Source organism: Mercenaria mercenaria, chromosome 16, assembly GCF_021730395.1.
Source record: "Mercenaria mercenaria strain notata chromosome 16, MADL_Memer_1, whole genome shotgun sequence".
Classification (NCBI taxonomy): domain Eukaryota; kingdom Metazoa; phylum Mollusca; class Bivalvia; order Venerida; family Veneridae; genus Mercenaria; species Mercenaria mercenaria.
Window position 1 is genome coordinate 63,607,497 of NC_069376.1, and position 72,089 is coordinate 63,679,585.

General features: G+C 37.1%; 2 protein-coding genes across 2 annotated transcripts; one reads left to right on the forward strand and one right to left on the reverse strand.

Annotated features, from left to right (window-relative positions):
- Positions 1-9,515: 9,515 nt before the first annotated feature.
- Positions 9,516-22,050, reverse strand: LOC123541464 (vitelline membrane outer layer protein 1-like). The gene is made up of 3 exons (XM_045326991.2): positions 21,772-22,050; positions 12,150-12,356; positions 9,516-9,851 (listed from the first exon to the last, which is right to left on the reverse strand). The coding sequence occupies exons 1-3, from the start codon at positions 21,955-21,957 to the stop codon at positions 9,573-9,575; spliced, it is 672 nt and encodes a 223-aa protein (XP_045182926.2). The 5' UTR covers positions 21,958-22,050; the 3' UTR covers positions 9,516-9,572.
- A 2,982-nt stretch (positions 22,051-25,032) lies between these two features.
- Positions 25,033-34,592, forward strand: LOC123541133 (uncharacterized). The gene is made up of 4 exons (XM_045326540.2): positions 25,033-25,332; positions 28,932-29,160; positions 30,181-30,350; positions 32,438-34,592. The coding sequence occupies exons 1-4, from the start codon at positions 25,102-25,104 to the stop codon at positions 32,669-32,671; spliced, it is 864 nt and encodes a 287-aa protein (XP_045182475.2). The 5' UTR covers positions 25,033-25,101; the 3' UTR covers positions 32,672-34,592.
- Positions 34,593-72,089: the final 37,497 nt, after the last annotated feature.

The window sequence follows — 72,089 nt, forward strand, 5'->3', positions numbered from 1 at the left end:
GGGTGGGTGGGGGTCGTATTTTTTTCGATGGTTACTTTTTGGGAAAAAAAAAAAAAATGTGCAATATTCGTGCAACAGAAATGATTAGGCAATGGTCTGTATGTGAATAAAGCACCCTAAACAAATTTTGCGCGGGGGTTTTGTTGGTCCCGGAGACTTATTATTTTCGAGGGTAAAAAAAATTTCACTGGGTGCAAATTTCCCAAAAGTATGCGGGACAAAAGGTTCTTTTTATCCTGATTTGTCTTGTTTTGTAGACTAAATTTTTCACATGAACGTTTAAAACTCTCCATGTTCTGAGCATATAATGTGGATTATATCACTTTCATTTCGATCCTCGGGCGGGGCGTGTGTTCTCCGTGACTATTGATAAACGACTTGTGTCTGAAATCATTAGTCCCCCACCCCGATTCAGTGGGGAAGTTGGCGTTACTTGCGGGAACAGGTTTTTTATGGTACAGAATCCGGAAATGGTTAGGTTAACTGCCCGCGTTAATAACTGAAATATGTTGAAAAACGGCGTTAAACCCAAAACAAAAAAACAAACACTTTCATTTTATTTACAACATATGACAAAACACTGAAACGGCGTTCCATAAGTAACCGTAATTGATTTCATTACACGTCTTGTTTGAATGATAAACAAATAGAAAATAGGACAAAATAATCAAACTTCTTATTTAGTAAAAGAAAGATTTTCACCCCTAATATAAATGTCGCTTTCCTTTTAGTAGTTTTTTTGATTACATTCGCTTCAGTAAGAAGGTGTGTTACCGCGACGCGTTTTGAAAAAAGTTGGGTTTGTGTTGCAATATTTCTTAAGTACTGAATTATTTTTGTGAAGATTTAAAAGGTTTATTTATAGGTGTTTCGAATGTTACAAATACTGAAAGTGGAGTTTTAAAAGGATGACAAACCCAAAATAATTTTTTTTGATGAAAATGTTTTTTCGTTATTTAAAGCTCTTTTGTTCGAGTCGTGATAAATTTTTTATTTGATGCTATTAAGAATAAACACAAATCTGCTGTGATTTTTTTCTGTAAAATCTCTCATTTATATGTGGGAAAATGTTCCCGCAATAGAAGTCCCTTACTGGGAAATACGAAAGACCCCTGGTGACATTTCAACTTCATTTTTTCACGATTTCAGCTTCCCCGATTTTCCCTTTTTCCCCTTTTAGAATTCCGATTCACGATTTCTGCTTCCTGATTTCCGATTTCCTTTATGAATTCCGTTTTTACTCCCCCCCGATTTCACGAAAAAAAAGGGCACGATTTCTTGATTTCACGTTTTTGATTTCACGATTTCTTGAATTCCGATTTCCACTTCTGAATTCACGATTTCCGATTTCCCCTTAGAATTCACGTTTCACGATTTTCCCATTTCCCCTTCCGAATTAACGAGTTCACATTTCCACTTCTGAATTCACGATTTTACGATTTCACCATTAAAAATTCACAATTTACGATTTCTGATTTTACGAAATTTATGATTTCACCATTTAAAATTTTACGTTTTTACGAATTCACGATTTTACTTCAAGAAATTTACGATTTCTCGATTTCACGATTTCTAATTAAAGTACTTTATCTTTTCGCATTTTTTAGTACATGCTGCTTATACGTAGAAAACCGAGGTGATTTCGCTACATGTAACAGGGTGTTATTATATGTAAACCGGTTTCACACCCTGATACCCGGGGCTCCCAAAACAGGGGGCGCTCGCACATACAGCGCTCGATAAACGTTTTGGAGGGCGTGGGGTAAGTATTTTTATTGTATCCCGGGGTTTTTTAAAAATTTTTGTAAAAAAGAAAATATTGCGCTCTGATGAATAATGTGAATATGTTCTTGGTGTACAAAAATTTAAATAAAAAAATACGGCGAGTTAACGTAAAAAGTTTTTTCAAAAAATTTCAAATGCATGAAAAAAAAAGTAAAAATATCAGTAATACTCCAAATGTATTCATTTTTGATAAGTATGTATGTCAGTCTTCCTGCAATAACGTTCAAATTCCAAAACTTAATTTTTTATATTTAAAGAATGACTGTTTTTAAAGTGGTAAGGGGGTTTTAAAACGGGCCCCACATGGCACAGGTGTTATTTTTTTGCGTCCAAACGCTAGAGAAAGTCTTCAGAAATGTGGAAAATGTCAGTAATTTGGTTTTAGTATTTTAGGGGGCCAAAATACTCAAAGAAAAATTCTAAAAAATTTTTTTAAACAATTTTCTCCAAAATTGGGCGTCAGCCAAGCCCATATGTTTCCTGCCTGCGAAATTTTCACTGCTCTAAGGCCCCTAAACAGAAAAGAGTTATGTCGGACTGGTTGGTAGTGTGGTAGAGAAACCCATCAAAAGGCTGTCAGTTGACAGCGCGCTCATATTTCAGTGCGTATAGTAATACAAGTTTTGGTAAAAAATTTACTTACAATGAGCTATTTTTAAATGAAAAGGGGCCCTAAATTTAGTCAAAAAACTTGATAGGTTGCCTTCTTTTACAGCTGGGGGGATGAGGTAAACAATTATGCAAAATATCAAAGGGAAGTTCAATGGACTTTGAAAATTGTTGGGGGGTACGCAATTTAAATTTCAATACATTTAAGTCGGGGGCAATTCAGTAAAAAGCTTGTAGAGTTTTCTGTCTGTTTACAGAAGGGTCTGTGGTTAATAAGTATGCAAAATATGAAAGCAATTTTCTCAATGGACTTTGAAAAAAAATTTTTGGGGGGTAGCAAAAATTTAAAAATATGGTGACGCTCACGCTAACGCTCCGCCCACGCGGGGCGATAGGAAGCTCCCCTATTCTTTGAATTGTCGGGCTAAAAATAGTCTGATGTTTGGGTTAAAAGTAGTTAATGGAAAAAAAGTCTTTACGTTCATGTCTGCTTTAATCGGAATGACTACTCAATTCCGGGGAGAGCCCCCTTATTTAATTAAATTATTTAATTAAAAAAGATATTAAAATATGGGTTTTTGAACCTAAAGAATTTTAACAAAAAATTATGGTGGGTGTATATGCCATTCGTCTTTCCCCCAACTTTTGGGGGCGATTTATAACGTAAAAAATCGGCTTTTCGCTCAGGCCACCCCTAATTATCATTTTTGCAATCCGCGTGCCGCCCTTTTTTTTCCTAGATTTTCTCCCTGGAGAAACGCGACCAAAGTTTTGATTTAAATGTAAATGTCGGGGGGCGAGCGAAATGGCTGATCAGGGGGCGCCCAAAAAAGGGTTTGGGTTTTTAAAAGGGATAATGGTGGGGTCGCCGGGTTAAAAAAAAAACGACGTAATTAGCCTTCTTAATTATCGGACAGCCCCGGGTACCCCGCCGCTTTCATCGAAACCGTCAACCCCCCCCCCCCCCCCCCCCCCCCCCCCCCCCCCCCCCCCCCCCCCCCCCCCCCCCCCCCCCCCTGTTATAAACGAGTTTTTGCTCCGCGTTTTTCCACTGTTTTCGATTTTCCAAAAACCCCCCCGTTTAACCTTTTTTAAATTTTGTGTTTTCGCTTGACGGGGGCGCGGGGCGACAGTGAAAAGGTAAAATCGCCCCCCGTGAAAATCTTTATTTTTCTGTTATAGTGTTATGAATTTTTTCTAAAAAAAAACAAGTAAAAATTGTTCGAAGAAGTTCAACTTTTTTATAAATTCAATGTGGTATGGTCAGTTTTTTAAAATTAAAAAAAAAAGAATAGAAAATTGTTTTGTCCCTTATAAATGAGTTTACTAAATCTATAAACAAACGTAACCACACTTAACAAAAAAAAAAATAAAGCGCAGCAAAAAATTGCTAAAGTGAAAACATTTATGTAAAACAAGGACTTTAACTGCTTAAACTTTTTAGGTTTTTTGATATTTAAAACCCGTACAGGGTTAGATGTTGCTTCTTTTCAAAAAGATTGGCATTTATGCGTGTGGGGACTTTTTTGTTTTTTTGCCCCCCGAAGTCTTGTTGTAAAAATTCGAACGACTGGTTTTTATATATTCCGTAGGATGCCTTTTCATTATACTGGTACTCAAAAACGTTGAGATTTACCTCAAATATTGTTTGATAACGGGTTTAACAAACGCATAGCTGCACAACGCCGAAAGCACATAAAATTTCTTGCAAACCCCTTACCGTCCATGTTTCCTTTGAGTAAGAATGTTTTTTAAACACGTTTTTCATTTTTTAACGAAATCCGAAAAAAATAAATTTTAGCATTTATCGTTTTCAAGAACCTTTTTAATAAAAAATAAAGTTAAAATATTTTTCGCCGTAACTTTTAACATAAAAGATCGACTTTAGGAGTCAGTTTTTTTTAAAAAGGTTAAAGATCATGCGGCACCCCATGAGAGTAAAAAAACAAGGTTACTTTTTGAAGCTTTTCTTAGCTGTACTTGTTGAGCGTCAAAAAAAACACACCTTGCCAGTGAGTGCCGTTTTGAAACCCCCTTCCATCTTTTAAAAAAAACAGTTTCTTTAAAAATAAAAATTAAGGCTTGGGAATTTGAAAAGGTTATTGTAGGATAAAAGACTATACGATCTGTCACAAATTAATAAATTTGGATTATTTTGGGTTTTACGTGTTTTTTATGCATTTGAATTTTGAGTCAAACGTTTACGTTTAACTGCCGATTTTGTTTTTTCAGATGAAATGTTGTGACATCACAGAAAAAAGTCACAATTATTTTCTGCAGGGGGGAGATTTCTTTTATTTTTCAGAAAGTTTTGAATTACCGGAGATACAATAAGAAATACTTGCACCACCGCTCCTCCAAAATTGCTTATCGAGCGCTGTATGTGCGAGCGCCGCCTTTACTTGGGAGCGCCGGTACCAGGGTGTGGGTTTAGGTACTGAAAGTGAAAACTGGCCGAAAATGCCTCAACTGATGAGGAAATAGACTTATAAACAATACTTTTAGAATGCATTATTGCTTAAAATGTGAAATTGTTCCAGTCCCTTTTTTCGGTTTTAGTAAGCTTCTCATCTTTGTGCTATTAAATAAAAAGCGATGCATCTTATTCACATGTAAGCTATTGCCACCTGCTGTGTAAATGGTATGCAAACTGAGTTGATCAAGAGTAGGGCCGTTTAAAATGTAAAAAAGCGGCTTAGACGTTACAGGCGTGGAAAGGATATACATACAAAATATAAATTCAATCCATGCAATCATTCTCTTTTAAATGAACAGAAACCAATGTGTCTATAGACGGAAAGACGGATTCCAAAATAACGGACTGACGGACGGACAACTGCAAGGCTTAATGTTCCGTCGCCATACATGGCGCGGACATAATAAACATACTTATATATTTTGGAATTGTCTAAAACAGTAAAGGTACTTGGGCACCTTATTTTGTTCATACATGTTTTAGTGTTGATAGTACCCAATACTGTGTTAGTACAGGTCCCAATATCCCTCCCCAACCTCCACACAGACGTATGCTGGAGTAAAAACTCATCCTCTTTAACCCAGACCATTCATTATGTTTACACTTCATTGAATGGAGAGTAACGGAATGGATAGGCCAAATAGAACAAGTGAAATCAAGAAATCATGAAATCGCGAAGTTTAATTGTGAAATCGTGAATTCACGAAGTGGAAATCGTGAAATCAAGAAATCGTGAAGTTTTTTCGTGAAATCGTGAATTCATGAAGTGAAAATCGTGATCGTGAATTCAAAGGTGGAAATCGTGAATTCAGGAAGCAGATATCGTGAAATCGTGAATTCATGAAGTGGAAATCGTGAAATCAAGAAATCGTGAAGTTTTTTCTTGAAATCGTGAATTCATGAAGTGGAAATCGTGAAATTGTGAATTCATGAAGTGGAAATCGTGAAGTCAGGAAGCAGAAATCGTGAATTCATGAAGTGGAAATCGTGAAATCAAGAAATCGTGAAATCATGAAATCGTGAAATCAAGAAATCGTGAAGTTTTTTTCGTGAAATCGTGAATTCGTGAAATCGTGAATTCATGAAGTGGAAATCGTGAAGTCGTGAACTCATGAAGTGGAAATCGTGAAATCAGGAAGAAGAAACCGTGAATTCGTGAATTCATGAAGTGGAAATCATGAAATCAGGAAGCAGAAATCGTGAAATAATGAAGTTGAAATGTCACCACGGGTCTTTCGTACGAGAAGGAGCACTTGTTATATCTGCTTCAATAGACATTTTTCATATCAAAATAAATTTGGTGGACATTTGTAAAATAACCCTCATTTGCAATCCAGTTTTAATGAAAACAATTCTTGTGCTTTAAAGGTGAACGCATAATCTACCTGTTGTGACTGCCGGATGAACAGGCAGACGGACATTAGTGTTTGGATCAGTTGACAAATCGGTACGAAAATTGTCTAATCTTTGATCAGTCGTGGCGAAAATCAGATGTATCAGTCCTGGCCAAACCAGTGTAAAATCCATTGTTTCCACAAGGCAAAATATCATAATTCTAGTAATTTAAACTACTTGGCTCAAGAGTTGTCAGAATTCTGTCTAATTAGAAATCTTTTTACAAGCATAAGGAGTAGAAATGTTTGGCCCACTACATCAAGGATTTTTCGGGATATTAGTGGGACGTCAAAGTTCGTCAATAATACAAAAATGACCACTTATTCATGCGTCGACGCTAAGATTAATAAGCACATCACTGACAGACACTCGAACAGATAAAGGGGCGGAGAAAACCAACACCGTGCGTTTGCGACCAGCATGGATCCAGACCACCCTGCGCATCCGTGCAGTCTGGTTAGGATCCATGTTGTTCGCTAACAGTTTCTCTAATTGCAATAGGCTTTAAAAGCCTAACCAGATTGCGCGGATGCGCAGGCTAGTCTGGATTCATGCTGGTCGCAAAACGCACTGTGTTGGTTTTCTCATGGCGCGGCTCAAATGATTTGCATATTCTTCATATTGCCATTTCAAATTTCATGAAAATATCTCGGTTAGTTTTAACTCATGGAAGGATCCACTATTTGTGATTGATGGAATCACAGACAGGAACGGACGTTTCACAGGTTGCCTTCTTCCTATATAAGTATTATTATGAAATGAAAATTTCCGGTATTCTTTTCGTTGTCGCAGGATCCGGATCTTATTAGAATTCTACTTGCCATAACAACCACAACTGTATAATAAAAAAGGCATGACACGTGCATACTACTCCATATCACCATCTACATCTATCGGAACCCTGTCTGTGGTAAATGAGAAAACGGATCTCCCTCTGTTAGCGCACAGGATCTTCAATGTGGTAAACAATAAACTCCAAAGTCACCGCTCGGAAAATTGAAATTTTCGTCCTGAACACAGATTTGAGCATTAAAACATATGAACCATGGGAAGACGCAGCTGTATGATCTATTTTTGTACGTAAAGTCATTAAAAATTCGTGTATTATAAAATATATCTCTGGATTATGTTTTGTGTAACTGACGAACGGACAGGCCATGAGTACACTTCGGTGAAAAACTGGCAGGTATCAAATTATAAAAGTGCCACCCCGACGGAAAAGCGACAGCTAATCAGCCACCATCATACATTGAACAACAGTACATTCCGATTTCTATTTTAATGTTAGGCACCAGGCAGGTAGGCACTCGGGAACCAAACGGCATGGCCCGCCCCTAACAGGGCTCGCACCATCGATCATCCGATTGTGAGGCAGGTGCCATATCCATCAGACCACAGTTCTGTCGCGTTCTGTTAAAACTAGTTGATGCAAAATATAGATATTTAGTTGCTCGGCCAAATACTCAGTCAAACATAATATTGCTTCTTTTTTCTTTTTTCTTTTCATCTAATTGACATCTGTTATAATAGCCTGTATGTAAAGGCTTTCAGTCTGAGGTACATCACTTCAAAGCATAAATACTGTTATGGTAAAAACATCATCTAAGGAACGCGTTGTTGGGCGCTGTTGCCCTAGCGGGTCGGGCTCGATCCCGGCCAGTTCCAAAATAACTTGTAATTTGTGTTTGCTACATGGTGCGGGTAATGTCCGAGAATCTTGGCTGTACTTCTGTAACGAAACGAGGCACAAATAATCACACGTGAAAGACATGTCCAGAGCACAAGCCACGCTCGTTTCGAGTCAATACCAAGATCACATTTTGTTGTTAATAGGCATTTCACAATACTTCGTCCTCATGCTATACTTCCTAAACTTTTTAGAAATATTTTAATGAAATTTGTACATGTATGTATATCATTTCAACGCGGCATGGCCGAGCGGTTAGGGCATCTAACTTGCGATCGGATGGGTCGTACATTTGAACACCACTCGGAGCACGTCCATGATAAATCTGTTCGCAGTCAAATGAAATTTATAAAATAATGATTATCCCATACGTGTATATGAAACACTTATCACTATAGCTGGAACCGAAACTTCTGCTGAAGGCCAAAATGCATAATCAATGAATACGGGCCCCATTCTGTACCATGTGTAAGGATGGTCTTGGGCAAAACATCTTATCTTCCATAAACAGGCAATTCTGTTATTATCGAGAAAACATGTAGCGCCCATGTTCGAGGCGTGTCCTCTCAACGTTTAACGTCATGTCACGGCTGAATGTCAAATATCCTAGCCCATTACTTAGCGCTAATATTTTGTGTGCGCGCTCCTAAACCACTTGATGAATTTTAATCAAACCTTGTTCAGATGTTTTGAATTACATCAAAAGTAATTAAGGCATGCCGTTTTACTATCTATTCAGCTTCTACATGAAAAGTTTACTTAAAAACAATATCTCTTTAGTTTGAGATAGAGCTGAATCTAAAACACCTCGAATCGCGCGATTAGCAGCCGTGAAATTACATTTTACATCACGTAATTGTGTGTGGCAATGTGGCAGATGGAAGAACGGACACCCAAACGAAGGAACATATTTAAGAATTATATAAGCTTAGGAAACCAAACTTGCCAAATTACTGGTACTTGTGAAAACGTGATTTTATGTTACTCCAAATAGAGAATTTGACAATTAATCTCACATACGATGTGATTTCATTGTAAACATTACCAGAAATCCGAAATAAATATGTTTAAACTACAATGTGAGGAATATTTTCGGGCTGTGTAAAGAATACGTTCCTTTTATAAACAAATGTGAATACTTCACAGATGTGAAGTTTGTAATTGTGAAAAGTACTATCTGTCTCTATTAGATACTGAGTTGAATCAAGTAAATTCACATCAGACAGCTTTAACCTGGCTAAATGATAAAGTAAATGTGTATGCAGAGCAGACATTTGTTTAAAAACTTCCGTATTTTAATGGCACTAAAAATTCATACTCTTTAAGGTTTGGCTCACATGTAGAAAGCTTTTATTTTATTTTAAGCAATAGGTCTAATCCGCTGCATAAAACCCTTTCCTGGTGGCATAATAAGCGATGCAGTCATGATCATAATTAGTGTACTCTTAAGTGACAGTGATCTAGCTTATGCATTTTTATCTTAAAAGTGGTGCAAATGTACCGAAATTATTACTAAAGGATTCGAAAATGAGCTCGTAAAGCCAGTGAAAATGCAGAAAATAATTATGCATATAAACATTATAATCATTACGTCCATGTTTCATCAGAAAACAAACAAAACTATTTTCCAACTACGTTCCCGGGATTCTCCTTGAGTTCACAGCAGTAGAAGACGGCGTCATTTAGCGAGGTATCGTCTCCACCTCCTTGAACAGGTTCAACCTTCGTGGCAAGACCACAAATGGCGGTGCTGTTGTCACAGCTCTGGCTCCATTCCCCGAAGGAGCCCCAGTATCCTACTCCTGGGGCTCGGACAAGTTCGGTCTCGGCATTATGTCCATCAAGATCACGGCAGTAGAACTTTACATAATTTGCGCTGGTATCATCCCCAGACCCTTGCTGAAACGACATATAAGGCAGATTGCTAGCTTGGAAAAATTGCTTCACGATCGTATGAAATTTCAATTGTAAGTGACATAATGAATGAGAATATAATTTATAAACTGCATAAATAGAAATATACTCTAACGGCTCTTAAAGCCTAGCTCTTAACAGTAGTATCTGTTTTCAGTTTATAAAGTATTATACCATGTAATTTATCGAGCGAAGACAAATAACTAGTTGGATATGAAATTACTTCATTAATGACGATTTTGGAAACTGGCTAGATATAGAACAATTCGAGTTACTTTATGGAAGTTATCGGCACATTTAGATCAGATTATTTTAGTATTCTTACAAAAAGCAGCTGAAAAATTCGCTTTCCTGTAAAAATAAAGATCCTGTATTTTATTGAAAATGTCCTTTAAAAATGCACAAAAGTAATACTTTGTGAATCATATGTAAGCTTTTCCTGTTTGAATATCAACATTAACTTTTTTCTTAACTTATTAATGACTTAGTCAATTCGACCATCTCCTATACTTAAAACGACGTCAACGTCAAAGCTTTCTTGCATACAAGCCTGGGATTTCTTGCATACCAGACGTGGATTTCCGGTATTTTTACCGGTGCTGGAAAAATTCATCTTACACACCCCGGGGTGTAAGATGACTCTCTTGCTCTAAATGACGTATTAAGAACTACATATATGTAGAAGATGACGTGCAGAGCGACTTATCAGATGGCTCGCTTTAAGGTCAATGTCACACTTAGGTGTCAAGGTCATATGACTTTGTTTTATGTCCGCTCTGTAACTCTTGATCTGTTTGAGGGATTTTAAAGAAACATTGCACAAATGTCCACCACATCGAGACAAGGTCAATGTCACACTTAGGGATGGGGTCAAAGGTCATATAACTTTGTTTCGAGTGCGATGTGTAACTCTTGAACTGCTTGAAGGATTTTAAAGAAACTTGGCACAAATGTTCACCGCATTATGACGACGTGCAGAGCGCATGACTCGCTTTAAAACTTTTGGCGATATGTGTAGCATAACTTCTCTCTGATGGACAGAAACACGGAACAAGAGCTGTCTATTTGACAGCGCGTTCGACTTTTCTCAGTACATGACTCTGAATTAGAGCTTTGCCAGTAAAACAATTCCCAGTTAAAACGGGACATAACTCTGTCAAAATTCAAACCAGAGTAATGGAGATTGTTTCTCCACGTGTAGACTTTGATAGTAAAGAGTATTTTCAGTTTCAAATCAAAAGCTTTAATAGTAACAGAGATATTTGACTTTATCAAAAAATTTTAACAAAATATTCTAAGTGAGAAGGGACAAAATTCTGTCAAATTTCAAATCAGAGTTATGGGGATTGTTTTTCCTGGTGTAGACTTCCATAGTAAATAACTATTATAAGCTTTGATAGTAACAGAGATATCTGACTTTATCAAAAACTTAAACCAAACATTCTAAGTTAAAAAGGAGCATAAGTCTATCAAAATTCAAATCAGAGTTATAGGGATTGTTTCTCCCGGTGAAGCCTTTGATGGTAACAGCTTTGATAGTAACAGAGATATTTGACTTTATCAAAAATTTTAACAGAAAATTCTTAGTTTAAAAGGGGCATAGCTCTGTCAAAATTCAAATCAGAGTTATGGGGATTGTTTTTCCAGGTGTAGACTTCGATAGTAAATTACTTTTTTAAGTTTCAATTCAATAGCTTTGATAGTAACAGAGATATTTGACTTTATCAAAAACTTTAACCAAAATTGTAAATTAAAAAGGGGCATAATTCTGTCAAAATTCAAATTAATTTCGTCTACACATAATATTATTTAAATTTTGAGATGTCCCCCTTTACTTAAAAAGTAAAATACTTAAAATATCGAAAAGTCTAATAGCAGAATAAGCTTCAGCATACGCTTCGCATTGACCACAGCATAAGATAAATGCCGCATTCCAGTCCCCGTATCAGTTGTTTCAGATAAAACTGACATTTTTAAGAGCTACCAAACATAGCTAGATCCATTTCAGAGAATAAATCCTTACCTCATTTTAAAGAGTTATGATAAAACTGATATAAATTGAAAAGAAAAATAGGGGTCATGTATCAACTTGACATAGATCAGCCTGCACGGACATGGTCTGCACTGTTCGCTATATAGTCTGTAAATTTTCAACGAACACCCTTTCAAATAATAAATGGTCCTGTCCAAACTGAATGATAGACCAGTCCATTTTGAAATTTTAGCAGGGTAAAGGTTAAGAGTACTTTGTTCAATTCATTGCCAGAGCTTAAAGCTTCTCACCGGCGCTTCTACTTGAAGTGCGAAAGCCGTGAGAAAATTTGCATCATGGTACGGTTCATTGCAGGTTTCTGTTTTTTCCCATGTCCCAAAAGGCCCTGTCCCGGAAGTGATATCCGCTCCAACTTTTAGATGTCCGGATAGGTCGCCACAAATAAGGCGGATGGCGTTCAGCGCTGTGTCGTCCCCTGCAAACTGATTTCCTTCAATCTGAAAATCACAACGTATATGTTTATTTAAAATACCAGTACCAGTACGAGGTGTAGATCTGTTTTATTAGCTTTCCTTTCAGGTGAGAAAAATGTTACTGAAATTCAAAATGGAGATTCTTATTTACTTTTTAACAGACCAGAGGATACAGTGTTAGTGGTTTAGTGTGTTTATTACTTCCGAAATTTCCAACGATAACACCCATCTTTGCTCGATCTTTGTTCTGATAAAGTCGCTTATATTTTTATTATAGAAAATACAGAGTAAGCTCGAAATGGTGAAAAATTCGTAACTGTTTCTGAAAAACAACAATTTTTCGTTATAAGTTCGGTGGAATACGCAACAATATAATGTAATCAAAAATCAATAGCGAAGTTATGATGTCATGTAATTAAACACTTATTGAATGACGTTCCGGCCAATAATCAAAACCATTGTTCCGTTCGTTATACTATAATAACGTATATACAAAAAGTACAGTTACACACAGATCACGTCATCACGCAGAGGTGAATTAAGAAATAATAAAATGTACCTATATTTTATCAGTTAATAAAATATGGGCAGGAGTTCGGATGCGTAATAATTAAATCACGAAGGCGTAGCAAGAGTGATTTAATATTCGCATCCGAACGACTGCCCATATTTTATTAACTGATAAAATTATTGGAACATATTTATTATTTCGATTCTAACCACGCAAACTCTTCTCATTTTACAGCACTACTTTTAGCTCGATATGTCATTCGGCTGACTATATGCTATTATAAAATCCTCCCCACGAATGTAAAGCGTTGCAAAAACGGAATTTTCCGTTATTTAGTAAATGTTAATTAAAGTATTAAGTAGTTACTGCTGTGAAAATGTTATTTTCAATAACATCTAAGGTCGGATATAGAAATCAGAAGTAAATACTTCTTTTAAAGTTTATTTATTCAGTTTCTAAAAATAGTACACGTCACCTACATGATGTCACTGAAATATACACGCCAGAACATTGTAAACACTTAAGTCTGGAAGACTGGAACATGAATTATACTCTATAGGTAGCCTATTATATTTGCTGTTACCATGGCAACGGACATTTATGACAAGTCCAACATATTTTAAATTACAGATGACATTCTTAGCTTTCCAGTAATATCAAAAGACATTAGTCCCCTGAAAAGGGCGGGGGTGGGGGGGAGCAAATATAATATTCTGGTCTTAAGTATCTTGCTGTATTTCTGCTTTAGCGGCTCTTCACGGTTATAATAACAAACGAGATGTAATAGTCTGTGGCGAAATGTCTGAACATTTTTAATTTGTGATTTTTTGCTAGAGGACGGCCAGCACATATTTATGCAATCTCGCCAGGCATATGTATGTTTTTGACAACACAGAAAATGACGTCATTCGACCTTCAGCTATTTCCGAAAGTAAATAAAATGAAAGTACAAATGCTAAACTTGAAAACGAAAGCCGCATTTTGATTCGTAGATAGTCAGGGGTCACGCGCAGGGGTCACCCCGTCTAAATGTATGCGCGTGGACTTTTTTTTTTCTTTTTTGCTATTGGGGAGCCAATTTTCAAAAAGATATTTGAGCTCTGGATAAACACAAATCCCACAGGGGTCCATTGATAATTTTGGAACTTCATCAAATCGCTCAAAATGCCATTTTTGATGTTGTCTGAAAGTGTCAGAATATGCCTCAGATGTAAGATATAACCGTATTTGAGAGCTGCAGACCTAGACCACGCCATGTACCCGGATAATCCTAGCTCAGTTCAGCGACCCTAACTCAGTGCCAACATGGCTGACAGAAAGACGATGTATGTAGTTAATTTCCTTGTCTTTTTTCGTGTTTTTATGCGAGTATGCAATGTTAGCGTAAAACTTTTGATAGTCATAATATCCTGTATTGATAACATGTTTTGTGTACTAAATATTTCAATCGAAATGTCACATTATGTGGCTGGAATTCATTAAAATGTACTCAGAAAGTCTTCAAAATGAACATGTTTTATGTTTCTAACTGATTTAAAGTACCAGAAATTGCAGTAAGACCTTATTTAAATGTATTAGTTCCATAAATATCTCTCTGACAATGTTTAACAGTATCAAAGTTTGAAATCGATTTTTATAGCTTAAAAATTGTATTGATTATGAGGTGGGTTTAAATTTGCGGATAATTCCTAACTGGTATAGGAAACAGTGCTGGTTAAATACGAACTTAGAATGAATAAACATCTAACCAAACGAAAACGGCTGTTCGTCTGTGCTTTTTTATGGACTGTTGATGCTCGAAGTTCTTTGATCTACCCACCCCTGCAGGGATGTGGGATTCCTATGTCCAACTTATCCGACTCGTGATTTTTTGCCGGCGGACAAGTGCATCATGACCTCCAGATCATAGTACTATGACTCCCCCACGTGAAGTAAACTGAACCTCACGAAGAATATTGACTCCCATAAAAAAACGACCCCCGGTCATTTGGTCAAATTTAGTGATAACTCATGTATCTAAGGCCTAATTGCTGCATTTTATGCCCCCACTCGGGGGAGGGGGCATATAGATTTGCCCTTGACCGCCCGTCCTTCCGTTTGACCATTAGCCCCAGCTACCATCACTTGACACAGAAATCAGAGCATTCCGCAACGGGAAAAGGGATTCTATTTCTAGACGCTGTATCTTGGTCTATACATTTTTTTCACAATACGTTCACAAAACACACCAGTGTCAATAATCCCTGCAAACTTCGATATGAAGTAATTCTTCAGAAGAAAACTGCACAAGAGACTGCTAGCATAGAACTTAGTATTAATAGAAGTTGCAATACTTAGCAGTTGCAGTAAAGTACGGTAGCGGCAACAATAGAAAGTAGTAGTAGTAGTGGCAGTGGTAGTGGCAGTTGCAGCAGCAGCAGCAGCAGCAGCAGCAGAGGAATAAGTGACAGCAACAACAGCAGCAGGAGAAGAAGAGGTAGATGTACAAGACGTATTAGTGGAAGCAGGTATAGTAGTATCAGTAGTAGCAGTTGTAGTAGTAGTAGAAGTAGTAGTAGTAGTAGTAGAAGAAGAAGAAGTACATGTAGTAATAGCAATAGAAGTAGCGGCAGCAGTAGTAGTAGTACAATCAAAATGTTAACTATTGGCAATGGAGGGTATTAGAGTTGCAGATCTAGTAAAATTGTCCGTTAGGTTTGGTGGGGATCACTTTTTAATAGATATTATCTTCGAAAGTCTTTTTAGGAGCCGTTGTTTTACACGGAAAGAGTAACTTTTTTAAATAGAATAATGTCCGGGAATCGATATTGTATGAGAGTTCGAATGTAGTAATTTCGGCAGTGAGTATTTTACACTTTTTCTATAGATCAAAAGGATTTAAAAATACCAAGACAACACATTCTTGACTAGTTTCGACCTTTATGTCTTCGTCAGAAATAACAACTTACAAAACAAACGACGTCACGTCCGTTTGGACGCGAACGTCAACGTGACAAAAAGCGCAAATATAGAATATATTTGTATTAATGTACATATAGATACGGATCATAATGATACGGCGGGTATTTATCGAAAACATATTTCTTCAATATGAAGCAGAGAAAAAAAAGACTTTTTTTTTCCACTTTTTCTATAGAATAATAACCGGGGTCGTTATTCTATGAAATTCGAAGGGAGTCATCTTTAGGGAGTCAGTATTTTACTTGGAGGGGTCAGTTTTTCTATAGAATAATGACCGGGGGTCGTTATTCTATAGAGTTTTCAAAGGGAGTCAGTTTTTTATAAGGGGAGTCAATATTTTACAGGAAAGGAGTCACATTTTCTATAGAATAATGACCGGGGGTCGTTATTCTACGGGGGTCGAAATACTTCATTACACCGGCAAATCACTAAATGTTTCAAATTAAGAACCTTCAACTAATAATAATCAGTCCAAACTCCTACAGGCTGCAGATTCTATACTTGTCTGGTCCTTTTGTTGAAATTCCCGTCAAACGATGTCTTTGAATCAACAACATACGAGTCCTATCGTATAGATGTTCAGCCTATGTTTTCTTAATTGAAGCTGCAACTCGATATAATTGCCCTGACTCCTGGATGCTCAGCGCCTATATGCTGAAACATAAAGCATTAAACTACAATATAGGTATGACCCCGATGCCTTCGCTGTATTTCACCAATAACGTTGAACCTCGTCTGTAAGCTTGAACTCTCCTACTGTCTCAGTAGATTACCAAACTATATGTCCCGGTGCTCAGCCTGTATTTTGTATTGTTTATAGCATTGGACGATCTCGTAAAGAGTTTACACCTTGTAACAATTCTGCAATTCTTCTTTCTGAGTCTATGAGCGTCAAACGTCTTCTTTTAAATGATTTATCCGCCAAGACTTTTCTCATCAAAGTACTGGGATAAAGTATTAGTTGAATCCTCGATCGCAAATAGTTAGATCCCCTTTACTGTTGCATATAATAACATCATGCGTGATGCTGGGATCCAGCAATTCAACTATAGATATAAACCAAAGCCCCGAGAGGACTGTAGGGAAGCGTAACTGAACCGGTATGCATTTTAATCGAGAAGCCAGGCAAGAAAAGATTCCATCATTTTGCAGTATTTCACTAAATGATTCCAGTTTTTTTTTTTAACTAACTAAACCCAAAAAGTAATCCAAATACAGACCAAAGTCAGTAACGGTTACTCAAATCATAATCTTTGACTTGACTCTAGATCTAACAGGGAAACAGTGTCTGTATGTATGAAGTCTGATCATCAGTAAAAACAGACGAAGGCTCATATCAGTAATATATCAGAAAAGGGCCCTAATGGTATTTTTAATTACAAGAGACTTCTATTTCATTTTGCAAATTCTTCATTAAAAAATCTATATCCGTGATTTTCACGTTATAAAGATTTGTGCTACCGACGACTTTGGGCATTAGATCTCCCGCATCGGGTGTACGCACGCATTGAATGTACACTATTAAACCTATGTTAAACCTAACTCTAACCTTTAGTCAGTATATAGTACACTCAATACGTGCGTACATCTAATAGGGGCAATTTAATGTCGACGTATATTTTTAGCGGATTAATATAGTTTTCTCATTGTGTCATTCGCCTTATTACCGCGTAATTAAAGTAGCTCAACGCGTAGAAAAAAAATCAAAACATTTATAAAATTTATAAGTGTATCCGATCAAAACCACATTTCAAAAAATAATATGTGTTCACATTTATTGCATATCCATAATAAATTGCATCGATCTGATTACTCTCATATCTTTCAATTCATTGTAAGTATTGAACTACATTTACGGCGCATGCATGGAGAAAGGTAGCGCTGAACAGGAATAAAAGAATCTTTTACTGGTTGAAGGTGTGGACTTCTCCTTCACTCCGGAGCGTGCACGTCACGGGGAAGGCACAGGGCATCGCCAGATGTGGGGCCAAGACAACTGTCGGTGTCCTGACTAATCCGGAGGGAGTGGCCCTGCAAAGGATGGGACGACGAGGATGGGCCATGCAGACTTCCAACAACTCCCGGGGGAGCCATCTACTCAACTTCGGTTGTTTTATCACAAATAGACTTCGGCAACCCGGCTCCATTCAACTCGGGTGGTAATGATGGAACTCCTGCATGGCGACAGACTGCAACGAGCAACTGAACGCTGCGGCAGATCTTCGTGGAACACTTCTGAGTGGCACAGGCGTGTAGACCAGATAGAAGACCTGCCAGTACTTCGACGAATCCACAGACGGCATGCAGAGAAGACCCCGAGCTGCTCAAACTTCACGCTCAACGTGAGGGGCGAGCGGGGAGGGGCATCAACACCACGGGGGACCAGCCTGCAATTGCGGCATCAACCGCCCTTTTAAGGGCGACCCTTGCCACACCTTACCTTCTAATATTGTCATTTAGGTCTCATTGGCCGTGATAGTGGCCCACTTTTGGCTTCAGAATTACTTATCTTTGGCATATACTCTACGGAAATTGCGTAGAGGTAAATTTTCACCACTTTGGCTTCAAAAAGCATCTTTAACGGCATGCCTGGTGACATGCCGGGGGTCTATACTCTACGTAGCGAAAGCTAAATTGTGCCTGAAAGGGCGGATGGACCCTTATTAAACTTAAACACTGACTGACTGAAGGTGTGGATGAAAATATCTGGCTCGAGGATAACTGTTTAGGCGGTGACGAGGCTCTGTCGAGTTCCCGAAAAACAGTTACCCGAGAGCCAGATATTTCCATCCGCACATTCAACTAGTGATAGATTGTTTTTCTTGCATGCCAACAAAGAAGTATAAAATACATTTTTATAGATTTTTGCTTTAAAGCACTATTTTGTTATAGTAGTGTATGAATTTACGCATTCATTCACAAATAACAGAACGTGAGTCATCTTACACCCCGGGATGTAAGATGAGTTTTTCTAGCACCGGCAAAAGCACTGGCATGCAAGAACCATGTGTTCTTGGATCTTGGCCACGTGATAAATATTTACGTCGTAAAGTAGTACAACGCATATACAAAGTTCTTTACAAGACTTAAAATATTTTTCATTTACAAATCATAAGTGTTCACATTTATTGCATATGCTAAATAAATAGTATCGATCTATTTACTCTCAGACCCTTGAATTTCATAGAAGTACTGAACGATTATAGCGTATGTATGGAGAAAGGTAGTAACGGCATTTGTAACTACAATTTCACCAGTGTCGGTATACGTAGATTGGCGACTTTGGGAAGGCTACGCAAACAGGAGTCAAGCACTTTCTGTGCTTATCTGTTACCTTAACAATTTATCAAATATACAAATTATTCTGACATTTTTCTCCATTTTCTTATCTACTGAATTTCTCTAAAATGCACTGCATGCATTATGTAGGTTACATAAATGCTAAGAGTTTTTAGATAAGTTCAAATGGAACATTAAATTCTGCCTTGTGTTTTTAAAATCGAGTTACTACTGTTTAAAGGGAGATAATTCTCTTGTTATTTTACAAATTAAGTACATTTTTGTATAATTTGTCATCTTTTCAAAACCCTGACTTGACATGTTCAAAATATAATCTTTCAAACAACATATATCTAAATCAACTATACTGTATGTCTTGTCAGGTAAAACATACATTTAAAGCATATATATTTAGTGGCAAAACAAAATAAAGGGAGGTACAAACTCCGAAAATATACATTTGCTTCTTCGCATCATATATTATTAAAATTATTCAATTTCAGTTATCAGTCAGTTGGTTGAATTTATCATTTTGCCTAATTACAATACATGAATGAGTGACGTCTGAATGAGTTTCCCGTCAACTCGTTGGGTTTGATGCCTATGCCTATAATAATGTCTGTGGGGCACCTGGGGCTTTCCTTTACTTTTCAAAACTGGAAAATTGCAATATTTCTAAACTGTTTTGGGCTTACATTTAACCAAACAAAACAGAACCCCATGGTCCAGTTCTTGAAGACAGTCTTTTGATGTACATGTTTGTTTACATTTTCACTTCACATCAACACAGGTCAGGACATGTGGCAACTTTCTAGCTTTAATTGTTGAAGAAGACTCAAAATTCCCTTAAAGAATTACTTTAGGCATGGGTGGCTGCCTGGTAGAACACTGACCCTCTGCAAGCTGGCTAGATGACATACATGATGACCTGAGCAGGGCTTGAACCCACAGAGACAATGGCCAAGTGATCTGATGTCAACAGCCTGAACCACTTGATCAAGGAGGTACCTTGTAAAGTGTACTAGATGAATAGTTAGATTTTCAAGAATGAAACCTCCCTGAAAAGTAGATTGAAAGTAGAACTTCTAAATTTCTGAGCTCTGTAATGAAATATTCAATGATTTTATCATTGAAAACTTTGTCCACAGACCAGGTTCTCTTACAGTAGAAAGATTTATTATACCTCACTTTTATCTACAATGATAAAATCCCATTACCCGAGAAAGAAATATTTTGACTATCAGAAACATATGGCATTAATATTGTCAACCCTCGAAACAGAAACTCACCACTCGGCTTTCGCCTCGGATGACATTCTGCCCTCGGGTTAACAATATCAATGTCACACACGCTACCATATGATATTTATATAATGTCCCATGCTATTTCTGCAGCAGTTTTGTACATTCGGCCATTGTCCCCAACAGTAAGTCGGCATACTAAAAATTGTTAAACCAAACCGGTACACGTAATAAAGAAAGGAAGGAAGCAGATTTGAAGATTAATTTCCCTACTTACTTACAAAGGTCTAACAATATTATTGTCATATCTAAGGTTAGCAAGTCGTACAGTATTCAAAATATTGGGAAAATATCATATTTTGTAATTAAACTGCAGGAATTTATTCACAGTACGTAGGATAAAATGTTCATAAGCACAATAGATTACATGTTTAGAGTGTTCTATTTTCATTGATGGTGTTTGAATAAAAAGAGAAATTAGATAACATTTAGATAATTCCATCTCCACCTTCGTGTTTTCTTTCATTGTATTAGGTTACCATTTCATTGCAGCGGGGACTTTTGCAATACCCTGTCTCTCATAATTTATAAATATATTATTTAGAAAATGAAGTACACAAATTAGTGTGTTTTAAAAAGAAAAACATGTTTATTTTAGGGTTAGATTGCATATATTACGGTATACTTATTTTAATACGGCAGCCATTTTGAAATTCAAGATGACTGCCATAGTGATGACTGAAAACAAATGTTACCAATGGAATTCTTAATAGTAGACACAAAGCTTTCATAACATTAAAGAGAAAAAATACACAGGGTTACAATTTGCCACAGAATACAAGACGTTAACTGATGAACATGCTAGGATCTTGTGGGAAGAAGAATTATTGTAAATGAACTGTACATATCAGTCATTATTGCATACAAGTCCAGCATCTGTTTATGATTATATTTTTTTTTTGGATGCTGAGATTATATAAGTTTTAAATATGCGAACATATATAAACATATTTGTTCTAGTTTTGATTACCTAAAATCGTTTGTTTTTTTGGAAAAGCTTCAACAAATCATTTCATTTTGATAAATAATTAGACACACACGCGCGCGCACACACAGACACATACACCAGCAAACACACACCATTATTCACAGATATTTATTTAAATATTGGTGTCTAAGTGGTTAAAGTCACTGGTTAATAATCACTTGCCCTTCACCGCAGCGGAACCTCGTTTGGAGTGTAGATAGGAAGCATCTATCCAACGGAAGGTTAGCTCATCAACCAACCCATGTACCAGCCTGTTTTTGCAATAATATTTATAGAGGTACACGGGGTCTCTTCCGCTGTCAGCAGCTGAGGATCGACATACAACCTAAATTATACCGTGCAAATAAATCAAAACGACCTGAGAAAACGTATGCGTACACGCGCATGCGCGTATTTTACCTTCATATTGTAGCCCAGTGCGAACGTCCCTTCAGGGCAAAACTGTTCCGGTGTCCAAAAGCCATAGTTTCCACCATTGCTCACCGTCAATTCTTTCACAACAGTCCTGGTGGTGTTTAGATTTCCAATCGAAGATCCATACCTTGTCGAAGCGACTATTACCAACAGACTAAGAAAATATTTCATTTTCTTTACTTTTAATTTTCCTTGTTTATTTCGAAATTATTTCTTAACAGTGAACACTTCAGAATAGAACAATGTCTAATTTACGTACTTAACATTCTTATCTCGAAGTTGCACCTACATTTCATTTGAGATAATTCGAGTTCATATAGTTTATCATCATTTTAAACTTTTATTTTTTTCTTATTTTAAAGTTTTGGAGAAATAGCAAATTTTAATGTTCTTATACAAAAATTACAACTTTTTAGAGAATAAGTAAAGGAACGAATAATACAAAATCTTGACTAGAGAGTTTTCTAAATGGGGATTTTAGGCTGACCTTTATCCAAGCCTTTATAGTTAGCTATTCTTCTTTGTGGATTTAGTCTTACAAGCCCTTCTTTTATGGTTGTAGAAATTTGGAAAGATATACCTTACTCAATAAATTTTACCCTTTTTAAATAAAGAATTTATTATTACTATTATTATTATTATTAATATATGTAAATTTTTTCATCCTAAATATGGCTTGCTGCGCCTGACCAGCGCAAGTACCTAAACTACCACCACATGTAAATACAACTTCTAGCTATGAGAATCTGTTAATCGGTCCACTAATTCGCCGAGATGGCGGCTGATTTCTGCCATATCGAGTTTGTATGTTCACCATCGATAAAACGGGAATGGCACGAGACCTTGGGACGGAATACACATGAAATAACGACAGATAACAGTCTTCTTCAAGAACGTTGTTATCTAATCAGGTACGAAAATTTCGTTCTGTGGAAGTTTTTGTCATGTGTCATATTCTTGTGTCTGCGCCAACTATCACTACAGTTCGAGATAACAATACATTTTTAACGTATTTTTGTTTTGATTTTATTGCATCTAACGTCACACCGGCACAATTGTATGTGATCTGATGACTTCAGATCTCCGTGGAGGGAAAATGCTCCAGGTTATTACAGGCACAGGTGGTCCCTTTGGGATTCCGTATGCGGATATTTGTGACAGCCACTGAGCAAGCCACACGGCGACACGTGGTATTGGGAAATACGATAAAATAGCCATATGTGTGTTTAACTGCTTAAGGAAAACTCTGAAATAATTTAATTGTTATACATGAAGTTTCTTTAGATATAATCGGCCTAAATGCTAAATGTTTAAATAAAACATGATTCAACAGAACAGTCGAGAATATTTTAACGTATTTACCGGTTTTAACATTCTCGGGAATCTTAAATGCGATACTTATGGAAAACAAATGGGCCATGATGACCCTGGATCGCTCACCTTAGTAATATCATGCTACATGTTTCAAATGTCAAACTGGTGCTAAAATATTAAGAAAAAAGGTCAGTAGGTCACATTCATGGTCACTGAAGTCAGTTTTAAGATTGATGTGCAGAACTGTTATGTCATCCAAATTTCAAGGCTGTATCTTAAAAAAAGTAGGTCAGTAGGTCAAAGTTAAGTCAAATGACCCCTAATTCCTTGGGGTCATCAGGTCATTATAATTAAACAGTCTAGGGAATAAGGTCAGAAAATATTTGAAGTATTTTGTTCTATATAACTTATATAATAAGTGACACTCAGGGTGGGGCCTCTTTTCACCCAAGAGAAATAATTTGTACAATCTTATTAGAGAACCACTAGGCAATGCTACGTACCAAGTATCAAAGGCATAGGCCTTGAACTTTCAGACAAGAAGATTTTTAAAGTTTTTTTTCCTATGTAAGTCTATGTAAAACCTGGGACCCTCTGGGTGGGGCCTCTTTTCATCCAAGGGGCATAATTTGAACAATTTTGATAGCGGACCACCAGGCAATGCTACATACCAAATATCAAAGGCCTAGGTCTTGTGGTTTATGACAAGAAGATTTTTTAAAGTTTTTTTTTCCTATATAAGTCTATGTAAAACCTGGGACCCCCTGGATGGGGCCTCTTTTCATCCAAGGGGCATAATTTGAACAATCTTGGTAGAGGACCACAAGGCAATGGTACAAACTAAATATCAAAGGCCTATGTCTGCTGGTTTCAGGCAAGATTTTTTTTCCTATATATATCTATGTAAAATTTTGGACCCCCGGGATGGGGCCTCCTTTCATCCAAGGGGCATAATTTGAACAATCTTGATAGCGGACCGCCAGGCAATGCTACATACCAAATATCAAAGGCCTAGGTCTTGTGGTTTATGAAAAGAAGATTTGAAAGTTTTTTGTTTCTTTTTTTCCATATAAGTGCATGTAAAATTTGGGACCCTCAAGGTGGCACCTCTTTTCACCCCAGGAGCATAATTTGAACAACCTTGGTAGAAGACCACAAGATGATGTTACATACCAAATACCAAAGCTGTAGGCCTTGTGGTTTTCGACAAGAAGATTTTCAATGTTTTCTCTATATAAGTCTTTGTAAATCATGTGACCCCCAGGGCGGGGCCAGATTTGACCCTAAGGGATAATTTGAACAATCTTGGTAGAGGACCACTAGATGATGTTACATGCCAAATATAAAAGCCCTATGACCTGTAGTTTTGGACAAGATTTTTAAAGTGTTTTCTTTCGGTTGCCATGGCAACCAGAGTTCTGAATGTAATTCAGTTCTTTTTAAAGAAGACCATCCAAGGGACATCCCTGTGAAGTTTCATCAAAATTGGCCTGGTGGTTTAGAATGAGATATTGTTTAAAGGAAAGTGTGGACGGACGGACTACGGACGGACGGACGAACGGGCGCCGGACGGTGAGCGATCACAATAGCTCACCCTGAACACTTTGTGCTCTGGTGAGCTAAAAACTGTATTCACTCTAATTTTGGTTATTAGTTGCATCAGATGTAGTTATTGCGCACGAAATTTTTGTGATTATATCTTACACACGCACTCGTTAGGGCTAAGCAAATAGGATATTAGTGTATTAGTGTCTTTTACGTTTGGTATGGAGAAAAATGTAATGAATTACAAAACACATAAATGTCAGTGCAAACATGATACGAATACTAATGTATTTTTTTAAATATCAAAGAAGGCGATGAAAAATTATCATCGTTTTTTAATTGTTTCTTTTTGGTAACTGTATAAACAAAATGAGGTTTTGACTGGCCTAAGTTTCTTATGGTCAGTATCAGCTAACGGCTTACACATGTGATTTCACAAAATACTAAAAGAGCATAATGTTATTTACAAACACGTGTGTCATTATTCTTTTACTGGTAAAGTTTGTAGAGACAAACAGTGTGTCTAACATAAGATGTTCAACAAATGGGGATGTATATATCCGTACAGGGGAACAGCTTTCGGATGTGAAGTCCGACAACTTGAGTCTACTGTTTGCAAGCTCATCAGACAGAACCTGTGACCATCAAGAGACGGGGAATGTTGTGAAAATATTTGGATGTTTGCAGGTACATACTCTCTCCTTCACTTATTATATAGTGTTTTGAACTGTCTGTCTCACCGTCTGTCATTCTGTTACTCACAATTTCTTGCGTACTCAACTACTCAAAGCTACGGTTTTCCATCCAAAGCTAACTAAACAACCACCAGTTTTTAGCTCGACTTATCGAAGGATAGGTAGAGCTGTTGGACTCGCCCACAGGCACTTGGTTGCACTGATAGTATTTTTCTTATATTGGCATGTACCTACTGTTTGTTGGATTTAATACGTGCACCAGTGCTCCCTGTACCAGTGCTCCCTGTATTCAAAAACATTATTTACTGTAAGTGAATCCCTTTTATTAAAAAAGTTAAAATTTTAGGTTTTGGTATATTATTATATCTTTCCTCAGACCAAATTTTTAAGATTCTTTAAAAAGCGAATTTTCGACATACCATCAGTGCAACCAAGTGCCTGTGGACTCGTCCATATTGTTGGCGTCGGTGTACTGATTTGTACGTAAAATGGTATCTCAGTAATAGAATAGACTGAAACTTTACACACTTGTACACTGTGATGACCTGACATGCTCCGGTTCCATAAACTACATTGCATTTTTACAAAAGTTTCACCCTTTTCTATTTAGCAATTTTGGTTAAGTATTTTTACATGTAAGGTTCATATTAAGTCTTTTGAAACAACCCGTCGGATGAATTTTTGTTTTAGTTTTTTACGCCACATAGGCCTTGGTCTATAAGGAATACACCAAAATGTTCATAATAAGCAGAAGAAACTTTCAAGACAGGTTATTCCATTTTGAGCAACACATTTTGTCTTATATCTGCTTTGACTGTTCATGTTCTATTTTGTAGAAGATATCAAGCTTCTTTTTCAAAAGTATTTTGTCATTACTTTTATAATCATTGTGTGCCTAACATATTTGTCCAGGTACTCCGGGAGTTGAAAGTGTTACAAACCATGTACATTTCAAAAAAATGCAAACATTGCAAAATGAAAGTGAAAGTAGAGCTGTCAAATTGACAAAAAACTGCAGTATTTCAATAAATATAAAAGTAAACTATTTTTCATTTCCCGGAGTACCTAGATAGGTATGTATGACACACAACAAAAACAAACTTGGAGAAAAAATATGTTTGAAAAAGAAGTTTGATATTTTGTACAAAATAGAATGTTGACAGCCGAAGTACATGTTTTGTAAGACAAAATATTATATATTACCAAACAAGGTACCTCTGTAGAAAGTATTTTTTTGCTTCTTCTGAACAACTCTGTATATGTATGTTATGAATATTATGAGTCTGCCCGATATAATTTCCAAAATGAAAATTTACCTAAGGGGTGGTCTCAAACGCTTTACATCTCAGTTGCCACTAATAGAATCGATTGAAACTTTGCACACCTGTCCACTTGCTTTGTACAGGTTCCATAACTTTGTAAGTTTGTTCTGCATTTTTTAATATGCAATGCTCGGGTGAGTTTTTGTGATCGTTCGATGTCCGGCGTCCGTCGTCTGTCGTCTGTCAACATTTAGCTTGTGTAGGCGATAGAGGCTGTATTTTTCAACTGATCTTCATGAAATTTGGTCAGAATGATAACCTAGGTAAAATCTAGGCCGAATTTGAAAATGGGTTATCTGGGGTCAAAAACTAGGTCACTAGGTCAAATCGAAGAAAAAACGTGTGTATGCGATAGAGGCTATATTTTTCAACTGATCTTCATGAAATTTTGTCAGAATAATTACCTTGATAAAATCTAGGTCGATTTTGAATATGGGTCATCGGAGGTCAAAAACTAGGTCACTAGGTCAAATCAAAGAAAAAACTTGTGTATGCGATAGAGGTAGATTTTTCAATTGATCTTCATGAAATTTGGTCAGAATGATTGCCTTGATAAAATCTAGGTCGAGTTTGAATATGGATTATCTGGGATTAAAAAGTAGGTCACTAGGTCAAATCAAAGAAAAACCTTGTGTATGTGATAGAGGCTGTATTTTTCAATTGATCTTTATGAAATTTTGTCAGAATGATTGCCTTGATAAAATCTAGATCAATTTCGAATATGGGTCATCTGGGTTCAAAAACTAGGTCACTAGGTCATATCTAAAAAAATACTTGTTTAAACTTAAGAGACCACATTTTGAGTCCAAACCTAATGAAAATTGGCCAACATATTTGTTTCCATGAAATCAATAGGTTAAACATGTTTACACTGTTATAGTATGTTTCTCAGGTGAGCGACCTAGGGCCATCTTGGCCCTCTTGTTGTTATGTTCATTCTTTCTTCAGTGACAAAACTTGACTAGTTGAGCGATGGTGTCCTCCGACAGCTCTTGTTTGTTAGTTTTTATTACAAAACAAAAATAATGTATAAAACTATGTTTTTTGAGATATAATCTTATGGGATGTTAAAGTTCTTTTCTCGATTTTGTTTCCATATTTTCTTGTTCAGCTAATTGCAGTTTTCTGCTATATGCTTTCGGTGTATTTTAACACGAATTTCATCTGTTACAAATGAATAGTACACTGTTTTGGAGAGATTACGAAGTCATTTAATAAAATAAATACAACTTAAATTCTAGTCCCATTCAATGAACATTCACTTTGGAAAGCAGTTTATAGTTATAATCGCATTTTTGTCTTTTAAAAGCATTTAAAACACGCTCTAAAACAACAAGCTCTGTCTGAAAAGCGATTGTGAGCATTTCAACATTTTTGTGGACATATTAGTGACATTTACTTTGCAATCCTGAATCAAGGGTCTGCAAGAGTTGCATTTCCTGTGGTTATTGCTACCAACTTGGTTGGCATCATCAACATGAAGTGGGCATGCGCATATTATCGGGCTATGCCCTTTTTGTTGACTTAACACTTACAGTATCGGGACTTCCATTATAATATTTTGATTTATACCCCTAATGAATATGGACTTATTATCATTAGTCTTAGAACTACATTTGTACCTTGTATACGCGCCACTAACTTCTACGTACGACTTACTTACTTTAGCTTTGTGCATACGATCTTTTGCGTACGACTTACTAATTCGTCGGTAAGATTTACGTACTCCTCCATACGACATAGTAACCCTTACGTAAGACTTACCAGATCATGTGCTATTAGGATGGTCTAACTGCAACGTAAAGACTTATTCACTCCTACGTTTGACATACTTACTCATACGTATACCATAAAAACGCATTAAGCTCTTTTAACCAGATGGGAATTGATCAGTAAGGGTTCCTATTTTGTAGCCCTGCATTGAGTATTCAACTTCACTATATTTTGTACAATACTTACTTTCAACATATGTAATCGACTTTATAAAGCAAAATATCTGTCATTTTATACATTATCTATAAAGATAATCTCTTTCCTAGACCGGAATTTGTGTCGGTTCGCCGTAAATCCCAACTGATTCATTAGACCGAAATATATACTGTACGGTACTACCAGACCTAGAAACTTTCTGTATACAGCTTAATCTGTCTAAACGGCCACCTGTATTAAGCAGCGATTCTTCAAAATTGTTTTTTTTCTTTCTTTTGACTGCTTAATAGATGTTTGAGTGTAATGGTAATTATCTCTTAAAACTTGGTTCTTCTTTCAGCCATATAGAACATCTGTGTTGGACGTCTTCTTACGAAATGGTACACAGAGATTGTTAATGATCAGGATTTATTGTTCCTCCGCCGAACGCAGTTGGGATGCAATAGGATATAGCACTGATAATGTTTTTATTGACCGTCATCGTCGGCAAAATGTCTTGACAGATGAGGACGTACGGAAAATGGAGACATCTGTCATATTTACTGTGGGATTAAACTTCAGTAGTAACGGTGGGTTCTTTTTTATCTACGAGATATAAACCTGAAATACTTCACCCAGGACCTTCAAACTTCACATACTTCACATGCTGATAGTACTTATTGAGTACACCACCCCTACTGACTTCGGGGTCACCAGGTCAAACGTCAAGGTGCTGCGGGGGCATTTGTCACCATTAGTGACAGCTCTTGTTTGAACTTGAAAAGAAAATTGTATACTGCTCAATCCGGTAATTGCATCCGGACATGACTTTGTCGAGTGATCATGTCTTTTGTGTGACTATCCTTTCAATTGCGCCAAAATGGCAAACATAGGAAAGTCTCATTGCCATTCGTCGATATTGCAATCGTTCATTCTTGCATAAACACTACTTTTTTTTCTCTGGATCTGCCCGTGTATTAACGGGAGAAAAATCGTGTGCAAACAAGGCAGTTCAGCACGTGCTGTTAATACATGATTTTTATTTTTAAAATGCTTTCTCAGGGACGTGCATGTATTGTGTCTTGTTTCTTCCATAATAACTGTAGCATCCAACTTGAATTATAACTCCTGTTCATCATTCAACTGCTACCCAATTATTGCTTTTGTATGTGTGAATTTTAAGGATCGTAGCCAATCTTTTGTTCTTATCACCAGTTATTATGTCATGAAACTGTTCAAGTGTTGATAATAATGAGATGCTGATGTACAACTCTTACTAATGACCTTTCCAAGATTTATTTACACAATCTGTCATATTGGCTGTCATTTTGCATACTGGTTCAATTGTTAAGACAAAAACAGAGGCTGAAACATGTTGTCCTTGTGTTTTAATGGACAATTATTATTAACAGTATTAAATTTTATGAATTCCCCTCGCTACACGGTGGAAAAAGGTCCGTATCTGAAATTTTGAAATCAGTCTGCAAAACTGAAACAAGCGGAAGCTGATTTTTATTTTGTTTAATTCTGAAAAAAAAAATGTAGCGGGAAATCCAATGACCAAGTAATTAATTTGGTGTGGTCTAACTATTTTATTTTTACTTTTACAGATGAAATAGATATTGAATGCAACCCTAATGGATTAGGAATTTTGTATCTGAGCAACCCCGATCCAGCCTTATATAAAAACATTTTGTCGTTCTCGGAGTTAACAAAGAAGAGATGTAACGCCCAGTTTGTCTCCGAGAGAAAATTTGTCGCCGTCGGCGGTTGTAGCTTGGTACGTGTTTTTAGTAATCACACATCTGAGTAAATTTTCTGAGAAGATGTTCATGCATTTGCTCTGTGCACTCGTGAAAGTATGTTTGTTATCTGTTGTCGCTTGAAGTTTTTTTTTTCAGTTAACCCTTACCCTGCTAATTTCTAAAATGGACTGGTCTATCATTCAATTTGGACAGTTTCAGTCATTATTCAAAAGGATGGTTTACTGAAATTTTACTGACTGAACAGCGAACAGTGCATGCCATGATCAGCCTGCACGGATGTGTAGGTTGATCTTGGTCTGCACTGCTCGCAGAGGCAAAATCACTTGCCGCAAGCTGGCTAAAGGTTAATGAGTTTTATTAAATTATGTGGAGCGCTATTACATTATGTGCATTAATATATATTCACTGAACGAAAAATAATTGCCCCAGGTATGTAACTACGGTAAGGGTTAATGAAAAGAAAGAAACACATGACTAAAATATCTTTACCGAATGAACTACAGTTGTTACACCAATCATGAAAACATTGCGTCTAGTTTTCAATTGGTTAAAATTATTTTTAGCTCTATTCGGAGAATAGAGGAGCTATTCTATTCGCTCCGGCGTCGGCGTGACCTTTCTTAGTTAAAGTTTTTTCATCATTTGCATATGTGGTAACAATTCTCATAACTCTGATTTGTATTTTTGACTAAATTATGCCCCTTTCATATTTAAATTTTTTGACAAACTTAGTTTTCTGGACATAACTTTGGTACTATATAAGATAACGACTTGAAACTCAAAATATATCTTTATCATCATCATCTGCATGTGTGGTAACAATCCCAATTACTCTTATTTGTGTTCTTGACAGAATTATGCCTCTTGGTGCATCTTCCTTTTAAAAGTAGAGGTCTCTTATTGATATATATATTCATTTTACTGTCAGATCGCCGAATAGTGGAGCGCGCTGTCTTACAGACAACTCTTGTTTGTATATCTGTTGGATCAATACTTGCCAGTTTTAGCTCAGTTGAACCGAATATTCAGGGCGAGCTATTAGTTTAAGTGGATGGTCCGACGTCCGTTGTCCACAATTCTACATGAACGTCTCCTACTTTGAAAGTGCCGGTTAGCACACTTGGCCTGTAGCAAAAGGCCTGGAAAAGTCTGCTCATTGTTTTCAATTGGTTCCGCTTGACTGATTTAAGGGACCACAAAATATAAAATAAAATTAGAAAGAATAACATTGAAACGACTTTTTCTCTTGAACCACTTGATAGATCATCACTAATCTCGCTCTGTAGCATCCAAGTAAGCCTCCTTTATGTGTTCAAACGGTTCTGCCCGACTGATTTTAGGGGGCCACAAGAGCTAAAATGAGAAACCTCTCATGAACCGCTAGATGGATCATCAACAAACTTAGCCTGCAGCATTAAAATATAAAAAACACCTTGAAACGACTTCATTTCATGAACCACTTGATGATTCGTCACGAAACTTGGTCTGGACGATCCTTATAAGATCTTGTCTCGCCTTTCATCGTCAGACTTGTAAGGTCCTCTAAAATATTGAAATGATTCTACCTAATTGTTCGCAATGGCTGCTAGAGCTTGAATGATGGATTTTCACCTAACGTGGTCAGTAGCATCAGTCTATGGACATCTGTAACATCTGTCCAAATGCTTATGATCGGCCGCTTTTGCTTTTGAAACCGTTTTACTATTCTAAATGAATTTTAAAGATTTTCTCAATCAGGGGGTAGGACTTGAGCAGGACTTGAAATATTTATCTCCGTATAAAGCGTTAGCACCAAGTACAGACTTTGCCGGGAGGAGATAAATTGCGTGGTCAAAGAATACACGCATGCAACATTTCCAAAGTAAACGAAAAACACATACGTGGCAAAATATCCGCCCTATGATGAGTGATTTGTCAACAAAATCCGCAATATTTGCTCGATAAACACAATTTTCTCAAATAAACCACCGAAAGACACCATTTACGTCCTACCCCCTGCTTAATGGATGCTCATCAAATTTGATCCGAAGCAAAGTTTAACGGTCGTGTTCCTTTTCGTGTGAGCGAATTAGGCTCATTCGGGCCTCTTGTCTTTTTTCAGGACTTCCCTATTACCGTTTCATTTAGTATCCATTTAGTACATGCTTCGGTCATTGGAGGCGCATCGAGAAACTTCAAGTTGTACAATATAACGTGCACAGACCCAGCCGTACGTAAAACCTACTTTGAAGTGTTTGATTATAAGAATGCGGCAGCTGGTAACGATGTGGAGTGGATCTGGGTTGCCTTTATGACTATAACGTGGACAGCATTTTGTGAAGTTATCTTTTTCTAGGAATGACAAGATGGAAGTATCAATCTGTACAGGGAAGTAAGACTTAAAACGAAATGGAACATTTGAGCCGCACCATGAGAAAACCAACATTGTGCGTCTGCGACCAGTATGGATCCAGACCAGCCTGCGCAACCGCGCAGTCTGGTCAGGATCCATGCTGTTCGCTTTCAAAGCCTATTGCAATTAAAGAAACCATTAGCGAATAGCATGGATCCTGAAAAGACTGCGCGAATGCGCAGGCTGGTCTGGATCTATGCAGGTCGCAAACGCACAATGCTGGTTTTCTCATGGCGCGGCTCATTTGTAAATAGAACGTGAGATGCTCCTGTTGTTGTTTTTTAGGCGCGTCAGTGTTTGATTTATAATACTTGTGAACAATTTATTGATTACAGTATATGTAAGTAGTCCTGAATTACTGATAGATACAGATGATTCCTTAGAAAACGATCGTATGCCTCTATACACTGAGTGTCAAAACAAAATAATCCGGTGTTCACTTTAATGACATTGCAACTGAAATTAATATTTGTAGTGCTTGCAGCTGGGGCCAGATGTGAGTACTTTCTAGTTATTGACTAAAAGGCAATACATGTACATATTTAGTAACGTTTTCGTGGCATGACTTTTTTGTCTTTATCATTGTGCGCTTAAATGGAACGAATGTGTAGATATGGTGACACTCATGTAATTTTGCTCGTAATTACAGTTACTATATCTTTTTATGCCTCCGAAGGGAGGCATATTAGTTTTCAACTGTCCGTCCGTTCGTTCGTTCGTTCGTTCGTTCGTTCGTTCGTCCGTCACAAAGTTAACTTTTTGCATGAAGGCGCTTTACTCGCGAACCACTGCACCCAGGACCTTCAAACTTCACCTGCTGATAGTACTTATTGAGTATACTACCCCTACTGACTTTGGAGTCACCAGGTCAAAGGTCAAGGTCACAGAGGCCAACGTTAACTTTTTGCATGAAGGCATTTTACTCGCGAACCACTTCACCCATGACCTTCAAACTTCACCTGCTGATAGTACTTATTAAGTATACCACCCCTACTGACTTTGGGGTACCAGGTCAAAGGTCAAGGTCACAGAGGCTAACGTTAACTTTTTGCATGAAGGCCTTTTACTCACGAACCACTGCATCCAGGACCTTTAAACTTCACGTGCTGATAGAACTTATTGAGTACACCACTCCTACTGACTTTGGAGTCATCAGGTTAAAGGTCAAGGTCACAGGGGCCAACGTTAACTTTTTGCATGAAGGCTCTTTACTCGCGAACCACTGCATCCAGGACCTTCAAACTTCACGTGCTGATAGTAATTATTGCGTACACGACTCCTATTGACTTTGGGGTCACCAGGTCAAAGGGGCCAATTTTAACTTTTTGCATGAAGGCTCTTTACTCGCGAACCACTGCACCCAGGACCTTCAAACTTCACATGCTGATAATACTTATTGAGTACACCGCCCCTACTGACTTTGGGATCACTAGGTCAAAGGTCAAGGTCACAGTGGTCAAGGTTAACTTTTTGCATGAAGGCACTTTACTCGCGAACCACTGCACCCAGGACCTTCAAACTTCATATGCTGATAGTACTTATTGAGTACACTACCCCTACTGACTTTGGGGTCACCAGGTCAAAGGTCAATGCCACAGAGGTCAACGTTAACTTTTTGCATGAAGACACTTTTCTCGCGAACCACTTCACCCACGACCTTCAAACTTCACATGCTGATAGTACTTATTGAGTACACCACCCCTACTGACTTTGGTGTCACCAGGTCAAAGGTCAAGGTGCTGCGGGGGTATTTGTCACCATTAGTGACAGCTCTTGTTGTACGATAATTCAAATCATACATGTATATAAAATAGTGATTGTTAAAACTGTCAGTCAACATAAATCACTTGTAATATATGTTCAAGCAAAATGTGTTTCTTATTCGTTGCTGGTGCAAACATATATTTCATATAATCCCCCTGGTACACATTGCTGCATGTTGGTTAATGCCTTAATTATGCATTGAGTTAGAATGCATATTTTTGCATGAGATTTTAAAGTCTGTGGGATACTGTGTTAAATTATGATAGCTAATTCGTTTCAATTCTATCCTGTCGCTCTGTCCAATCACCAAAACGATATTTTACTGGTTTTGTTTCGCTCTCTCTCGTCCTGTTGCCGACACAAAGAAACAACGGCAAAAGGTGAAAATATCGCTTTGGTGAGGGCGACAAAACAAGCAACAAATAGCAGCGATATATCGTTCTGTTGATGTAGTGGTGGCGATAGAACTACAAAAAGCAGCAATATATGGATCTGTTGTGATGGTGGCGATAGAACTACAGAAGTGGCGATATATCGTTTTGTTGATGTAGTGGTGGCGATAGAACTACAAAAAGCAGCGATATATCGTTCTGTTATTGTAGTGATGGCGATGGAACTTCAAAAGACTGCCAAAATCAGCTACCGTAATAATAATACATGTACAAGGAGGTATCAATAGCAATATAACAGCAGACTTGGTTTGACTGACTCTTCTCGTAGGTGGTTTAATGGGAACTCTTTTATATAGACACGGATTGGATAGACTCAATGTTCCAAAGGAATATAACAGCAATGGGTCCAAGTATGGGAAGACATTTTATGGCCGCCACACGGTATATCTGTTAGAAGATTCTTTGGAAGCATGGAATACAACCAAGCAAATTAACAGCAGACGTCCGTTAATGACTGGTAATGCAAAGTGCAATATTCCTCTTGTAGCACCGGCTAAAGGGGAATTACGATTAGAAATTATAGCAACATGTGAAATATCTTATTTTCATACCTTTTAATGAATATAGACAGCCATATTTGCGGATGGAACAAACTTGAACATCCTCTATTTCCTTGTTGTACCCCCTGACAACAAAGTTGTAAGGGGGGGGGGGGGTATACTGGTTTCAGGTTGTCTGTCTGTCTGTCTGTCCGTCTGTCTGTCTGTCCGTCTGTCCGTAGACGCAATCTTGTGCGCACCATCTCTCCTTATCCCCTTGACAGAATTTAATGAAACTTCACACAAGTGATCAGTACCAACAGTAGTTGTGCATGGGGCATGTAAGGTTCTTTTAGAAAAAAAATGCAGAGTTATGGGACTTTGTTTTTTTGTTACTATACTATATACATAGACACAATCTTGTGCGCACCATCTCTCCTCATTCCCTGGACACAATTTAATGAAACTTCACACAAGTGATCAGTACCAACAGTAGTTGTGCATGGGGCATGTTAGGTTCTTTTAGAAAAAAAAATTTGCAGAGTTATGGGACTTTGTTTTTTGTTACTATACTATATACATAGACACAATCTTGTGCGCACCATCTCTCCTCATTCCCTGGACACAATTTAATGAAACTTCACACAAGTGATCAGTACCAACAGCAGTTGTGCATGGGGCATGTTAGGTTCTTTCAGAATTTTTTTTCCAGAGTTATGGGACTTTGTTTTTTTTGTTACTATACTATAGACATAGACACAATCTTGTGGGCACCATCTCTCCTCATCCCCTTGACACAATTTAATGAAACTTCACACAACTGATCAGTAACAACAGTAGTTGTGCATGGGGCATGTTAGGTTCCTTCAGCGACAAAAATTGCAGAGTTTTGGGACTTTGTTTCTTGTTAACAAACTATGTACATACAGTCGGCATATGCAATCTTGTGCGTGCCTAATCTACCAAACCCTTGCACACAGTTTAATGAAACTTCACACAAGTGATCAGTACCAACCCTAGTTGTGCATGGGGCATGTTACATTCTTTTAGATAAATATTCTGCATAGTTATGGGACTTTGTTTTTTGTTACTATACTGTATACATACAGTCTATATACATACAGTCCACATAATTATGCAGTCTTGTGTTTGTCAAATTGCAATGTACTGTGTCAGTGCATGCGGGGGGTACATTCATCACCTTTAATGATAGCTCTAGTTTTTTTGTCCTCTGTTGCCTAATATGTTTCACATGGTCTATATATTTTCATACCCTCAAACAGTAATCGAATCATCCATCTGTTAGACATTCTGTACGTCAGTCTGTCCAACAACCTGTCTGTCCGTCTCCACATTGATTGCCAGGGGCAAAACTCAACAGGATTGGCTTCAAACTTGGAATACAGGTATATGGTGACGTTACACAATGGCCGAAACTCTAGCAACAGTGTTTTAGTAAGTGACCCTCTTGTTATCTCCCCTGTCCTGTACTTGTCCGTATCCATGGTATTTGATTTCAAACTTGAAGCATAGGTAGATGGGAAAGAGAAGGAGTGCAGTGTACAAAAATTGTAACCCAAGCGTTAATAAATTTTGAGTTTTTCCTCATATTTCCTTTGTCATTGTATTTGGCTTGTCTAGAACATAACTTTAATGAAAAAAGGGATTGACTCAAAACCTGGAAGATAGGTAAAATGGCAATGTTGTGGAATGAAATGCTTTGGCATCAGTGTTCTCCTCTTGTCCGCCCATTTTCCCTGTTAGTATAGATGTTACAACAATTTATTAGATACTAATTTAAAGAAATGCAGTACAAATGAACCATAAGTCTAGCTCAAATAATTTATATTTTGAAACATTTTACTTACTCTAAATGTTGATTTTTTACAACATAGAAAAATCCGTGGTGACCGAGATATCTGATGAACTGGTTTCTGGTTCCTCTTACTGTATGAAGGAAAGGTTAAGGGTAGCAGACGAGTAGCAGTTCAAATTCTATTTGGGACTTAATTATTTTTATATGGGGTCAAAGTTAAGGTCATTAAAAGAAAAATACAGTTTGTGGTCAATGACCAGTTTAGATTGCCAAACTGCCGCCAATGTCTTTGTATATCAAACTTATTTATATCTAACTTGAAATTATATTTGGACTAGAGTGGTCAAGATCAAAGCCGCTATTATTAAACATGGTTAAATGGACGCATTCAAAGAAGGATATTTCAAATCCAAATCTATTGTCCCCCACATTTTTAGCTCGACTATTCGAAGAATAAGTAGAGCTATCCTACTCGCCACGGCGTCGGTGTCGGCGTCGGCGTGACACCTTGGTTAAGTTTTTCGTACCAGTCCACACTTTGACAAAGTCTTTTGAGATGAAGCTTTGAAACTTTCAACACTTGTTTATCATCACCATGACCAGTTATAGGCAAGAGCACATAACTCCATCAAGGATGTTTGGCTGAATTATGGCCCCTTTCGACTTAGAAATCATGGTTAAGTTTTTTGTACCAGTTTATATTTTGACAAAGTCTTTTGAGATAAAGCTTTGAAACTTTCAACACTTGTTTATCATCACCATGACCAGTTATAGGCAAGAGCACATAACTCCATCAAGGATTTTTGGCTGAATTATGGCCCCTTTCGACTTAGAAATCATGGTTAAATTTTTTTGTACCAGTTTATATTTTGACAAAGTCTTTTGAGCTAAAGCTTTGAAACTTTCAACACTTGTTTATCATCACCATGACCAGTTATAGGCAAGAGCACATAACTCCATCAAGGATTTTTGGCTGAATTATGGCCCCTTTCGACTTAGTTTAAACATATTTATGCCCAAAATAGAGTACATTATATTTATACGTATGACATACTGTAGTAAAGACAAAACAGGAAAGGATAAGAATGGAAGACAAGTCTTATAGAATTCTTCTCCTTTGCGGACAAAATATAACTGTATGGGCATATCGAGCTTTAATCTTTAATGGGGCTAGGAATATAGTCTTAAGATATGAAAAAATAAATATATGAAAAAAAAAACAATAAAAAAAAAATTAATAAATCGCTGTGAATGTAAAAAATGGAAAGGGGACAATGTATATGGTAGAAGGAAAGTATTCACATAAATGTAGAGATTAGAACAAGTCAAAGGTAGAATAGAAGAGAGAAAGTGGGAAGAAATGGGAATGTCTTAGGGTTGCTAACCAAATCTCTTACTTTCGGAAATATATGCATGTACATGAGTAAATATACCGGTAGTCATGTTATCCTGATCAGATAGGTCTGGGTTTCCAAACAGAACAGTATCCAAGTCAATTTCGAAATTCCGCAGATTATTAAGAAGATCGTTGCGACAAAGATCGAACTTTCTGCATTCAAAAAAGAAATGGAAATTAGTTTCCATCTGTCCACACTGGCATAATGGTGTAGGAGAAATACTTTTTAGGTAAAGATGTTGATTCAATGCACTGCACTTAGTTCGTAGTCGTGTATGGAGCACCTGGAGTTTTCTGATTCCGGTGTAGTAATAGGCTGGAGTACGCTTCTTGTTTTTATTTAGATTACTTTTAAATGATGAAAGTGTTTCAGAATTACGGATATCTGGTCTCAATAAATTCCAATCACGTACAACGGAAGGCAAGAAAGAATTGAAATATAAAGATGTTCTTGCAGGTACACCATGGATATTTTCCGAGTTTCTTAGGTTGTAGCGAGTATCACCTGAGTCAGGAACTAGGGAGGATAGATATGCTAGAGTCAGATTAGATTTCATTTTAAAGAACATAAGAAGTCGATGTTTGTAACGTCTATCGGAAAGTGGCTCCCAGGGCACTTCTCTCTTTAGGTTTTCCAAAGAAACAAGTTTGGTAGCTCCGGAGACTATTCGAGCACATTCATTTTGAATTTTGTCAAGTTGATCCATTTCATAGTTTGTACAGTTACCCCACACCACGTCTGCATATTCGAGTATTGGCCTTATGAAAGAAATATATATAGTTGCAAGGCAGCGACGGTCAAGTGAGAATTTCAATTTACGCATTATATTAACCCTTCCAAGCTTTTGCTACAATGTAGTTGATATGAGAATGCCAGCAACAATCATTTGACAGGAATACACCAAGATGTTTATGTTCGAGTACCTCTGAAATAATCTGGTTAAACATTCGAAGAGAAGGGTGTAGTTGAAAATTTCGTTTTCTTGAAATTAAGAGCGCTTCTGATTTGGAGAGATTAAATTTAACAAGCCATTTTTCTGCCCAAGATGAAATTGTTTGGATATCAGACTGGAGAAGATTTGCCGCAATGTCCGGTTGCTGAACTATAATGTAAAGACTTGTGTCATCAGCAAACAAGTTGATGCATGATCTGATTTCATCAACGATGTCATTGATAAAGATAAGGAAAAGAAGAGGCCCGAGAATTGAACCCTGTGGAACTCCAGCTTTGAGAAAAGCCCAGTTCGATTTGACACCTGGCAGTACAACACGTTGACGTCTATGTAAGAGATAATCCTGAAACCACATCTGAAGAGAACCTGAGATTCCTGCGTATTTTAATTTACATAGTAATCCTTTGTGCCAGACTTTGTCAAAGGCCTTACTTATATCGGAGAAAGATGAATTTCATTTACAATAGTGGTAGAATTCGTTAGACCAGGATTAGGTATCTCTATATTTTCGTCATCAATGTATGTCTGCTCTTGGAAGTAATCATTTAAAAGGTTAGCTTTTTCAAAATCAGAAGACGTAGTTTGTCGAGTGTTGGAGTTATATAGTGGAGGAATAACATTGTTGTTCGTTCTAGAGATGAAGGATTTTAAGGTAGTCCACCAATCTTTTGAAGAGAATGATCCGTTTTTAAGTTTGTCTGAAAGTTTGATGAAGTATTGTGATTTGGCTTCACGAATGAGCAAAACAGTTTCATTTCGGACTTGTCGAAATTTTTGCCAGTGATGAGGTGAGTTTGTTCTCTTAGCTTTTATGTAGATACGCTTACGCTTTCGTATGTTCTTCCTTATATTATTGTTCATCCAAGGGACGTCCGAGGGTCTAATTGTGACATTTTTATTAGGAATGTTATGTTTTGAAATGACTGTGATTTGATTGGTTATATTGGAGGCGTATATATTGATATCTGGATCGATACAGCTATTCCAATTGAAATTGTCGATTTCTGCTCTTAGGCTATCGTAGTCACCCGATCATATTCCCATATCAGTCTGTCAAAGCATTTTTGTGTCAGTTTATTAAATTTGAGAAGCCCGAAGATTGGAACGTGGTACCGTGGTCTTGTTCAAGAAAGTGTTCCCCAACACCTGAAAGAAGAATTTTATTTCTGTTTGTCACGAAAATAAGGTCTAGAATGGATGTCGAGTGTTCAGTGAAATGGGTTGGTTCTTCAATAAGCTGTTCTAGATTAAATTGTTGCGTGATGGAAAGAATGTTTCTGTGTGGATTTGGACATAGAGCATTGTAGTTGAAATCTCCAGTGATTATTATATCCGAGATGTTTGTGTCAACTGCAAGACCAATAGAATCTTCAATCAGGTTATTGTAAATGGTGTCAGAACTAGGAGGTCGGTAGAAGACTCCAAATAGTATATGTTTATTATTACAAAGAACTATTTCCACTCATAGACATTCGAGACGATTTATCTCAAGGTCTGATCTACGCAGGTAATGTATATTCTCTCTAACATACAAAATAACTCGTCCATGAGAATCACCATCACGATCTTTTCGTTCAGGTTTATGATATGAGTGCAGCATTAAGTCTTCAGAAGTAATTGAGCGATTTGACCATGTCTCAGAAAAGGCTAAGATATCAAATTCAGAAAGTTCTGCGTATAAGATATCGAGTTTGTGTTGTATACTCTGAACGTTTAAATGTATGAAAGAAAGATTGTTTGATATCGCTTGTGCATACGGTGATGTATTTGACTGAGATGATACAGAAGAATAAGTGGATTCTGGACCTGGATTCCTGTGGACATCTCCAGCGGTAAGTAGGAGGCATACAAGCCATAATGAGAATGTGACAACAAATAAGGAACTCAAAGTATGTATAATGAACAGGCGATTATCTTGTAGTCGGTTCATGTTCGGCTGCATGGTTCTTCGAGGATATTTTATATCGTTGCAGATAAGAGCATTCGCTAACAAAGAGTTGTGAAGTGACAGGACGTACTCCGGACAACTATAAGTACTTACGAATAGAAGGAAGTGGGATAAAACAGGTAGGAAACCGTGGTATCGATACGTGTACGTGACGGAATGTTTTGGCAATGATTTCGTGTTCATGTGATTTCTTTCGACTTAGAAATCATGGTTAAGTTTTTGTACCAGTTTATATTTTGACAAAGTCTTTTGAGATAAAGCTTTGAAACTTTCAACACTTGTTTATCATCACCATGACCAGTTATAGGCAAGAGTACATTACTCCATCAAGGATTTTGGCTGAATTATGGCCCCTTTCGACTTAAAAATCTCGGTTAAGTTTTTCGTACCAGCTCATATATTGACAAAGTCTTTTGAGATAAAGCTTTGGAACTTTCAACACCTGTTTACCATCATCATTTCCAGTTATAGGCAAGAGTACATAACTCCATCAAGGATTTTGGCTAATTTATGGCCCCTTTTGACTTAGAAATCTTGGTTAAGTTTTTCGTACCAGTTACTATTTTGTGTAAAGTGTTGGACATGTGGCTTTTAAACTTTTATCACTTGTTCAGTATAATAGTCTCTATCTGTAGGAAAGAGTACATAACTCTGTCATCTATTTTGGCTGAATTATGGCCCTTTTTGGACTTGGAAATTTGTTCTTTTTTCATACAAGTCCACATTTTGTCAAAACTATTTGACATATTGCTTTTAAACTTTGAACACGTGTTTATCATCATGATTTCAATCTGTAGGCAAGAGTACATAACTCCGACAACAATTTTGCTGAATTATGGCCCTTTTTGGACTTTGAAATTGGTTCACACATTGCCATTTAGTGCAAGTCTTATCGAAATCCACAAATACAGGAACATTGTTTGTCTAATCTTTTTTTTTCTTTTGTCTGAATATCTGTGGTTATATTTTGACCCCATTCTTCAGTCAATTCTTCGAATAGTCGAGCGCGCTGTCATCCGACAGCTCTTGTTTTTAAACTTGTGCGATACTAGTACTATTCACATTCACGACCAGTGTACTTGTACAAGTTCAGAAAAGGTCTCAGGAGACTGATCTAGTTTTAGTTGCGACAAAAAAAAAATAAATAAAAAGGAAAACATTAAGTTGGATACCTTCTAATTGGTTTCTTAATTCATAACTTCAGGTTTATTAAACTGAGACGACCCTATTTAAGATGGTTAACTAAAGCCAACCATTAGAAGGCTCATCTATGCTAAGTATCCTGATCCCTTGATCCGTACATCTGCACCCTCCCTGCTGAGTTAAGCGGGCGGTGCAAATCACTTTTCGATGTTACTATCTCCTACCCTGTCGAATCCGCTGTATGTGTAATTTAACCAAAGATATAACTTTTGGTGCGGGAAATACGCACGTGTGTTTCATACGTCTCAATCTAAAATAAAAGTAACAAAGCACTTGAAGAATACAATACTACTTCAAAAGGTCATATTTTTATTTCGTCTGTAAGTCTACCACGCCTACTTATACTAAAATAGATGTAATATTTTTAAGAATTATAAAGAATAAAGGCAATCGTTAATTTGTTAAAAAGTAACTCCATATAGATTATAATTAGCAACAAGCGTTTGTGGATCCTCCAATTAGCATGGCAAATTTTGTCAATTAAGTATAATGAGAACGTACATTTTCGATCATTAATTGCATTAAATTTAGGCGACGGGTAGAATTTTTGACAAAGATCAAATACTCACCAAAAATAGCGTGCACGGACTGAAACTTAAAAATTTATTTTATTTTTTTTCATGTCTGTTATTCAATACTAAGTAGATTAGACGCTGCCAACTGTAAGCAATCCGCCAAATGACGTTTGTATGAATGCGGCCGTATTGGAATTGACCTCACACCGTTTTACGTGAGTCTATGGGAAAATAACATAATCTTTGTTTTTAAGTTCAGTTTACTTTTTTTTTCAAAAAAAAAAAAAAAAAACAAAAAAAAAAAAACAACAACTGAAAAGCGTGTAGAGATAATATGGAATAAGACAAAGCCTCAAAGGAAGCTCAACGAATTTAGGTTTAACTTTAAAAAAATACAAAGAATCTATTCACTACTAAAGAGGAATATGAAAATCGATGTAACTCATTGCAGACTTGGAGCGGTCTTCTGCGCATGCCCGAAAGTGATTATCAATTGTAGCGTACGGCAAAAATATGCATATTTTTGCATGTCCGCATGCATTTAGTGTACAATATGCATAAAATACTGACTAAAGGTTAGGGTTAGTATCACCATGGTTACAAAATATATACATTTAAGATATTTTCGTTCAAATTTAGTTAATCCGGTATGTACCGGAGTCTGTAATTTATACCGGCGCTCCAAGTCTGCATTGAGTCACAGTCTATGAAAATCCGTGAGAACCTATTCACTTGAAAACATTGTTTATATTTTGTACAGCGAATATAATACTTCTCAAATTTTCCGGGAGGCCGGTGTGACGATGACGTCTTTTCATATTCACCATACAGTATTTTCCAATTTCTTTTCAACGTTTAATCTTTTAAAAGAAAAAAAAACAACATTTTTCAACTAACATGAAAGCTTTCATGCATGATTTTTGAGTGATGAATAATTTTCAACCATCGAATGAAGTTTTATATTTACTGCAGAAAGAACTACTTCCTATCCGCTAGGGGCGCCTTGTTAGCTTTCGACGAAACTTTTAAAATCCACCACCGAGTGTTAAACTATACTTGCGTTACCGCTCGCTCGTACGGTGTTCCGTTAGGGCCAGCGCCTGCTCCCTGTGAACGCGAAGCACGAAGGTACAACGGTACGATGGCGAAGCGCGACAGTACGATTGTAATAACATGACAGCACGATGACGAAGCGCGACAGTACGATGATGATAGTTCGTCGTATTGTCGCACTTAGCCATCGTACTGTTGTGCTTCACCATCGTAGTGTCGCGCTTCGCCATTGCACTGTCGCGCTTCACCATCGTAGTGTCACCATCGTACTGTTGCGCTTTACCATCGTACTATCGCGCTTCGCCATCGCACTGTCAGGTTAGTACGAAGGTGAAGCGCGACAGTACGATGGTGAAGCCCTACAGTGCGATGGCGAAGCGCGACAGAACGATGGCGAAGCACGACAGTACGATGGTGAAGCGCAACAGTATGACGGACTGTCGTGCTTCAACATCGTACTGTCGCGCGTCGCTATCGTACTGTCGCGCTTCGCCATCGTACCGTCGAACCTGAGCGCTTTGCGTTCACAGGGAGCCGGCGCTGGTCCTAACGGAACACCATACTTTCGGCTCGTTATTAACTTCCTTGTATCAACGAGGCCATTTTTTTCATATTTTTACAAACGCTATAAATTACCAGAGGTCCAAAATTGGGTGAGACATAGGTCTACATTAGTTTCCTCCTCTGGCTATTTGAGCATTGCAGTACGGTGAACGCGCCGGCCAAGGCAAAGCGCCAATGTTGCTCGTCTGTAAAAAGTTCCTGGTGATACGTGCAACGTAAGTTCGCGTGTTGTGATGCTGAAAAACCACGCCTTGACGTTGACAGAATGCAGAGACAGATATACACAGGACGTCATATTTGGTCGATGTAACGCCTGGCTGTGAGATTTTCCTGGCACACGAAGAGTTGGGACTTAAACCTATGGTTGATGGCTGCCCAGATCATAACTCCGCCCCACCGTAAGGACTGTGCTGCATAACGCAACTGTTAGCATAGCATTCACTAAGTCGTCTGTAGACACGGCTGCGTCCGTCGGCGTTCCACATGTTGAAACGTGACTCATTACTAAACACTACATTCTGCCAACGCTGGCCGCGATGGTTGCGGACACACATTAGACATTGGTGACGATGACGTAGCGTAAGACCTAGACTGCGGTAGGGCCTGCGGCAGATAATTTCCCGTTCTCTAAGCCGATTTCTCACTCTATGTCGGCTTAAAGGCCGTCCACGATTACCCATCACTAAACGTGACGTGGATTCACCCGTTACAAATCTGTCCCGCAAATGGCGTTGAGGTATATATAATTGTCCTGCCGTCCTGACATTACACGCGGTCTACCCAAAAGAGGCCTTTCGACAAGGGTTTGCGAACGAGAGACGTTAAAACGTCTAACAACTTGTTCTTGCAACAACAACAACAACAACAATTACTTTTATTTAAGTCAGGTCACATAATGTAACAGTATGACTGAATAAAGCAAAGATATTCAAGCATGGCCAAAATTTGACCCCCCCCCCGCCCCCTCTCCTTCCACACACACCCTTCGAATTTAGCCTCGGTATTATCAAAAACTGATTAATTGTCAGAAAATCTCGAAAGAAATATGGTCGTATGTCAACTAACACATGTACCTGTGTAAAATTCGCCCAATAAAATCACATTGTTGACACACATCATGAGTATAATTATATACATGAATTTACAACGGGCTAAATTTATCAGTCAGAGTAAATTTAGTTTCTGATTTGAATTATGTAACGAAAATAGAAAATAACGCAATTTTTCGATTCCGCATTTCTTTATCTCGTCAGTACATATAAAATGTTGTGTAAAGGAAACTCGCGATTTATAAATTAGAGAATACATGTATTTAAAAAAGTAACAAATAGAAATCAAAATTCTCCCTTTTCAAATACGTCTGTACATTTTTACCTTTCTAGATAGATAGATAGATCTACTTTTTAACAACCTGTCACTGATTGTAGATGCAGATTTTGGATATCCGGCTCGAGGGTAACTGTTTTAGTGGTAATGAGGCTCTGTCGAGTTACCGCGAAAACTGTTAACCTCAAGCCGGATATCCAAAATCTGCATCTGTATACTATCAGTGGTAGATTATTTTTCTTTCAAACCGTATTCTACAAATAAAAGAACGCAGTACTTTATAGTACAGTAGAGTATTAAAATATGTACAAGTTTTTTTAAAGGATATCCGCCATTCTGAATATGAATGTTTATTTGAATATTTCTTTCTAACCTTTTATACCAAAGATAAATGTTAAATCATCAATATATGGCGCTTCTCGGCGCAAAACCTTGTATAAAACTTTTTTATCTTTATACTTATCCGACTGAAAAGACAATGTAGTTAAAGAATCGGCTTTGAGCCACAGCACTGGAATATCTATTTCGTGAAATGTAAAGCAGAAACCTACTTATCAGTCAAAAATATCTCTGCCATTAAATTTCCGCTATTTTTGTTACAGCGAAACATTTCGCTCACTTAATCCTTACAGCATACCACCATACGTCCTCCCCCTGTATCAAGCCAAATGTAGTTTTTTTTTTTATAAAAAGTAAAAGCTATGATAAATTACCATGCAGAACAATAATTCTCCGCAAGAATTTAGCCTCTGATTGTAGACTTTTACATATGTACACAGAAACGTGTTATCAGCTCTGCTCGGGGATCTAAATCTAATCTATTCCCTTTCATTCAGCCATACCTACTGGGCTGTCGTAGCCGGGTGAAATATAACACTGTTGACACCTTATTATTAAAATATTCATCCGCCATGAAGACAGATTTCAAACATGTGATGAAAGAGAGATTATCATTTCATCAGCGATTTTGATCAATAACTAATGTAAATGAGTGTCAGTGCATATATATATGACATATTTTAAACATTCAAAAAAGGTTTGCAAAGTATTGTAAAATGCTCAAAGTTTATAATATCTACACCAACTTTATCTATTGTTGTAAATGCTTCTAATTTTATATTATTTTGTTTTCGCATTTTTCAATAACTTCAATTCTTTCTACCTTTTATTATAAAAGGGAAGTAATAAAGATCAGCCTGTACTTAGTGGCGGTACCTCGCTTCCTTACAAAATAGTATATACACACTGGACATAGTTTACTTATAAATGACGCCATAAATGACAAGAAAGCCTGTGTTAGCACGATAAATCAGCCACAGCTGTTCCAGGTTTTGCTAATCACACCCGTTTAGCAGTTAACTACGGAATCCTGTTCATGCCACTTGTAATGTCCGTCGCGCTTACTGGGCGACACGCGACAGTGCGAAGTGACATCGCGACAATGTGATATGACACATGACAATACCGATATTTTATAACTTGCTTAGAGAGACATCTTTTCAACATTATTAATTTCTTTTTGACCCCCGCTTTTCTCGTATTGTTTCGACGATCTCAGTTTTACATTGAAATTTTTACACTTTCGTCAAAATGGCATAGCCCTTAATTCAACCCTACCTACCGGGCTGTCGCGGCCAGACGAATCATCTTCTTATTAGACATTTGTGATTTAATCTAATGCCGAATTCGAATCTGGCTTTGGGTATATCCAGGGACTTTCTCAAAATGTTTACGTGTCAAGTTGTCATCCAAATAAATGCAAACCTTTAACTGTCAACAGATCATACTGAATACATTAAACAGATAACTTATAATAATCGCCATGATAACAATCATGTTGTGATTTTGGTTAGACCTATCTGCAATATAAGTAGTAAAAATCCATTGCAATGAAGAAATTCGATGGGATTCGAATTCCATTAACAATTTTGCCGTTTCTGTAAGTTAATATTAACGTCATTCATCCATTCATCCAGTGTTCTACTTCTTGATATCAAAATATGCATGTATGAAGCAATTGATTGAAAGGAACAGATATCGTCCAATATATGGTCCAATATAGGAAGGATAATGTCCGTCCCCCCCCCCCCCCTTGTATTTTCTCGTAAAATATGCCACGTACAGCGTCTGAGACAGAAACCCTGTCTTGTGTGTGTGTGTTATTTTTTTGTTTTTTGTTGTTTTTTTAGGGGAGGGGTAGAAAATACTTGACAGAGTATTATTAATTGTATAAAACATTATTATATACGCTAATAGTAACAAAAAGGTTATTACGGCCTCTGTTGACGAATCGATAATGTTGCAGTGCGCCTCACGCGCCATAATCATAATGGCCCCGGGTAACCGGAACGTCGGTGCGTTCTGACGTTGACGTCATGTAGCAACGTCATTATGGCGGGCGAAAGGGTGGTGAATCATTTTCAGATCGATCGTCAAATATTGATGGCATTGTTGTTGAAAAAAGAAATACGAATAATGCTTTTAAGTTTTTGGAAAATATTTGAAATTAAAATACCAAGACAAATATGAAGCGAAGGTATATAATAAAAAGGTCAAGAAACGGCTGGTTGTGTCTTCTAGTCATGACATACCTTGTTTCACACTGAAAATGATGGCCCTCGGGCAATTATGACACTATTAACCTCTAAGTAATGATCAAAACATTATGATCAAGCTAAAATACCAATTTATTGTGAATATTACCGATTGACGTGAATAAAAATGCATAACTGTTTTGAGATACAATATGAATCTCGGATTCGGTATAAGACTGGATCCCGTCTCTTTGTTTGTTCTGTCATATTTCTCATACATGTACATAAATTTTCTTTTATCTCCAGTAGGCTTTTTTCTGTATTGACATTTTTATTGTCCCTGGCTCTGAACATAGGTTTAGCCGTCATACAAAATGTGCTACTTTAGAGGCGGTTTGCAGGATTTTAAGATATAATCATTTACTGTCTTTCATTGCAAATGTGTATTCATCCGCCTTGTAGGCAGATTGCAAACATGTGATGAAAGAGAGATTGTCAATTCATCATCGATTCTGTTCGATAACTGAACTTGTCATATCTCAGTGGTATTATATATGATATGCTTTAAATATTCAACGCAGGTTTGCAAAGTACTTTAAAATGCTCAAAATAAAATATTCCTTTCCATCGTTATTTATTAAGTCCAAAAATATTTAATTCTATTTCATTTAACCATTAAATATTTCAAAAACAATAATTCTTTTTATATTTGTTCATAAAAGGGAAGTAATAAAGTTCAAAAACTATATTATCATACTGCACTTTCGATACAAAATAGTATATTTTCAGGGAATTACACAATGGACATAGTTTACTAATCAACACGTGAAAAAAAATGATAAGCACACTTAATTAGTCACAGCTGTTCCAGGTTCGTGCGAGCAAATCAGTTCGTGGTGGACAAAATCAGTCCTCTGATTTTTTTTTTGGCAGGATCTGCTCAAAGGGGTCCGACACGTGTAGGTCACCTTAATATGGCATAATAAATAGTCCTAAGGCACTGGGGGCAAAAACATTGGTCAATAGATATATAACTGTGACCAGGGAAATTGCTCTCTATGGACCCTTCAACTACCTCACTCAACAAAACCCCAAAATTTTTTAACACGCTTCGTTGCATCCATTGTTTCTCTCTGTGAATTACAGGGCTATGCATTGCCACTCATGAAAACACATAACTTTAATCCATGCCTTAAACGATGTTCAGTTTGTCAAGCTTTTTATGTCACAATAACGAATAAATTTCGATCCATTTACACGCGTTCGTACACACGGAATGCATCAGTAAAATGAATCTTAAATTCAAATTATCGGCGAGTAATTGCTACAGGTCGATAAACAAACATATTTTACTAACACTCACCACTGTTGAAATGTTTCTGTTTCACTTAACATAGACAAAAATCAGTTCCAAGTAAATTTAAAAACTTTTTCGCCAACATACTCCATTTTCCATGTGGCGTGCTATTGACAGAACCGGTGATGTAACAAATGATTTGATTGGCTAAGCGCTTTAAAATCACTTGTTACATCACCGGTTCTGTCAAATAGCACGCGCCAGTTAAGATGGAGGATGGTTGGTGAAATATTTTTAAAATTTACTTGAAACTGATTTTCGTCTGTTTTAAGTAAAATATAAATATAACATTAGTGGAGAGTGTTAATAAATATGTTTGTTTATCGGACTGTAGCAATTTTTTACCGACAATTTGCGTTCAAGAGTCATTTTACTGATGCATTCCGTGTGTACGAACGCGTGTAAATGGATCGAAATTTATTCGTTATTGTGACATACAAAGCTTGACAAAATGAACATCGTTTAAGGCATGGATTAAAGTTATGTGTTTTCATGAGTGGCAATGCATAGCCCTGTAATTCACAGAGAGAAACAATAGATGCAACGAAGCGTGTTAAAAAATTTTTGGGTTTTGTTGAGTGAGGTAGTTGAAGGGTCCATAGATAGGGCATGTTCTAATCTCTGGCCTGGCCTGGCCCGATGAGCCCAATTTTCGACTGAGCGGGGCCAGGCCAGGTCAGATTTTATTGTACATAGAGAAATGAATGGCATGACATCTAAATATACAATTACAATAGCAGGCAGTATTAACCTGCATTGTTTACTTGCTGCATGTCAAACAAAATGAGAAACCAGTCCCCTAGAGAATCATTAATTAGCCATCATTCATCTTATTTGAAATACAGATTTGCACTGAAGAAAATGGTGTAACTAAATGTTAACTACCCATTTTTTTCTGTGATCAAATTATTTAAAGTCAACTTTAACACTTAGTTTTAAAACTAATGGCTAATTTCATTGATAAGCTTACCTGCTGCAATATAACTGAATATTTGCATGCATCTCTTTGGGAATTGTAATTACAGGTTGTGTCCCTACTATCCTTAGCTGACCTTCTAACTGTTCAGTTGAACTTTTAATGTGTTTGGTTTAGTTAATCTGATGTTCAATTTATGGAAGAGTAATAAAAATAATATTCATTGTGGGACCTCTAACTCATTGTCAGGGTGTTGGCATTTTAGATTATTGATATTTGTCTTGCACAAAAAAATAATGGTGCATTGTGTTTATGTAATTTCTAAGTGATATATTTAATGCTAAAAGATACTCTTGAGCCTGTTTCACAAAACTTTGTAGGATTTTTTTTTCACATACTTATATCAATATAAAAACAATCTTACAAAAATATTCAGTATATGTATAACCTAAACTACAAAATTTATATATTGCTTCCCCACACCATACTTTCCCAGATTCTAGAACGGAGATAGCATTATTTTAGAAATTGAAAGTTGTTGTCCGTTAGTATTGACAGGTGCCATTCTTTATTTTACACCATATTTGTAACCTGAAAATATCTAAATTGACCAAAATAACATGCAATTAAAGTTTACCAATGACACAGTGGCGTAGTGATAAGTTCTGCGACTTTCACACATGTTACCATGGGTTCGATTTCAATTCAGATTGTTTTCATTAAATCAATATAATGTCATTTTATTGATACTGGTTTTGTTCTTACAACATTTTATGGTAATAACTTGTATGTAGAAGAATGTCAAATACTTGTGTATTTCATTCAATAAATGAACAATAAATCACGATAAGTGACAATTTTCCTGCATTCTAAGTTTACAGAGGAAATTTAAAAAAAAATGATAATGAAAATGGTCAAACAGGTCACGGTTTCGAACTTACAGTCCCGAGATTGGTAGCTGAACGTTTTGTCAGCACAACTTTATCTGCATGTACGACCTGGCAGTAAATAAATGTAATTTGTTTATATTTTATTTGGTTTTCAATATTTATTATTTTATTTATGTTTGGGCACCGATATTTTTACGGAAGCATATGGAATATTCTTGAGTGCTAGTTCAATAATTTCAGACAATACTAAATAATCCTCAATAGACAAAATAATAAATTTAGTTAGCTTATTCAATTTGGGGAAAACCAAGCCACCAGTCAAGAGTCAATTGAGGTGAAGATCCCCTGATAATAGTCATAACAATTAATCAGGCATCGCCTTTAAATTAGACATAATAGTTATGTTAGCTACAGGCTTATTCCCAGGTGTATAATTTTACAGAGTGAGAGTTCAAAATGTATTTATATAGAATCTAATGTCTGAAATATCCAAACTTATTCCAAAAGTCAGATTTTAAAGTTGCTATAAAAATCACTTTCACCTTTTACGAAATTGAAATCTATGGCCTGGCCTGGCCTAGCCTGGCCTGGCCTGGCCCGGCTCGGTCGAAAATTGGGCTCATCGGGCCAGGCCAGGCCAGGCCGGGCCAGACCAGGCCAGAGATTAGAACATGCCCATAGATAGCAATTTCCCTGGTCACAGTTATATATCTATTGACCAATGTTTTTGCCCCCAGTGCCTTAGGACTATTTATTATGCCATATTAAGGTGACCTACACGTGTCGGACCCCTTTGGATCTGCTTTGGGGTTATTTTCGATTCTACAGTCAACTGGTGCAAAAACATCTTTTATAAAAAGTAGCACGAACGGAGAACATTGTGTTTCTCCGTTTAAGGGGACGCATATTGCTACATTCACAGTTCATACAGAAATGAGGAAGGGGTGCATATTCAAGATATTAATGGTGGGAAGATAAAAAACATATTCCTAAATTGATATAATACTAATGGACACCTGTAATATTCAGTACTTTGTAGATAAAGTTGTGATACTACGAATGTAATAGGAAAACAGAGGTCTTTGTGAAAGTACATTCAACACAAAATATTAAGCTTTTGTATAAGGAAAAAACAGGTTTTTTTTACAATACCATTGTTACAAATAATGTTGAAGGGATAAGATTTTTTTGTCTATCGCACCAGGTTTTCTCAAACATGTAAAAAATTAACGCCACGTCATTTCAACTCGTGATGTACGCCATCTTTCTCATTGATAAAAAATGTAAACAAAAAAAATCAGAGTGGGATTAGCATTGCAAGGACATTTTACACAATGAATACCTTAGAACAGATATCTAAGATGCTACACAGGTCTGGTGGGTTAAATGTATAACGTCGATCATTTGAAATTGATCTTGAAAAGGTAGTTAATTTTAGTTTATTTACATGGTTTTTAATTTTCCCACGACTTCTCGGCGATTCACTGCAAGAAGTATTACTGCGCTGGACGAACGATAACTCTAATAAACAACGGGAGACAACTTAGGTGGCAGAACGTGTATGATATTAAAAAACAACTGTCGATGATCATAATTTCTTATCAAATAACGAATCCTGTTCAGATATTCATCTTTAGTATCAGAAAATTATTAATTTCTATGGATAATTATCAAAAAGTATTACTTACAGTGGACTTTTTTGCGCATCGAACTCATTTCCGCTTTCAGTCGTGAGGCACTTCCGTCATACCTTTTTACAACAATAACAAAACATAAAATGAATCAATAAAGTAACATACAATCCGACTGCTACTTAGATCAGTGTAAGTGAAGTTGTTGTTACAACATTATACTTATTATACGACCGAAGGGACGTATTATGTTATGACGCTGGTGTCCGTCTGTCCGTCTGTCCGTTAGCAATTTTGTGTCTGTCCGTTAGCAATTTCGTGCCCGCTCTGTAACTCTTGAACCCCTTGAAGGATTTCAAGGAAACTTGACACAAATGTTCACCACACTGAGACGACGTGCAGAGCGCATGTTTTGGATGTCTCGCTTCAAGGTCAAGGTCAAACTTAGGAGTCAAAGGTCATATCAGTTTGTTTCGTGTCCGCTCTCTAACTCTTGAACCCCTTGAAGGATTTCAAAGAAACTTGACACAAATGTTCACCACACCAAGACGACGTGCAGAGCGCATGTTCCGGATGACTCGCTTCAAGGTCAAGGTCACACTTAGGAGTCAAAGGTCATATCAGTTTGTTTCGTGTCCGCTCTGTAACTCTTGATCCCCTTGAAGGATTTCAAAGAAACTTGACACAAATGTTCACCACACCAAGACGACGTGCAGAGTGCATGTTCCAGTTGGCTCGCTTCAAGGTCAAGGTCACACTTAGGGGTCAAAAGTCATATCAGTTTGTTTTGTGTCCGCTCTGTAACTCTTGAACTGCTGGAAGGATTTCAAAGAAACTTGGCAGAAATGTTCACCACACTGAGACGATGTGCGGAGTGCATGTTCCGGATGACTCGCTTCAAGGTCAAGGTCACACTTAAGGGTCAAGGGTCATATATGACTTTGCTTTGTGTATATTGCTCTGCATTGCAGTGCTCTTGTTTTTATTTGGCAGATCTCTTTTTTGTACTTACAATTTTTTTTTTGAATTACTGCCCTTTTATGTTACTATAAATAGCTTATTTTGAAACTTTTTTATTATTGGCCGTAGGGAATAACCGAGACCACTTTTCTGTGGTACAACATGGATGGTACTTCCAATTTTTAGGTCTATTTTTACATACCTGTACCTGATAAGGATTTTTTTGTAGGCCTTGAATATTTTTTTGTGGATTTGTTTTTTGAAGTTTTCCTTTTGTTGTTCCAGTCCTTTGGGCTACAAGAGTCAAGTTCTTAAAATATTGCTCCCATCCTATGATGTAATCCTTCGGGCGTATATTGCCCCGCTTGGCGGCGCTCTTGTTCATTACGTTATGAGATAAAGTTTATCTTGAACTGCATAATCAATTAATTATACCTTTAGATGATATTGCATTTACAACTTGTCTGACCCCGTTTTTTACGTGAATGACAGCATTCTCGTGCAACTCGTGCAAACAGAGTTATGAAAAGTATGGTGGGGAATTCAAGGACAAATTATAATTAAATGGCATTAAAGTGAGGATAGATCTAATTGTTTATTCGTCCAGTTTTGATCATTGACATTCCTGCTGTGTAATAGTAAATTTTGTGAATGTGATTAGAATGTTACTTTTGCACATATGCACATTGATTGGACCTCTCAACCAAATTTCATACCTTATTTTAGTGATTTTAAATACAATACATTTTCAAAAGTTTGTTGAATGTGCTTTCATATTTAAGTGCATTGTAGTTCATGTATACAAAGTTGAAAATTAATAATGGAACCATTTCTAGGCCCTTATTGTAAGCCACTCGACTTCTGTAACAATAAATGTTTAATGTATTAAGGTTTAGGAGTATATCACCAAAACACAGAAATATTTTATAAACGAACAACATCGTTACCAATATTTTACCTGACCATTACATGTTCTGCCCAAAGAGCTATAAAAATAAATATCTGCCGTACTATATTCTGAAAAAAGTTGTCCCCCTATGAAAATGAATGCCATTCAGTGTAAAGAAATAAAAATAAACAATTGCTGAAAACTGTGTTCCACCTATTTATGTGAAATTTCAACACTCGCACGCTATTGCAAATGCATCAAAACGAACATGTGTAACAGTTCCTTGAAAATGGTGATTTTTTAAAGGCGCTTGACTGTCCAGAAGTGGGGCCCCTTTTAGGCAGTCCTTTTCCGGAATTAAATGTTTATATCAGTATACTGACACTTGTTTTGTAGAGTAATATACACGCTATCATAACAAAAACTACAAAACAAGTGTCAGTATACTGATATAAACATTGAATTCCGGAAAAGGACTGCCTAAAGGGGCCCCACTTCTGGACAGTCAAACGCCTTTAAAAACACCATTTTCATTCAGCAATACTGGGCTGTCGTGGCCGGGTAGTATTCGCTTTCATTCAGCAATACTGGGCTGTAGTGGCCGGGTAGTATTGGCTTTCATTTAGCCATACCTTCTGGGCTGTCGTGGCCGGGTAGTATTTGCTTTCATTCAGCAATACTGGGCTGTCGTGGCCGGGTAGTATTCGCTTTCATTCAGCAAAACTGGGCTGTCGTGGCTGGGTATAATTCGCTTTCATTCAGCAATACTAGGCTGTCGTGGCCGGGTATAATTCGCTTTCATTCAGCAGTACTGGGCTGTCGTGGCCGGGTAGTATTTGCTTTCATTCAGCAATACTGGGCTGTCGTGGCCGGGTATAATTCGCTTTCATTCAGCAATACTGGGCTGTCGTGGCCGGGTAGTATTCACTTTTATTCAGCAATACTGGGCTGTCGTGGCCGGGTATAATTCGCTTTCATTCAGCCATACCTTCTGGGCTGTCGTGGCCGGGTAGTATTCGCTTTCATTCAGCAATACTGGGCTGTCGTGGCCGGGTATAATTCGCTTTCATTCAGCAATACTGGGCTGTCGTGGCCGGGTAGTATTCGCTTTCATTCAGCAATACTGGGCTGTCGTGGCCGGGTAGTATTCACTTTTATTCAGCAATACTGGGCTGTCGTGGCCGGGTATAATTCGCTTTCATTCAGCCATACCTTCTGGGCTGTCGTGGCCGGGTAGTATTCGCTTTCATTCAGCAATACTGGGCTGTCGTGGCCGGGTATAATTCGCTTTCATTCAGCAATACTGGGCTGTCGTGGCCGGGTAGTATTCGCTTTCATTCAGCAATACTGGGCTGTCGTGGCCGGGTACAATTCGCTTTCATTCAGCCATACCTTCTGGGCTGTCGAGGCCGGGTAGTATTCGCTTTCATTCAGCAATACTGGGCTGTCGTGGCCGGGTAGTATTCGCTTTCATTCAGCAATACTGGGCTGTCGTGGCCGGGTAGTATTCGCTTTCATTCAGCAATACTGGACTGTCGTGGCCGGGTAGTATTCGCTTCCATTCAGCAATACTGGACTGTCGTGGCCGGGTAGTATTCGCTTCCATTCAGCAATACTGGACTGTCGTGGCCGGGTAGTATTTGCTTTCATTCAGCAATACTGGTCTGTCATGGCCGGGTAGTATTCGCTTTCATTCAGCCATACCTACTGGGCCTGTCATTCGCTTTCATTCAGCCATACCTACTGGGCTGTCATTCAACCATACCTGCTTGGCTGCCATGGCCGGGTGAAATATGACACAACAACTAGATTATCTTCTCATTACAACAATGATTGCATCTGCCACACGTAGGCAGTTAAAATATGTGATGATAGAGAAATCAACTTTTCATCGACGATCTTGATCAATACCAAGATGATGTAGGTGTCAATGTACATATATCTAATACGTTTTAAAAAATCGAAAATGGTTTGCCAAGTACTGTAAAATGCTAAAAGTTTAAAATAGCTGTATTAATTTGATATATTTCCGTAGACTTATATTTTTATATATTTTTTTTATATCACATATTTCAATAAAATAAGTTCTTTCTACCTCTTGTTATAAAAGGGAAGTAATTAAAGCCTAAGCAAGCACAATAAATCGTTTTATTAATTTCCTGGGACAGGGCTTTAATAATGTTGATATAACTTGTGCCTTGCCATTGTAAATATTAAATGCAATGAAATACTATTAAATCAATAAATCAGTGCTAATCATCCGTTTAGCGGACCGGTTAAATTAGTTCGTGGAGTAGGCCTTTGAACAACGAACATGTGATGACATTGTGTTTCCCGTTAAAAATTATTTAGTAAGTTACAGGCCCGGTTCTAGGCCCAGTGACTCTCCAACTACCTCAAAATTTAGACAAAAAAACACCTGACCCCCCCCCCCCCCCCCCTCCACAAGACGAGCGGAGGGCCACTCTCACGTACCCACCCCATACGGCGCTAGCGCCTCAATAGTGACACCTTCGTTCTAAACTGATGCCGCCCGCCCCACTCCTCCCCAAATCAAACAAATGTATCTGGGCCTGAGTTATGGCGAGTTGAAAGTATGCTTTTTACGAACATATTAATTGAATTCAATTTAGGCTATCATATTAAAGATACCTGTAAGAATATAATGTTTCCCTGATTTTTTTACCGCTGTCAGACGTAAACTCTCCTTAAATTTTTACGTGCAGACGACACCATGACTTTAAGGAGTGTTTACGTCTACGGTAGACGGCGAAGTTGTTAAAAATCTTGCCATTTCGCTAGTAGAAGGACGACAATGTGATATGATAAATATTCTGAAAATGTCACTTCGCATTATTACGGAATCCTGTTTAATAGGACCATGATGTAAGTCGTCCGTCGCGACAATGCGACACGACAATGCAACACTACATACGACAATACGATTGGATGCGGTGATAATGTGAATGGAAACTCAATAATTATATATCAGTAATTTTTTATTTTATTTTGTTGGATTTAACGTCGCATTGACACAACTTTAGGTGATATGGCGACTTTCCTGCCTTGATGGTGGAAGAAGACTCCGGATGCCCCTCCGTGCCCTTTCATCACGAGCGGACACCTGGGTAGAACCACCGACCTTCTGTAAGCCAGCTAGATGGCTTCTTCAACGCCCCGAGTGAGGCCCGAACCCACATCGATGAGGGGCAAGTGATTTGAAGTCAGCGACCTTAACCACTCGGCCACGGAGGCCCGATATATCAGTAAATATATATATATATTTCTACAAAAGTAGGGGAGACCGGGGCTGGTTGATATATATATTTTTAAACTTTTTCTAATTCAAAACGTGCTTTACAGTCTAAGAAGAAACAATATTTAAGAATGATAACACAAACTATACTTTATTAACAAGAATACTACTTTTGGTTATAGAACGCATTTTAAAGAAACACAAATGGTTCTAAATGTCCGCCTGAGTGTATCAATTAGCTCCATGATCGGGGCTATTTGTTACATAAGATTGGGCTATTTGATACAGTTTGCTATTCATTGTTGTGCAATTACGTAAGCCGTATAAGTTGGATATACACATATGAGCCGTGCCATGAGAAAACCAACATAGTGAGTATGCGACCAGCATGGATCCAGACCAGCCTGCGCATCCGCGCAGTCTGGTCAGGCTCCATGCTGTTCGCTAACAGTTTCTCCAATTCCAATAGGCTTTAAAAGCGAACAGCATGGAGCCTGACCAGACTGCGCGGATGCGCAGGCTGGTCTGGATCCATGCTGGTCGCAAACCCACTATGTTGATTTTCTCATGGCACGGCTCATATGCTTTTCAGACAAGTCTGTCGTCTTAATTTACGTATATAGCTATTAAACATATTAATTTTGTGATCATCATCACCGTCGTCGTCGTAATAGTAGTTCTAGCAGTAGCAGCAATTGTAGCATCAGTAGGAGCTGTAGGAGCAACAGTAGTAGGAGCAGTAGTAATAGTAGCAGTAGTAGCAGTAGCAGCAGTAGTAGTAGCATTAGCAGCAGTAGTAGTAGCAGTAACAGAAGTAGTAGCAGTAGCAGCAGCAGTACCGGTAGTTAATGCAGTAGCAGCCATACTAGCAGTAGCAGTAGCAGCAGCAGCAATAGCAGTAGCAGAAGTAGGAGCAGTAGTAGTAGCAACAGTAGTAGTAGCAGTAGCAGCAATACTAGCAGTAGTAGGAGCAGTAGCAGCAGCAGTACCGGTAGTTGTAGCAGTAGCAGCCATACTAGCAGTAGTTGTGGCATTAGCAGCAGTAGTAGTGATAGCAGTAGCAGCAGCAGCAATAGCAGTAGCAGAAGTAGGAGCAGTAGTAGTAGCTACAGTATTAGTAGCAGTAGCAGCAATACTAGCAGTAGTAGGAGCAGCAGCAGCAGTAGTAGTAGTAGTAGTAGTAGCAGCAGCGGTAGTAGTAGTGGCAGGAGCAGTAGTAACAATAGCAGTAGCAGCAGAAGTAGAAGCCGCAGAAGTAGTAGTAGAAGTAACAGCAGTACTAGCAGTAGTAGTAACAGCAGTAGTAGAAGCAGTAGCAGTAGAAGTAACAGTAGCAGCAGCAGTAATAGCAGTAGCAGAAGTAGTAGCAGCATTAGTAGTAGCAGTAGCAGCAATACACTAACAGTAGTAGGAGCAGTAGTGGCAGAAGGAGTAGTAGCAGGAGCAGAAGTTGCAGTAGCAGAAGTAGGAGCAGTAGTAATAGTAGTAGCAGCAGTAGTATTAGAAGCAGCGGTAGCAGTAGAAAGTATTTAGGCTAATAGGCTGAAAGATCTCCTGGTGAAGTGGACAGATGCCTGAAACTTCAAAATCTTTGACGATGTTTTTTATATTGAGGACTTCGGCCTCGTTTCTCTTACAACTGACATAATGTTGTAAATTGTGAGGCGTTGTCCTGGATTGGATCTCATCCATGCGTCCATAGCTGTGGCAACATTGCGCTCCAAATACAGTTCGATCAAGTGACTGCAACTTATGACTGCAGTGTACGTGGAGGGAAAGATACCATAATAATACCATTACTTTTGGTAAAGTTTAGGATGTCAACAGCTATGTGTGAATGATGGTTATCTGACAAAAGAAATAAAAGAAAATTATCTGCTGTCATCCACCCAGAAGGATGAACACTGCCAATACAACCAACTGGACCATCACGCACAAATGTTGCTTGAAATGAGTTGTATTTCCTGAGGCGATCACAGCACAGCATAATGTAACATGACTGCATCTTTCAACAGTTATCGTAGTCCCAACCTGTTTCATACCATTCTGAGCAATACTCAATCGCGGTTTTTGAATGGTAGTTCTCCAGTTTCATCAACATTCCAAATTTTATGCGGAGAACAATGATATTTATATTATTCATCACTTTCCTCTGTTTAAAGAAGAACAATTTAACATTGTTACGACTGAAGCTAGACGGTGGATTCCGGCACTCTAATAGACAGTGTCGGATTCCTCGCATAAAGGATAAAAGCCAGCCAGGGCCTGCACACTTGATTGTCTTCCAATTGGCAGGCATACTGAGGTCAATTCAAAGCCAGCAGCATACTTGCATGCAAGTGAGCATTATTATTTTTTGAAAAATGAAGTACAAGTGTATAATACCTCTACATATTTGGATGAAATATATGTAGATAAGATGGCTATGTATATAAAAGTTGACTTGGGTTAGTTGATACACTGTATCATATAGACTCTAGCCCCAGTGCAGCTGTATCAATTAGCCCCATGCCACCCCTATATTAAAAATGAACTCGGCCACAGTGATGCGCATAAAATTCAAACATATAATACTGTTGATAGAATCGGTAAATACATGTATAGGTCATTAAGTTATACCAGTGCTTAGCATTAAATGAATTGTTGTCGACTGCGTAGAAGTCATTTTGCAACTAGAGCTGCTTTTGAGAGAGAATGTCTCCCAAAACTGCCTAATCATCTAAATAGCAAGTCAGTCTTTATATACTGTTTACTCACTACAATTCAAGGGCCAGAACTCCAAAATGCCTAGACCGATTTGGCTCATTATCGAACTTGTCTAAGGTCTTATGGGCAAACACACTTTGTTCAAATTTAGTGAAGATCGGATGAGAGTGCGGACAAGAGCAAAAAGGCCGATTTTTCGGTTATTCAAGGGCCGTAACTCCAAAATGCCTGAACCGATTTAGCTAGTTATCGGACTTGGTCAAGGTCTTATGGTCAAACACATTTTTCGGTTATTCAAGGGCCGTAACTCCAAAATGCCTGAACCGATTTGGCTAGTTATCGAACTTGGTCAAGGTCTTATGGTCAAACACATTTTTTTCAAGTTTGGTGAAGATCGGATGAGAAATGTTTGACTTAGAGTGCGGACAAGAGTAAAAAGGCCGACTTTTAATAATTCAAGGGCCGTAACTCCAATATGCCTGGACCGATTTGGCTAGTTATCGAACTTGGTCGAGGTCTTATGATCAAACACATTTTGTTCAAGTTTGGTGAAGATCGGATGAGAAATGTTTGACTTAGAATGTGGACAAGCTTTGTGACAGACACACAGACACACACACAGATTGGAGTAAATCAACATGTCTCCTACACCACTTTGTGGTGGGAGACATAATAAATTAGAATGTTTACTTACGTTGACACAAACCAGTAATCTTGGTATAAAAGTAATCGTTTTCGTCTTATTTTTCAAAACTGCCGCACAAAAAGATTGCTTCGTCCCGATATTTATTAAAATGAATGTACACAACGTCATTGCAAACACTTGTGACGGAATTCCTTACCACGTGCGATATAACAACTAGCCCCGTGTATCAACTAGCCCCGGTCTCATAACATACAGAAAAACAATTTTTTCCTTTTCTATTACGACTGTACAATTGTAGTCATTTTCGATATGCTCAAAAATAAATAGATGATATTGAAGTTTTTTGAATGAATAGGCTATGTTTTTTATTTTCATTGAGTGGTATGAAAATAATTTTTTCATACCTCGAGATGAAAATAAAAACCATATTCATGCACAAAAAACAAAACAAAAACAAACATGCATTTTCTGTTTTATTATATACACAAATGACTTAAAACGTCGTTTGTTTACATTTAGAAGTTAGAACGAGCGACAACAATGCATTTTAAGTACAGCCGAAATTTAGTCTTATTTTAGAAATAAACAAAAACTATTACCTTTACAGCATCCGTACAGACATTAAATATGAAATATGAAAGTGTAGTTGCACGAGTTGCGTGCAACTCGCAGTTTCCGATAATTTCGTTATATTATTGTGTGTGTTTTTCCGGCGTTTCTGGCTATATACCAATAAAAGAAATTGTTCTTTGTTTCATATAAAATTCAGCTACTTCAGACCAATTTTGTTACAGTTTCTAGATTTTCACTCCGTCGTAGACCTATTTTCCACAAGATATCCATACATTTGCTTCAAGAAAACGAAAAGAAAAAGGGGTGTTGAATAGTATGCAGTGAAATGCAAGTCAATAAGTCAGTACCCTCATATATGCCGCATTTCAGAAAGCTGGTCCGCAGAAATAAACACCCTACTTTTCGTTCGTTTAATCAAGGCTGATATACATAAATGTACCTCGAAAACAATGTCCAAATATAAGTAGTATATCCCAGCATTCCGAGCAACGTGTTACTATTTTATGCGTAATCATATTCATCCACGAGTGAATAAATCGCCATTTGCCCTATTCGCTGCAAGATGCGCGAAAAATGGCAAAAATGTAAGATCTATTTATTAGGATCTTTCGACAAGGAGCTACATTTGGACCGAATAGCTGCATTATAAACTTCTCAGCTGATTCTATTTAACAAAAGAATGAGCTTCGCAGTTTTACAATGTAGTCAATAAAAGTTAACAACCCTTTTTCTTTTTGTTTTCTAAAGTAGCGATCTAGTTCTTTATGGAATATAGTCTATGAAATCTGATATGCTATGAAAATGTCGAAACCACCGTATAAAATGACGTAGAATTTTATATGAAAAAAAAGAACAGCTGGATTTAGTGGTGTTTAGCCTATAAGGGGCTAATACAAGTTATTTCTGAAAGCCCTCGAAAATGATTGAAATGCCATAATCTATTCTTTATGATGTAAAACGGTAACAATGGCTGAAAACGCTTAAATTTCTTGTGTTTTTGGAATTTAGATCGAATTTTCGACCAGGTGGCACTATTTTGGTTCGTTTTAGGACCTAGTAAATGTCTTTTCTCGCATTTTAAGCACTTCAGTTGTCTAAATAATATGAAATTAGCATGTTTCTGAATGAAAATGACAAACATCGTAACGATTAAATGATGGTAATTGTAAATTCCACGAATAAGGTAAAATTAAATTGAAATATTGCTTGCACAGGGCTAAATTTTGCATATTTTGGGATGGGGGTGACCTGTATTGAATTGTCATTTCTCTACATTTTCTCAATATTTTGCACCAAAACAAAGCAGAATCATTGTGAAATAGGTGTACCTTGAGAATGAATGCAAATTTATGGAAAAATAAGACAAAAATTTTCTCTTATAGGCTGATCACTACCAAATAGAATGTAAGCCTCCGCAGGTCTAGTCACAAGTAGTCCAAATATAAATAGTACTAATCTTTTTTCCTTTCCTAGTGCATTTTCTCGGCAGCAACGTGCTTACTTTTACCCTACCGCGTTTCAGTATGTATCACTTTGCATTGTAATGAAATCGGCATGTTCCTATCGCATGCTAGATAAAAATGGCGGCGTAAGAATTTAATGTCACGAAAAGAGAAATTGAAAGAAGCGAAAAGTAGTAAATTTCAGCGGGTTGTATTTAACGAACTGTATTTTCTTATATAAAAGTTAACACCCCCTTTTCTTTTTGTTTTTCTAAAGTAGCGATCTAGTTCTTTATGGGAATATAAGTCTATGAAAATCTGATATGCTAGAAAATGTCGAAACACCGTTATGAAGTGAGTGAATTTTATATGAAATAAAGAACAGCTGGATTTAGTGGTGTTCAGCCTCAAACGTGCTCCCGAGTAATGTCCCTTCGCGTAGGATTAAATGCCGTGTACTCGTACAAATACCGGTTAGAATGTACGGGCTTCGATCATTGTAAATTCTATATTTTGACTTTAAATAGTTTGCTTCACTATTCATATACATTTTCCCCCTTCAAATGGTAAATCTACCCAAGTAACTGCCCAAGAATACCAAAGTAGTTCCGTATTACCAGTGAAAATGTAGAAAATATCTTTCACTGCAGTGAAAATATAGAAAAATATGTTCCACTGCAGTGAAAAATAAATACAATGAAAATATGAATTATATTTCATCAATAATTGAAAAATTTCCAGTATTTCATTAGTATGTATATAATAAAAGAAAATATAAACCTTTCCTTCTTTTATTCATTAAAGGGAAGTAGATCTAACAGATTGAATCATAAAATGTTGCACATATTAACTAAAGAAAAATATATACAATCATGAAGTACGTCAACTAGATTTCTATTACAGATGTTTTTTTTTTTTTTTTTTTTTTTTTTTAAAAACAACACACAAAAGCTGTGATGTACAACATACAAACTGTTTTATTTGAACCGCTGTCACAAAAAGAGCATGCTCCCTTCGGACCAACAATTGCGCTGTTAAACCAACTGTAGATTTTTCTTATATAAAAAAAATAAAGTTACGCGGAAAAAAAGTTCCTCTGTTTGATGGTGAATATTGGTGAATTTTTGATGAAAGACCTGCAATAAATGGCATAATCTAATAGAGGGGATATGAAATAGTAGATTGAGGTACATGTACAATTTGACAGAATGAGAATGTCAGAATATGCATAACATGACTTTTTGATAGGGCTTGTTTTGCATGTTTGCGGCCATCTAGAGAGTATTTTTCATACGCATGTGATTTGGTTCAAAATGGTGGAAAAAAAAAGAGCCGGTGTAACATTAAATATTGACCGTGACCCCGTTGAAAATTGACCACATTGATCAAATTTAATGTTTAAAGGTCCATTACTAAGGGAATATGGATGAATTTTTTTCATAGCCAGTGCATAGACTTCTGCAAGACACTAAATAATGAAGAATTTGGCAGGTCAAAATACAGAAGGTCTTTGGAACTCAAAGAAATGTACGTGAATTCATGTTGAAATTTCAATGAATCGACAGAATGACCCCCAGGTCCGTTATTTAGACTTCTCATATTTATTAAATAATTGTAAATATTACTGCATTTATTCGAATTTTCTACATACCAGCTTTCTTTTCCATAAAATGAAATAGTTTTCTGTGCTTTTAAAAAAAATAAATGTTCACTTTCCTATAGTATTGGACCTTTAAGTGTTGGAATGGGTCAATTTTCAACGTTGAAAAGGACCTTTGATCAAATATTCAATGTTGAAATATTGACGGTTGCAAATTTCTCAACGTTAAAAGGACCCATTTATCTAATTTCCAACTGGGGTCATATTTAATGTTACAACCAGTCAACCCCATGTTAATTGTAATTTATAAGAGAGCATCAATGCAAAATTGCAAGTGTCCAGTTGCCTATACAGAACATATAGTAAAACTATCTGAGGTCTTTAGGCCAGCTCAGATTATTTTCTGTATGAAACTGTGTTCAACCGCTTTATGCAGGCAGTTAAAAAACTGATCATGGAAGAACCTTTCAACGTGCGATCTTTGATCAATACCAATATAACGGTTCGTCGAAAAATATCATATTTTTTGAATAATAAAATTCGATAATGGTTTGTAAAATAAAGTAAAATGCTCAAAATTTAAAATATCCATACTTATTTGATTTATTTCTTGTCAGACTTTTAATTTTATATTATTCAAGAACGAGATATTTCAAAAAAAAGAAGTTCTTTCCTACCTTTTGTTATAAAGGAAGTAATAAAGATCAAAATCAACGTTATTATCGGCTCGCTTCTGGTAACAAAAAAGTTTGTATTTTCGTGAATCACACGGAACTTTGATCGCATTGTCTATTGAACAACTTCTGAATGCTGCATTTCTAGATGAAGCTCCAAATAAATCAGTAAAGCAGTAATTTACGGTTTGGCTAATGATCCGTTAGACGACCGGCTAAATTGGTTCGTGGAGTACATGCCATGACATTGTGTTTCCCGTTTAAAAATAGAGCGTATATTAAGTTACAGGTCCGATTCCAGACCCCATGACCTCCCTAAAATGGCGGGATTACCCCCTCCCACTCTCGAAATTTAGACCAAAATGCACTAAAGCCTATATTTCAGTAATTTCCATTGAAAGACCCCCTGACCCACCCTCCTACCCCCATCCCCTAAGACGAGCGGAGGGCCCCTCTTCTGTATCTACCCCAACTCGGTGCTTTGCGCTTCGCTGGTGACACCCTCGTTCTATCTAATCTGTATATATGTTCTTTTGACCTTGTATTAGATTGTAATAGATTTATGGACGAGGAACCATAATGGCTCAAGTCCTTAATTAGTGAAATAAACTATTCTTCTTCTTCTTCTTCTTCTAATCCCCCATCCCACTCCTCACCAAAATCAAACATTTATGAATATGGGCCTGAGTTATGGCGAGTTGAAAGTGGTTTTTTACGAACATATACTCTATTAACTAAATTCACATTTCAATCTAGGGCTATTATATTAACGTTTTTTTTTTTGTAAGAATAACGTGTGCTCTGAATTTTTTCAACTTTAAAAACGAAATATATGGCGGCATTGCACAGTCATAAATTATTTAAATTATATTGTGTGGCAGGGAACAGCAATTTTATAAGTTTAATTTAATAAACGGTATGAAATTTAAATAGTACCGTAAAAAAGAAAAAGATTTAACAACTTCATTACCACGGGGGAGGAACTGTTACACGAGACTCGGTTGTGGAGGATATCATGTTACAGATTTAGGATGCTACTGTTACAGTATTCCTGGATAACGTTACAGCATTCGGAGGATAATAATCGCTGTCGGTGTTTTGTTTGCCAAAGAAATAGTAAAGAGTTATCTCTTTTTTGCAAAAGTAAAAATTGTTTTTCTAGATTAGTGGTATGTACGTCTATTGAGACATGGTTTAACACGTGAAACACAGTATATTGATGTCTATCAACCATTTATTGACAAAATTCGAAAATTTGATAGAAAAATATCTAAAAGAAGTTGATTAAAATATATTTCAACCATATTTTATGCTCATTTGCATCGATAAAGACCCTCTTTAGGCATGCAGTTATAATACGAGGCATAAAAATCAATGTGGGTCTAATTTTTCGTGGTTTTATAGAATGTTACAGTTGTGGGGTGCTACTTCTGAATGTGTTACAGATTTAGGATGATACTTTTTGGAATACATTTTGACAATATACAATACCAGGATAGCAAATAAAATTTAGATATCATGAATTATGCGGGATTTTTTTTGTAAGATGTAACAGATATATTATACCAAGTGCATTTTTTTTTCTATTTTCGAAATTCTAAATCAACATCTATATATAATAAAATGATATATAAACATTTTCAACGGAAAGCTAGTGTTCTATATATATATATATATATATGTATGATACCATAATCACCAATTCGCATTGAATCGTCGTTTGCACTTTAATAGGCTGTTCTTTCATAAATAGTACCTGTGTCCTAGCTTCAGAAGAGCTTGGCAATGCGTGTCTTTATCAACGATTTCAATTACTAATATGCTTAAAAGAAAATACCTACTCGGAATCGGTAATGGAGAACTTAAGAAATTAATTGGCTTAAAAATCTTACGACAACTCGCACATGTGCAAAAAAAAACAACTTTATTTCAAATAACAAAAGATTCTTTTTTTTGTGAAACATGTATACGTGTTTACTGTTGGAACAACCATCGAATCATAGTCTGCTTGCAGGCGCGTAGCTGCCTGCAAGCAGATATGCATCTGTGCAATGAAGATCTGGCAAGCATGCACAATCATATCTAGGCTAATCTCAAGCATTGAATCTGTTTGGTCACATGAGCCTATATCATTTAACAGAGGATTTTATACGCAATTCATAGTTAAAATGTATAATGTTTCAGGATTTTCATCTAAAAATATATGCGTCTTTGTCTTTGTGTGTATGACGGTGTCAAGGGCTTTTCAGGACTGTGCGCCATTAGAAGGCATGTCTCAGGACTGTAGGCTCTGCATAAACGCGAGCAAGAGCACATTAAATTCGGGTTGTTCAAAAATTAGGAGTTACCTTATAAACACTTTTCTGTAACGTTGACTAAAGCATAAATTATGTGGAGCATCTCTGCAATATGGAATATTGAAACAACGTGACAGGTGCACGAATGAAGATAAATTATCGCTTGTTTAATATCAATAGCACACGTTTACTGAACTGCGTCTTTTAGGTATGAAATACGCGATTGAAATTGGTTAGTATATTTTCCCGTTCTCGACCCTTATAGTATACCTAGGGGTAGGGTATAACAAGTACAGATACATTTTCATTCTGGTCTGGTGCCAGTGATTTCACCCACTTTGAAAGCGAGTTTTAAAAATATATGATGAGACCGAAGTGCTGGTATCTCACCGCTTTTCATTCAAATAACTTGCCTACTACTGCTGGTACTGATATTATATAATATCTGGTTTAAGTATTAAGGAAAACATTGTAAATATGTGAAAATGCTCCAGACCTAGACTTGCCCAGCTTTTAAATACATCTTTTTAATAAAAATTATTTCAGATGAATATTTTACAATCCAACAATTACAGAAATTACAGTAATTTTTACTTTTATCTAATAATAAAGGGAGTTAATACAGGTTAGTAACTAATTGCAAAATGATACAGAAGTAGTTTTATCACATTTTATCCCTTTATTAGATTCAAGAAAAAGAATGATTTAAGTTCTGTAACTATAGTGAAAGAAAATATCATCTTTTAATTAAAATGTTAAAAGTAAGAGAGGTTTGTTTGAAATAAAGGATATCTATCTAAAGGAAAAAGGTTGGGAAGTGGAAACCACCAAAAGCTTATTAGACATCACAGGCACGGGTCCAGTGTATATTTTTTTTGTTTGATATAATTTTTTTCACACAAATATACTTTATATAATATTATGTTAGTCAAATGAAAAAAAAAATCGATGACAAAAAATCCGGTCACAATATCATATACATTGAAAAGGTGAACTACGCGAGCGTAACGCTATGGGAAGCTACTCGGCAAACTTGTGGAACATTTCAAAATCGATGTTTATACACTTGCAGCCGCTACCTGCATGATAGCACCTTCGAAACATTTAAAGCCTTCCATAAATACTTAACTGACCCCACAAATTGCTTTGACACAGCAAAAACACAGCACAAGTCTCTACGAGCGAAATATTTCAGTTATCGCCGGTGATTTCATTCCGGATAGCGGACGTGTTCCTGGTTTTTATCACTTCGTTTGGCAACTGAAATCGTCCGGGATATTTGAAATATTTCGCTCCTAGGGACTTGTACTGTGTATTTCAAAGCAATTTATGGGATCAGTTTAGTATTTATGGAAGGCTTCAAATGTTTCGAAGGTGCAATCACGCAGGTAGCGGCTGGAAGTGTATAAAGTTCCATTTTGAAATGTTCCACAAGTTTGCCGGGTAGCTTCCCATAGCTTTCACCTTTTCCATGTATATGATATTGTGACCGGATTTTTTGTCATCGATTTTTTTTTTCATTTGACTAACATATATAAAGTATATTTGTGTGAAAAAAAATCATATCAAACATAAACAAAACATACACTGGACCCGTGCCTGTGTTAGACATTTGCAATTTAATCCAATGACGAATTCGAATCTGACTTCGGGACTTTCTCAAAATATTTGGTGATTCAAATAATAAGAAAAGGTTGTTGGCTAACATTTTAACTTTAAGCTGTTTTTGTCGATTGACTACATATCTTGCTAGATTGACTACCATGCTTATCAAGTTGTCATCCGAATAAATGCAAACCTTTTACTGTTGAAAGATCATATTGAAGTAATTAAACAGATCGCAGCCATGTTTTGCTGACCATATCTCTAAGTAGTCGTCGGAATAAATAAAAAATACAAGTTTTAGTTTCTTTAAGTTAGTGGTTCCGTAGTTCCACGCATGCTATCTATACACATTATATATCATTTCAAAAGTGTCGCATATTAACACACGCGTATAGTATAACTAATTGCATTGATAACAAGTATGTTGTGATTTTGGTTAGAACTTGTTATTTCTAGTGCATGTGGATCGCGCTACAGTTTATTTCAACATGAATTACTACGGAATCCTGTTTCCGCCATCGACTTTTCGACTAGACAGATACGCGAAAACTTGAAATTACGTATCTAATTTCAACTTTTCGTGCTATAAACTTACCGCGAAAAGTCAAAATCTTGAAGTTTTTGACCCGACATTTGTCGTGCAAACGTCAACTTTTCGACCTAGAATCAAGCGCGAAAAGTAGAAATTAAGAGAGCTAATTTCAACTTTTCATGCTAAGATATTTCCTCGAAAAGTTGAAAAGTCGAAGTTTGTAACGCGACAATTGTCGTGCAAACGTCAACTTATCAACTAAATTTGTAGGGCGAAAAGTATAAATATAAGTCTTAACTTCTACTTTTCGTGGAGGTTATGTTAAGTCTATGGTGCTTGAACACTTCCCTTGACAATCCCATTGACAGCCTTTTCAAGTGCCTATTATTCGCAAATGCAGTTTCAGGCCCACGTAAAAAGCCGAACGTTTCCGTATAGAATCATGTATTTCCGTGACCGTAGGGTCCGATGTCCGCCGGGGATTAGCCATAACTCCGGTGGTGGTGTAGTGCTATCAAACCCCGGTAAATTAGTTCTAAAACGAAAAGTCGAAATTTAAGCGATAATATCGCGAAAATATCGGCCAAAGTCTTAGTCGAAAAGTTGAAGATAGGCCACTTAATTTCAACATCTCGTGCTAGATTTTGGGTCGACAAGTTGATGTTTGCACGACAATTCTCGAGTCAAAAACTTCAAGATTTCTACTTTTCGCGGGACATCTTTGTGCGAGAAGATGAAGTTAAGGCTTTTAAATTATTACTTTTCGCGCTTGATTCTAGATCGAGAAGTTGACGTTTGCACGACTTTTTTTATTTATTTATATTTCTAAGATGCTTAATTTCAAGTTTTCGCGTATCTGTCTGGTCGAAAAGTAAATGGCGGAAACAGGATTCCGTAAGTTTAAGCCCTCTCCAAAGGGTCAATTTGGTATCAATTTTTCCGATTTAGCATTTCTTTCGAGTTCTATCTATAAATGTATTTTGATTGTGTCCTTTTTCCTTACAGACATGGCATTGAGATAGAACCATCTTTTGAGATTGAACATCAGTGCCAAAGGTATATATGAAATGTATTTCTAATTGTGAAAAGTAGGTAAAATGTGTAATTATTTAGGGTTAAAGATTTGTACGGGTACTGTTTCTCTCTGCGAAAATATGTAGTGCAAACCACACACCCTTCTGTGCCTCATAGCAGATGTGCATTATATTTAGAACACATGGAGATTTAGAAGAAAATGTGAGACCAAGCTGAATTTCGATGTGTGTTGATCTTTTTTCCAGAAAGTTTCCTTGTTGAAGAATAATTTTGAAATAACTTCGATTCTTGTACGGGTACTACTCTGATGCCAGTAGAGTCATTGCAAATGGCAGATTTCACACAAAGG

What these genes read in the sequence shown, in the direction of transcription:
- LOC123541464 (XM_045326991.2), bottom strand. Translation starts at nt 21,957, where the DNA reads ATGAAATATTTTCTTAGTCTGTTGGTAATAGTCGCTTCGACAAGGTAT. An exon ending in CACTGGGCTACAATATGAAG is followed by an intron (nt 12,357 to 21,771) that starts GTAAAATACGCG and finishes TGTGATTTTCAG; the next exon opens with ATTGAAGGAAATCAGTTTGC. An exon ending in CACTTCAAGTAGAAGCGCCG is followed by an intron (nt 9,852 to 12,149) that starts GTGAGAAGCTTT and finishes ATGTCGTTTCAG; the next exon opens with CAAGGGTCTGGGGATGATAC.
- LOC123541133 (XM_045326540.2), top strand. Translation starts at nt 25,102, where the DNA reads ATGTTATTTACAAACACGTGTGTCATTATTCTTTTACTGGTAAAGTTT. An exon ending in AAATATTTGGATGTTTGCAG is followed by an intron (nt 25,333 to 28,931) that starts GTACATACTCTC and finishes TTCTTCTTTCAG; the next exon opens with CCATATAGAACATCTGTGTT. An exon ending in ATTAAACTTCAGTAGTAACG is followed by an intron (nt 29,161 to 30,180) that starts GTGGGTTCTTTT and finishes TTACTTTTACAG; the next exon opens with ATGAAATAGATATTGAATGC.